This window comes from Cariama cristata, unplaced genomic scaffold (genome assembly GCF_000690535.1).
Source record: "Cariama cristata isolate BGI_N322 unplaced genomic scaffold, ASM69053v1 scaffold15861, whole genome shotgun sequence".
Taxonomy (NCBI): Eukaryota; Metazoa; Chordata; class Aves; order Cariamiformes; family Cariamidae; genus Cariama; species Cariama cristata.
The window spans coordinates 64,321-136,409 of NW_009600005.1; the positions used below are offsets into that span (position 1 = coordinate 64,321).

General features: G+C 37.0%; 3 protein-coding genes across 3 annotated transcripts in view; 1 reads left to right on the forward strand and 2 right to left on the reverse strand.

The window, feature by feature from the left end:
• Positions 1-11,041: 11,041 nt before the first annotated feature.
• On the reverse strand, positions 11,042-48,291 carry CEP89 (centrosomal protein 89kDa). The gene is made up of 19 exons (XM_009709882.1): positions 48,249-48,291; positions 46,318-46,424; positions 44,893-45,048; positions 44,075-44,276; positions 42,805-42,910; positions 41,159-41,187; positions 39,866-39,920; positions 38,539-38,757; positions 38,127-38,269; positions 37,712-37,762; positions 36,533-36,616; positions 35,494-35,597; positions 31,765-31,880; positions 29,866-30,046; positions 28,779-28,946; positions 27,987-28,128; positions 25,847-25,936; positions 18,054-18,223; positions 11,042-11,288 (listed from the first exon to the last, which is right to left on the reverse strand). Exons 1-19 carry the CDS (start codon positions 48,285-48,287, stop codon positions 11,042-11,044), a joined length of 2,409 nt encoding a protein of 802 aa, XP_009708184.1. The 5' UTR covers positions 48,288-48,291.
• A 1,088-nt stretch (positions 48,292-49,379) lies between these two features.
• On the forward strand, positions 49,380-51,596 carry LOC104169072 (chromosome unknown open reading frame, human C19orf40). Its single transcript, XM_009709883.1, has 4 exons — positions 49,380-49,491; positions 50,096-50,235; positions 50,549-50,701; positions 51,354-51,596. Exons 1-4 carry the CDS (start codon positions 49,380-49,382, stop codon positions 51,594-51,596), a joined length of 648 nt encoding a protein of 215 aa, XP_009708185.1.
• A 3,513-nt stretch (positions 51,597-55,109) lies between these two features.
• Positions 55,110-72,089, reverse strand: part of RHPN2 (rhophilin, Rho GTPase binding protein 2) — a gene marked incomplete at its 5' end in the record, with an annotated part of 19,310 nt that continues 2,330 nt past the window's right edge. The window contains 13 exons of the mRNA XM_009709884.1: positions 55,110-55,361; positions 56,647-56,802; positions 57,690-57,836; positions 58,633-58,709; positions 59,479-59,673; positions 59,771-59,890; positions 60,365-60,521; positions 61,831-62,018; positions 64,305-64,471; positions 65,419-65,543; positions 66,227-66,304; positions 67,323-67,398; positions 70,360-70,488. Of these exons, the coding sequence (XP_009708186.1) occupies positions 55,110-55,361; positions 56,647-56,802; positions 57,690-57,836; positions 58,633-58,709; positions 59,479-59,673; positions 59,771-59,890; positions 60,365-60,521; positions 61,831-62,018; positions 64,305-64,471; positions 65,419-65,543; positions 66,227-66,304; positions 67,323-67,398; positions 70,360-70,488 (1,867 nt within the window). The remainder of the gene's footprint in view (positions 55,362-56,646; positions 56,803-57,689; positions 57,837-58,632; positions 58,710-59,478; positions 59,674-59,770; positions 59,891-60,364; positions 60,522-61,830; positions 62,019-64,304; positions 64,472-65,418; positions 65,544-66,226; positions 66,305-67,322; positions 67,399-70,359; positions 70,489-72,089) is intronic.

Below are 72,089 nucleotides of genomic sequence, written 5' to 3' on the forward strand. Positions count from 1 at the left end.
AAAAAAGAAAGGAGGGGAAATCCATAATGTGGTGCTAACTTTGTCCTTCAAAATGAAGTAGACGCACCTTTCACATCATCTCTACACTGGAATTTCCAGACCAACCAAAAAAAGGGAAAAAACTTACATAATTTTGATGAAAAGATAATGGAGCATGTCATCTTTAATTCCATAGTAAGTAAAGCTTTGCTTAGGAATTTTTTTAGATTTAGTGTAGGTAATCTTTTGAATTTTTGTGCAGATGTATGTTCTATGTGTTTCCTGATGTTTTCAGATGTCTTTTCTTTCTGCATCAGATCCATACTCTGCTTTTGTTACTTCAGATATAATAAAGGCAACATTGAAAACTTGTTTTGAGTTTTTGCCTAAGCAGCTAGTTTCTTTGATCAACCTGGAATGTGTATTTGGAGAGTTCCCATCTATTCAATAGGTGTCTTAAATCTCTGCCAGTGACTTGACCTTAACTAGCCTGTGTTTCCTTATAAAAAACGAAAAGTATCTTCATTTATGGTTTAGTTTTGGTTTAGGGGTTAATCTTCTTGGGATGCTATAAACTTGTTAAAGGATTTGCAGTTTTACCAGCAATCCTTTTCCTCAGCCAATTAAGGAAAAAATAAACATTGAGTTCAAGGATTCTACTGCTATTTTCTTCATGGGCAAGAGAAATGGCATTTTACAGCCATGGGAAAAGACTCCTTCCCTCTCAAATACATACATAGGTGAAGAGATCAAGGAGTTCAAATTCCAAGGGGCTGCAGAAGCAAACACTCTGTGGGCTGGTCCTGTCTAAACAGTGTAGTTTGAACCTTTTCAAATGCTATTTACCAATTAAATTGTAAAAAGAATTTTTCAACTTTAATTCGAGAAACAGCAAGGGCAGAGTATATAAATACACCTTTTATTATCATTAGTCACTAATAATAAAGGTTAATGTTTGTTGGGGTTGGTATTTATTGCTTGTAGTAATGCACATGTTCTGCTTTGATCAACACTTAAGCAAATGGTTAAGGATCATTCTAACCAGCAGATTGTAATTGTAGCTTAGCAGTATCTTGGAATGGGTACTTTCCATTGTAACTTTGCTGCTTAACAGGTTACTTAGTTTTAATCAGAGAACCGGTTTGTTTACTTCCACTTGCTCTTCTTTGAATCCTACCGTTAATAGATGCACTGTAAGAAGTGATCTCACTACTGTCATCCTTAAATGCATTTTAATTTTTTTCTGAGTAATTGCAGGCATGCTGCAAGTGGAATATATGAAAACAGATTAAGAGCTGTGTCCATGCTGGGTTATGCTACTGGATTGCAAGATCTTTGCATCTTGTGGGAGTCAGTAGGAAAGATTATATACTATAGGCATTAAGAACTATAGTAATCTATGAGTTTTAAATACCTGTAATTTTTTTCCCTACTTAGTTCTTGGTTACAGGGTACTTGTGTTTGCCCTTGTGACAAATAAGGCTGTTGAAAAGATCTCCAGGTTTGCTAAAGGTTTTGCACTAGACCTGCCTGAATAGTGCACGTTTTTTGTTAAGGCAAAGTTGGGGTGGGTTTCTTGTATTATGTTTTTTTAAGCACAGCTGTTCAGAGACTCTTCATAAACTTGTAAATGCTGGTATGTCATTCTATCCAAAAGATCAAGGAGTCTCGTCTTAAGGATATTCTAAAGGAATTCTGACAGCATTTGAAGAAAATTAGCTTGAGTATATTGAATTAGTGTTTTTTCAGAGCTTTCAGGAGCTAGAGTTTCTAACAGTGTTTCAGAACCTGATCAGGATTAGTGATTTCTCTAATACACAGCCAGCTCCTCTTCTTTTACCATTTGAGGAACAAGCGCCTCCCTTTGATCTTCTTTTTGAGTCCAAAATTCAGATTGCATTCCACTGGTGTTTCATGAAGGAGGGATTACCAGGCAACATTGGCTTTGGAAGATGGCATCTTTAGCATGCCCGTTTCTAGCTGGGGAAGGAAAGCAGTGAATACTGAAGCACTCGGTACAGGTTATGATGCTCTGTGCTACCTACTTTTGAAGTCTTGGTTTAATTTTAAATTTATCAAAACAGAAGTTGGTTTACGTATCACAAGTTCTAAGTACTACAACATGGTATCTTTATATATTTCTTATCTGAATACAGATATGTTGAAATTAACTTAGTACAGGAAAAAATTGAGAGCTAAAAATATCTGGAGATCTCACTCACTGACAAACGACATTTTTAAAGGTAAAGCAGCCTTCAAGGTGTATCTGCTCTTCTAGATTCAAGCTGATTGGCGCTGTAGAATTTTTACCATATTTATTTAGATTGTATTTGCTGAGTAGGATGAGTGCTCAGAGCTCTCTTAAATGGAAGAACTGTGCCTGGCCAGCCAAAGATTTGTAGTCCCAGAGGAAAAGCTCTTGGAACTCCTGATGCAATGTGCCAGTATAGTGGCAAGAATTTTTCATGGGGAAAAGTCTTAGGAGGAGGCTGTCTCTTCTGAGCTGTTGAAGAGCAATGTTCTGGCTAGAAAGATACCATCTTTCTGGCTTAAAGATAGAGGAAGGGGAAAAAAAAAAACAGCGGGGGTTTAAATTACTTGTAAATGGCAAGGGGGAAATTTTCTAATAGGTTAAGAATTGGAAAATGAATGACCCCAGTTCACAGAACATTAGAACATACTTACCTTCATGTGTCTGTTGAGTGTCAGAATCTCCCTGGTATTTACACAACTGAGGCAGAGAGTATGTGATACTCTGCTCTGATGACACAGTAAGAAGTAATGCCAAGATATTTTAACAGTAGTTGGAGAATGCATTGCAACTGCTGAGGTTTACTGCAGACTCTCCAGTGATTTGTTTTGGTTTTGGAAAGGTGGTGGCAGTGTTTGCGTTTTGAATTTATAATCACATTCTTTCATCCAAATGTTTTTCTTGGGAAACTTGTGTTCAGTTATTACAGACAGAATATGCTGTCTAAATTTAATGTGACGACAGTTCCACAAATTCTGAATTGTTTTCTCAGCTTCTTGAAAGAAGTTGAAGAATGCTCCATGTTTTTCTGTTGTTTTGTGAAAGGGAGCTGAAGTTACTTCATTGGTTCAAGTTAGACTGAAAGATACTGTAAATGGAAGAAATGTGCGGTATATCAGAATCAGTATGCTCTGTCAGCAGTGGTTGAGGTAAAATAGTAAGTTGGAAGGGCTTTTATTGGTGACTGTCTTTATAGTCTGACCAGCAAATTGTGGCGGCAAGGTCTAAAAAATAGATTTAAAAAAAAACTTGTAATAGAGTAGATGAAGTACTAATTGAAAAACTTAGAAGCAGTGGCTCACTGTCAGGCTGGAAAAAGGTTTGTTCTGCAGGAGTGTGTCCTGGGGCTGTTCAGTGGTTGTGTTTGTGTTGCAGCTGGTGGGAAATACTGTGAATTTACATATTTGTGAACAGTACAAAATAGGGAGGATGCTCTAATAGAGTGGGCTGGTGAAGGGTTAGAATGTATTGCCCAAAGAAGTTACAGGGATTCCTTTGTTACACACCTTTAGTGAAAGATTAAACCAGTATCTGCCAGTAATGGCCCAGTAAATCCTCCTATAAGGGCATTTTTCAGTGATCTTAGATATTCTGTCGTGTGCAGAAAACTATGTCACACATGGGAGAGAAATCAAAACAAATGTACCAGCTTCAGTTAGAATCGTGAAAAGCTGTTGTGGTTCTTTAGTTACTGTGTATAGAAGACATGCTGAAAGCTTTGAATTCATGCTTGTGAACATTGAGCAGGATTCGCAGCTTTGGTATTTGCAAAGTGATTTTTGTGCAAATCATGCCAGCTGGAGAGAGGAAAGTAGAGCTTTGTTTGTGTATTCGACTGCTGCAGGAGGTACAGGCTTCAGAGGTTTACAATATCCATATAATGTGCACAAAATACATACATAGTAGTACCTTGGAGTTTTGGTAACAAGTTCTTCATGAATGCATGACAGAAGCTCTGCAACCTCTGTCAGATTCAGGATTTTGAATTTCTTAAGGCAGTTGTTTTACAGTTCAGATTGTGCCTTTGGTACTTTTTCCCCGATGCTATTTTCTTCCATGAACTATATCCCATTACTTAGTGTGGTTCAGAGGTTACTTGAAGTAATTTATTTCCATCCTTGATGGTAACAGAAAAGTGAAGAATGATTACAAGTTTTGTTTCTTCCTTAGTTTTCACATGCTAATCAGAAAATAAATCTGTAACTTTGTGTTTCCTAGAAGTTCCCTCCAGAGATGAACCTACAGTAAACGTTGCCAGATTATTAGCTTTCTTGTGGCTTAGCAGTATTGCACTTTTACATGTAGTAGCAAGGACTGGAAACAATTAAATAGGTGAATGGCTAGTATTGTATACTACGAGGGCTGGGGAGTTTTAAAAAAAAATTACAGTGGGCGAAGTCGTCTTTCATTTTGTGGAGAAAAGGTAAGATAACCAGACCTTAGTTAATTGGGAATCAACTGCAGCCATGTCTAAAACTGTGAGAGAATATATTTAAACTTCCTAATTCTTAAAGAATTGTCTATAGTAAAATGCACTATACTGTTCCCTTTTTATTCTTTTTGCATTGTTTGCTTTCATTATTTATTTCTCAGCTGAAGCAAGGCAAATGGAGCTGTCTGTTGTGTTGGTACAGGTTAGTTGAACAGTCTTTTGCAAGTGCTAGCAGAAGGATTTTACCCTGTGTCAGCTGGCACCTGATAAATGTAAAGGCAAAAGCAGCAGCCAACAGGTGTCAGGTACAGTGTTACATGGTGAGCACTTTTTCTCTGAGTAAAAGCACAACATCCCTTGCAACCAAAAAAACTTCAAAAATTTGCAAAGGTGGTAAGATCACACAATATCAGCTACTATCTTGATATTGTAACCCTTGCCCGCTTTGCACCATTTTTCATGCTCTCATTTTTTTATAGCAGTACTCGGATGCTGTTCATATCTTCTAAGCATATCCTGTTGTAAAGAGAAGCTCAGTGTACTGGAAGCTGATGGCTTTGGTCTTAAAGACCATTTAATGATCTATGACCACTGTCATAATCTCTGTTCAGAAGGTTCACAGAGTTCGTGAGGGCAGCTTCTCTGAAAACTGGAGTTTTATACATGAAGTTTGAAAAAGAGCTGAATTCTTGCTACTTCTGGAAATGTTTCTGGTTATAGTTCATGTATCTTAAAGCAGAGTGACAGCAGTCCCTAGGTAAGAGTAGAGTCCTGTTGTTTATGCACTGTACAACTACGTCAAAGCTGTCAAATAGTTTTCACCTGATCGGGTATCTTATCACCCAAACAGTTCAACATGATAAAAATATTTGTTTCCCTTTTGGTAGGGACATGCAGGTTTATTTTGAATGGGTAGGAGTTTCTTTAGGTTTTTTTAGTCAGCTTTTGTATCAGAAAAATAGTTGCAATGATGGTAAAAAGGCTGTATCTGGTTCCTAGCGAATGTAGTGCTGTGAAATACATTTTTCTTTGCCAAAGATTTCTCTGACAAATGTGGGTTTTAAGTTGGCCTTTTGAAATACCTTATATCACCTGTAAGTTTTGAAGTGCTAACACAGAATTGTTTATACTGGCTAATTACGAGGAAGCTCTAGTTCTTGTGCCTGTGCTAAATAGTTCTACTTCAAACTAGTTCTTCAGGCTTACAGAGCTATCCCTAGTACACTGGTGAAATGCAGGGTACAGGAATTAATTCTCAACTACTTTTTGTAGTGCTGTCTTGAGTCTTGATCCCCTGTCCTTTTGACTTTTTTTATTATTTTAGATTATATAAGCTGACACTTTTTTTCATACCAAAATCTGAGAAATAAGTGTGTGTTTCTGCTTGGAATTGGAAAATGATTAAAATCATATGACCAGTGGGGAGAAAACTAATAACTATTAAATAGTGTTCAGAATATTTGCACATATGTGTATGCGAAATGATTATTACAGTGGAGATGGAAAAATTCAGATAGACCCATCTTTGTAGTGAAAGTGATGCCTTTCTTTTCATCTTTGATCTTCAGACCACAATTAATCCTTAATTGAATGTTAGATTGCCTTAGATTAGATAGATTAGACTATGTGACACCGGTCTATTACAACAATCTGATCCGGTATTAAAGGGAAGAACACATACCAGCAACTGTTTTTATTGGCTCACGTCCTATCCTAACTTGGGCTGTTCGCTTCTAACTTCTGTAGCACCTCTCTTTCCTATCTTCCTGTGGTGTACCACAGCAGAGCAAGAAGAATATGACTGTGGAGAACAGTCACGGTGCACAAGGGAGCAGTGTCCTTGAATTGGGATTTTAATACAGCTACAGAAGGAGAAGGTAAGGAAAGTGGTGGTATCTGACAGCCGAAGTAAAACAGTGTAATACTGCCTTGCCTAGTCACTTCTTGTGAAGTTCTTGGTGGCCATAGCTGAGAACTGCTGATCACTCTGTTCTTTAACTATTATTTCACACTATGATGAGATGCATCTATAACTTTAGACTTGTCTGCCTGATACGCCTTTATTGATCTGTCCATTTTTCCTGCTCCTTTGATAAAGTAAATTGAGTTTCAGAAGCACTGTTTGTGTCAACCTCTTACTTGACTGGAACACAATTTAAAGTATGTTCTAGAGTAGACTTTCCAGCACTGGTATCTAATTCACTGATTATATTCATATGGTGTTAAAATGTTGTTTCATTGGCAGTGCATCTTTATGGAATTAATTTTTAATGAGAAATTAGAGGAGAATGTTGTCTATTCATTCCAAAAGGATAGATCTTGTACTTGTGTGATAGCAGGCATTTGGTATTAATGTTTTCAGTTTTCCACATTCTAAGCTAATTCTAGCCTAACCAATTTAAAACTCTTTTTTTGTTGTTGTTTTTCCTGATTTCGGATGGAACCAAAGTATTCTCTAACTTGTTTTAGTTACCTGACTTGAATCACGGTTCCTTCTGCTGGATAAATGCCTGTGTGCTATGGCAATATATAGAAAAAAGTATATTCCAAGTATTTTCCGTCTGTGAAATACAAGGTCTCTGTATTGGAACAGTTAAGTTCAGCTCATCTATGTGTCAGTCACTGTGTTGGTTACATTGCATTTTTCTGTGGTTCCTGATGGGTTTATGTGCCTAATCCAAGTTGTAATAAAATGTAACATAAGAACTGTGGTTATCGGCCTGTTAACGTGAGGACAGGCTGCAGTGGCAGAACCAAGCAGTTCTATTGAAGAAGCACAAGCCTATTAATTAAAACTGCACACAGGTCTGGTAACTAAAAGAATGAGGTGGTGTCTGGCCAGTTGTCACAATTCTGAGCAACTCTGATGACCGTTCCCAAGCATTACCAAAACTTGCGTCAGGGCGGTTGTGGGTGTGTGCCTGCCACGGTGCAGCTTCACCGGACAGCAGGGAAGGCCTTTGTGATGCTGTTGGATTGCGTGGTCAACAGGTCATGCACCGACTGGGCGAGGGCACTGCGCTTTGTGCTCCATCTGTACTGATTAACTCCCAGTAGTGATTCCTTGTGGTGTTTGGCTATCAGATAATGCAGTTAAATTCTTCTTAACTGCAGCTCCTAGAATTACCTCAGTTCTCAATATTCTGAAGCTGGAAAGAGTCAGTAACTGCCAAAATATACAAAATGCTTCTAATTGGGTTGGTTTCTAGTGACTCATTCAGTTTTTTTCCAGTGCTTAAAGAAAATTGATTAGTTTTTGTTTTTAACCGCTGCTTAAGCGTAGAAGCGATGGTGATCATCCTTTAGGCTCTTTAACTTGTTTCTTCTAGTTAGCTTTTGAGACATTGGATTTTTTTATTATTTTAAGTGGTGGTATTGCCTGCTAGGCAATGTTAACTCTTAAAATTATCAACTTTGTTAGTAAATTCAGTGGGATTTTTTCTGTTTGTGGGTTTTTTTACTTTGTGTTTTAAATGTTGTGTCTTTTATTAAAAAAAGTATTTTTTCAAAAGAATATTTGTATGTGTAATGCCTGTCTTTTTGGTTTTTTCTAATCCTAAAATCGGTGGTCTGTGATAAACATTATTTCATGTACTTTCTGTACATAGAAACATACTAAAAGTAAGTGGTTTAGTGCAAGATTAAAAACATCCAGAGCCTAAGATTTATCTTTCATCTGAAAGAAACTTAAGGGGAAACCAATTCTTTTAGCTGTTTCATAAAGTAGAAAATCAGTTTCTTCCTAACTGTCAGAAGGAATTGGAGAAGAGCAGCTGTCTAATCATTAATTCTATTTGTACAATACTTGACACTTTTGCAGAGGTGTTTACTTTTCTTAATCTGAAACAATTCCAGGATTTTACTGTCCAAGAATGTCAAATGGGTGATATGTATATATGTATTTAAAATATTTCTTAGTAGGATTTTTTGGTATGCCAAAATGGTATTTCCACAAAAGGACTCTCTCATCCATGGGACATCGTTTTCTCAGTTTTCTTGCAAATGCTGTGGAAACAGAGTATGGATAATCTGCCAGGGATGTGATTAAATGTTAGCTCATTTAAAGTTTAACATAATGTTTTAATATACGCAAATGAAAAAGCAAGTGTAGCATTTCTGCACGTAGTGTTAGAGTGTCCTTGTCAAGGTGCTGTCCTTTGAACCATGTATTAAAACATGCTCTAAAATGAGAGCTGTGAAAAACGGGAGGCAGATGTGGCAGAAGGGTAATCCTGAGACATTCCCAGTTTACTTCAGTGGAAGAACGGTTAAGGCAATATTGAGAGTTTTTAAAATCTCCCTTCTTTCTAATGAATTAGCAATATGATAGTTTTTTCCCCTCTGAAGTTGTTTATTTTTACAAAATCTTGAGACATACTCAAAAGGACAATTAAAAACAGATGAGAATAATATGTAAATGATTTACATATGCAGTTCCAAGGTTGTATTTGCATACTCAGAGATGCTTATCTTGAAAAATAGGACATAAGACTTCATTTTCAAAACCTGCCGTCAAAAACATGAAAAACAATGTGGGTATAGCCATGTATGTTTGTTGTTCCAGGATCACTGTAAGCATACATGCAGATTGGACCTTGTATGGAAATGAGGGGAGTGTGTATGTCCATATGGTCTATATATGACTTGTCTGAATAGGTATTTCAGATCTTCCATTTCAAATTCAAGGAAGACAGGACCGGTTTAGCAACATACCCCCCCGCCCCCGATGAATTCACATACTGAGTTGTTATTTAAGACTGTGCTTAAAAATAGTTTCTCTTGTTTTGGTGGTTATTGTGAGTCACTGAGTGCTAAAATAATCAAGATGAAAAAGCCAGGAGATGGAAAGAATTTGAAGATGTACCTCTTGTTAAGTCTCTGGGAGGAGACCTTAAGATAGTAGTGCTGGTTTTGTTAGTCACAGTCTTAATGTGGCATGTTGAAGTTTTATCTTGATGAGCTGGTAAGGTTGCTGCATTTGTTTTATTCCCAGCAAAGGAAAGTAAAGTATGTACTAAAATCCCACTGATGGTGAGACTTGGCTACCTTTGACTTGGCTACCTTCGTTGTCCGAAAAGACAGATTCGTTACACGGTGTGCGATAAGCCGACCGCACACAGCGACAAGATACTGATTTATTTGCAAAGCTGCGCAGGTTCGGGTGCTAGGTTGTGTTAAAAGATTTTTAACATCAATTCTTCGACATCACCTTGGTGTTTTGTTTTTCATCAGGATGGTATCTGAGTGCGCCGAGATTCTGCACTTTGAGAGTCTGTAGAGTCTTTGAATTTTGACTGTATTGTGGAAGCTGGCTTTAAAAACAGTACATACACACAACATGAAAAATCGTGGTGTGATAGGAGGTGCTCTCCCCACCCTCTCCTAAATAACCCTGTTCTGCTGAGTCATGGCCTTACCCTGAAGGAAAATGCCTCGGGAAAGCAGGAAACTTTCTAGATGCAAACAGTATGTATTCTTTTTGGCATTAAACTTGGTTTTCTACTTTTTGTTAACTTTGATCAAAGCCAATGAGATTCTTCATTATTGCTAATATTATACAACTACAATAGTTACTGTGTTTTTGTATTGTTAGTTTTCTGGTACTGTTTAGGTTTTGTTACGGAAATGAAGCGAAAGCAAAAAGCTGATGCAACAAGTTTATATGTAAATCCAAAACAAAGTTACTTCATGCCAATATGTACTACTACAACGTTGATGGGCAATAATGTGAAAAATCAACAATTCTGACACATACTTGTCTTAGCTTTCATAATAATCTAAAGGCTTGCACTGCTACAGAGAATGCTCTGGGAAAAAAGAAAGTGGTTTCTGAATCTGAAGCAAGATGGAGACTACCTGGAGGAAGGCTGCATCCTCTGCTGCCATCTCGTCCCCTTGGCAAAACTGGTAGGAACTTGCTGATGCCTGGGCTCCTGTAAATCTACTTAGTGGACAGTTGTGCATTCAGGCACCACCTGTCGTCAGAAGGATGTTTCTGTCTGGTCTGCTTCAGTCAGATTTTTCTCTGTCTCGGAGACAACGAGATTTTTGGCAGACAATCTGGTATAAGGACATCTCGGGAAGTCAAGATGCTTCACCACCAGCGAAGAGAACAGACAACACACGTGGGTTTTTTTTTTTTTTCAACTTTGATCAGACTCTGTCTACATTTTATTTGGTGGTTTGAGGAGAATTTATTCAAATTTGTCCTTTTAATTAAAACATACATAACAGAGACATTATTTACCATATTGGAAGCTTTCTGTCTTGCTGTTCACTTGTTTTGTGGCAAGTATGTGTCTGTGCTAGAACACCAAGCTTACCACTTGTTTATCTTGTTAACTGGACACGTCTTTTTATGTTAAGAGCTGTACCACATTTTGCCTTAACAAGGGATAGCCTTTTCAAAAAACAAAGTTATATTTTAGGCTATTAGATTTACAGTATTGATGGTACAGCTGGAGAACATGCTGTTGTCATTTCGGTGACATTAAAAATACAGAAATTTGGAAGAGGGTAAATGTTCTGTCTTGTGTTGTTGAAAAAGTCAAATTCAGGCACTGAGTTCTCTTTCTTTGGATGAGATATGTAACACCTCTTTATTCTTGCCACTGAGATTCCTGTTGAATTTCATTTTTAGTAGGAGATGAAGGTTTTACATCACAATAGCTAAAATCATGTCCGTAAACTAGGTCCTTCTGAGAGCTTTCATCTAAGTGTGGCTCATGAACTGTGACAGTATTCCACATGTTGTTCTTCCCCAGGGATTTATATAAGAGTTCTCTCATTCTCCTGTTTTCTTTGGATGTGGATTCCCAAATGATTTCAAGTTCCCCTTCCACTTTCCTAGAAAAAGAAATGAAGAAAAATCCTAATTTTAAAACACTTTTCAATAGTATGTAATTACTGTATGTGGATAAGCAAGTTATAAACTGCAGGTATTGAGATGCTTGAAATTCTCTCACTGAAATTCATTTCTATTTTGTTTTTAAAAACGCCCACTAAACGTAATGCTAGAGAGGATATGATCAGAAAAAAAGATTTAGACCAATGTAGTAAGTTGGACTAAGATCACACACAAGAGCAGTGCATGCGAGATCCAAATATCGTGACTGCCACTGTCCACTGAATCAGGATCTGTCGTGACTGCAGTTCTGCTCCCTGTAGCAGGGCTGTCGGTAACAGCTGCCCCTTCTGTCGGTGCCAGGAGCTCTGCCTCTCTGCTCAGGGGCTAAGAGTGTCTCATCAGAGTCCCAGACTTTGTGCTTAGCTAATGCCTCTTTCTGGAGGTCAAACAGAAGTGGTGTTAACTCTCTTTTTTTTTTTTTTTTGGCATTATAACTTAATGGGCCAGTTTCTCTGACTGCCCAAGCATAAATGAATGAATGATTTAATGTTTTTCTCAAGAAAAAGCTTGTTTTTCAAACATGGCAGCTGATGTGATTTAATAATGCAGTGTATTCCAGCCACAGACTTTTTAGTAAGTTATATTTGGTAGAGTTCTTGGGTTTCCTCTGATTCTGTTCTAGTGTATGTCAAAATACAAAATAATAAAGAAATTAAGATCATTGGAAGCAGAAAGCAAAGCTGTTGCATGGAAAATGAGCACACAATTCTTAATGCTATAGACTTCTCTAACAGTCACTTCAAGCCACTACCTGAAGCACTTGATAGAGCTAGCCTTTTTTTATATAAATTCTCCTGCATACCAGGTTGTAAAAATGAGAAACAAACCAATGCAAAACATAAATGTGTTGAGATTAAATGCTGTCAATCTACTTTTCTGGCAAAAGGTGTAAACTGGAAAATACATAATCAGTACTTCTTACAGAGCCCTTTGTGATCAGTAACACTGAGAATGAAGTGGTAAAAAATGGCACAGACATAGTACTAGCTCATTTTGTGTTTCACCTTATGACTGGATATATAGATGGAAGCTGAAAAAAAAAAAACCTTAAGTGTGAAAGCCTTAGGATTATCCTGGTATATATTGCTTGGAATGAACTGGTGGTGGTGGAGAGCATTAACCATTAAGACTGGAATTAAAGCAAAGGGAGGCAGGTTAAAGCAGTACAGTTGCTAAGAGTATACTGACCAAGACTCTGATCAAGAGCATGAGAAGCCACATTTAGTAAGCTGGACATTTCCTTTTCTGCCAAGTCTCTAAAAAGCTATTGAGAAGCAATCTCTCATTTTTGAAGCACCAAAATTGTAGATGACTTTGTTCCCACAAAGTGTATTTCTCCTAGAGGCTGCACTAAGAGTGTCTAATACTGCCGGTTACTCACTGCATGCTTCCAAATGCCTTACAAAGGCAATGACCGTTATCCTCAGCTTACATTTTGGACTCCCTGAACAAGCAGTCCTGAGCTTCTCCCGTTGGTTGACTCCAGCCCTTTGCATTGTGATCATGGAATGTTTTCAGCATCTTGTCTTGTTTTTACATGAACTTTTATATCTTGATAGGGACAAGCGCCTGTTCTCTGTTGCCACTTCTCTCCGGCTGGAGTCTGCATGCAGTGTGCAGAGCACTCTTAAGTTCTGCTATTAATACATAAGAGCTTAATCTGGTTTACCCTTATTGTAGTGCAGAACATTATCCAGGCTTTATTTCATCTGCTAATTTCTAAAGCCAAGACTTTTTTTTTTTTAAAGATTGTTTCATTGTTAATGCTTGTATGAGCTTAAGGCAGAGAAAATTTTAAGTAAGAAGACGAAACTAAAGATTGCCAAGTTCTGAATTGCAGTTTAATGCTGTCAGCATGCCTGACAAATGGGATGCTCATTTCCAGTCCATACGTTCAGTTCAATGGCAACTGCATTGATTTAAAAAAAAAAAAAAAAGTTCTAAGAGATTAGTAGTTTTAAAAAGTATCCACGTAGTTAAAATTACTTCAGTAGGAAGGAAACGGATGCCTTTAGAGGTGGTGGTGTATCTGAACGCTTCTTGGAGGATTAATTTTTAAACGGAGCTGAAAGATGCAGAATCTGAAAGTGCTCGCTGACTGCTTTGGAATGAGCCATCACAGCAAGCTGTTGTCAGGGCAGCACGTTGCAGATGCCCCTGGCTTTGCACACAGTATGCTGCAGTCATCGCTAAGTCTTTCCAGTGTGGCAGAACAGACCGCTTCTATAGTTCACCTGTTTTTCAGGCAGGCATCCGAGAAGTAGCAGTTACAACCCAACTGTAGTTAGACAAGGGTGTTTCTGTTTTAAAATCCTGACCGGATCAAAATCTAAAAATACCTTCAACAGAATGCGTTCAGCAGGGTCTCTTTATTCTTGCTAGTCACAACCTCCCTGCTATTTTAGGAACTTGGATTACATAGCAGCTTGGTTACCATAGCTGCTGATGGTCTGTACTTTTTTTTTTTCCCTCAACACCAAAATTTCCTTGTTCCTACTTCACTGGGCGATGTCCCTCACCACCCTTCTCTTACGTTTTTCTGTATCTCACCAGAAATTCCCTCAAGCTCTGCCGTGCGTTACTATCCTTGACTATGGCTAAGTGACAGTACCCTATACAGATCACAGCCCAATCTGTAACCCTTGTTAGTCCATTGTGCCCATAGTTGCTGGTTCACCTCTTCGAACACATGTCTTTGTCACTTGGCATTTAAAACTAGATACGTGCTCAGTAGTAAATGTGTCCTGTTTCCAGATGTCTTTAGGCAAAAAGCATGAAGTTTCTCATAGATGTAGGCTGTTGTTACTTAAATGAGTAAAAATGAAAACTCCATTCAACCCCTAACCTAGCCAAAATGTAAGGTTTTATATCTTGTTGAGAGTAAGCAAAATGCTAATGGTGTACTGATGTCTGAGGAGGAAAAAGTCAACAGCAGCAGATTCTGAAAGCAGATTCTTCTTTGCAAAAGACAGCACTTTCTGCCCTCCCTGAACTAAACCCATTCAACCCTAATCTCTGAGGATCTTATTTGGGCTGCTGGCTCAGGAATTAATTTTCATCTATCCTGTAACAGTTGATTTAAAGAATCTTTATCACAAAGACCAACAATTTTTACTATGGTTACAATTTTATATCTAACCTTACAGCTAAGACAGCTCCTCTCCCTTGCCTGTGCATGACTGTGAAGCTTTTCTACTGTTGACCCTCTTCTGAGGACAGTCTAAGGCAGTTTCATTAGGAAGCCTTTCAACCTGCATTTAACATCCAAAGTACAGCAGCTGTAACAACCTCGAAGTGCCGTAACTGTCTCGAAGTACTGTTCCTCTGCAGAAGACTTACAAAATACATTGCGACCTAGAAAACTCCTAAGTGTCCAGTGAAATAAGACTTGAGGCATTTATTAACCTGGTTTTCAACCCTAGAACTACATTAACAACTTTGTTCATATCTGAAACATGCAATGTATTTCATTTAAGGACAGGTATGTGATAATGATGACTCCTAAGATTATTCTGTAAACAATAAAAATGTCATTATGATTATCAGCTGCCTGAAGAATAGAAGATGATACTGCTTTCTCATCAGTTGCTTTAGGCGAAAGGTTGCTGTGAATTTCCAATATCCTCTAGCAAAGGCTGTAATTATCAAGGTGGCTCTACAGAGCAGCTTCTAGGAAAGTAAAACTTGCATATCTTAAGAAGCTTTAAAAGCTTTTATTTATCAAACAACCAATTCTATCTATATGCATTTCTTTTCAAAAACCAAGTGGAAAAAGTCTGTTCCCTTGGACACAATGGGTAGGTAGTGCAACTCCTGATTTTTGTCATCAGGTGTAAGATGATGCAGGAGGGGAGAAAATGTCAGAGGAAAGTCACAGTTGTTAGGTTTTATGAAGCCCGTGTTAGTTTGGATGTAGACTTCTTAAAAACAGAATGATGAGAGAAGAAACAAAAATGAGGAAACACGTGACTATTGCTACTGTGTCTAAACAAACATTACTTTTGAACACGCTGTGATCTGCAGTCATGCCACTTCTGGGCACACCAGTACTGCGTCATGTGCTGTGGTAAGAGGGTCCTGACCTGCTGTCACTCAGGTTTGCTGTAGTCCTATTTAGATTAATAAGGTGGGGCTGTTTATCTCTGATGCCGTGTCTCGCTGAAAGAGCCGTGCTGTTTTCAGACCTGAAGTGGGATCTTCCCTTGTTTTACAAGAAAACTTACCACCGCCAACAGATATGGTAAACTTTTATGATAAAGAATTTCATGGCAGTAGCTAAGTTAGACTTGCTGTGATTTCCTAACAACTCCGCTATTATACAACTAAATGCAAGAGCAAAAGCAATTATATGAAAAAGTTTTCTGTCTTCACCTATTTACAGTGCTTTTGACTAGACTGGTCAAACTATTGTGGTCGGTGCCTTTAAAATAGCTTAATGTGTTTTACAGTCTTCCTAAAGAGAAATTGTAACTTTAATAAAATAGAAAATCTGCTATCCAAGTAGTCAGCATACCTTCAGCTAAATTTTAAATTTAAACTGGCTTTCCCGTTTAAAATATGGCATGTTACTTTGATTTTCATTACTTAAACACTGAAATGAGAGAATCTAATATACAATATATTTATTGTATGTGTTTACCTAGCGTTTATACAGGTATTCTGAATTGAAACGTTACCAGGTAGACAGTTGTCTGGACTATAAACTTCCTCTGTCAACAGAGCTAGTGGAAATAAATGTAAATGTTTGGTACTGTTCTGGCACTAGTGTCTTTGGTTGCCGAGCTACAGATGACTAGCAGCATCTAAAATACAAATAATTTTGCCTTCCTTACTGCTGTAACTGTGTGGAGAGAAAGGAAAGAGAAAATAATAAGCCTTATAAAACCAGAAATAGACAAAGCTGACCAAAATACATGTTTAACTTCTAGCAGATAGGCGTAACAGAATACACATGTATTTGGATTACCTTGGGAAACTCCTTTGTATTACCACAGTACTTGAGATGAATAAAGGAACACAAGGAAACTAGGTTATATGAACAGTGTCAGCCATGGTGTTAGTTGGGTTTATTGATTTTGTTTTATAAGAATAAAAATACATTCTTTCTTACATAGGTGTAGAATTCAGCTGACTTCACAGTGACGTTTCATTTTTTATCTAGATTTTTTAATATAGTTATCAAAGGAAAATAGCGGATGATGAGATGAATGAAAATACAGCTTCGAAGATGAACATAAAAATTATTTTTTTACTTTCAGAGTTGTGTTCATTATATTATACTCTGATAAACACTGTTAAGGCTTAACTACCACCAGAAAAAGGCAGTCACCAATTACACTGTTCGGTAATGTCGGAGACTACAGAAACACAAGACATCTCTTTGTGAGGTTCGTCTTGTGCTTGCTTCCATAAACCATTTTTCTTCATCATCATATTGTTAAATGGACTATGTTGTAGTTCCAGGTGCAGATCTTGCTTCTTTAGTCGCAAGTATTAATTTTGTGTGCTTACTGAAGAAAAAATGAGTCAATTCAGACTGAAGAGGAAAAGTGACTTAGTATACTGTATAGAAAGTGTAATTAATTATTTGACAAGGCTGTGTTACATCAACTCATTTACCTACATTGGGGCTTGAAAGGTAAATTGTGTATGATCCATATTATGGGACTTTGAACTATGCTCTATCCTACATGGAAAAAATCCCTCTTTATTTAACTAGCTGGTCTCTACTGTAAAAAAATGTAACATGAGTCCAGAGGTATGAAAGGCAAATAATTGGTTAAAAATCCTAAATAATTATTTCCAGAGAGATGTGGAATAGTCAAAATGCTGTTTTCTCATGCAAATTTTAGACATTAGTGGGATGTTCATTGTTCAATTCCCAGTTACTCACACCTGTTTAACAGCATGGAATAACGTAATTGAGAGGAACTGTGCTGATATAAGGTAATGATACCAAGCCCTGTTTTAATACTGACTTTAAATCTATTATTTCACAATGGCAGAGATGACTTGCAAAATGACTGCTTAATTACCTCTCTTCAGCTGTAAAACGCTTTTCCTGTATGCTGATAAGGTGAATGTGCTATGAAGTTTTCCACTACCACAGGGGAAAAATACCTTTAAAGTACCTGATATTAAAAGGGTATTTCAACGCTGACAGTCATGATCTTGTATAATCTGTTAAATTGCCTTTTTTTCCTTTTATTCTCCATGTAGCCAATCTAAGTCACTTATTAACAAAACAGTAAGGTAGATTCAAAAGGAAACCCATCATATGTGTACTTGTTCGATTCCTTTAATTTCCTACTACTCTGAAAACTGTTGAGGGGTGTGGAGGGGAAAGCATTCAGCCTGTAGTAGAAGATGCTACTAAATAATTAACTTGTATCTTGATGATTTATAGACACACACACACGCACACCACACCCCCCCCCAATCATCAAAGACTAGGGTCAAATTGATACTCTTCTCAAGAAAAGCAGTAGCAGTCATCCAGAATAAACTCCTTCAAAAGGTCTTCCTTGGAGCTGGGAATTAAGAGGAGCATTTCAGCATTTTCAGTAGAGCTAAAACACGATACCTGGAATATACTGTATGAGGCACTGATGAAAAGCAAGACCTTGAGGCTGTGTGCAGTTGCCTCCCCCACCCCTTTTACCAGTCAGATCCAACTGGATTGCTTCTGCCTGTGACTGACTTACCTTTTCTGCTGCAGCACTTCATCAAGGGTTTCCTGTTTGTCTTGCAGAAGACGCTGGAGGTGCTTCATTTCTTGCTGGTACTGAGCAGTCTTCCCGGCAAATTCTTTCTCCTGCTCAGTCATCCTGAGACTGATATCTCCAAGCTTCCCAGCTGCTTTCTTTTTATAGACCTGTAAGGGTTAAAGATAACAGGAAAAATGTGATTATGGGAGAAATAAGGACAACTCACTACCAACAAAAGAAATAGCTAGAGATACTAGCACTTTAATCTTTGCATCAGTGCTGCCTTGCTTAAATGTCAGGTAGGTTGCATTATGCTTTGAGGGTTTTTTTTTTTTACCTACTTGTTAATTTGAAGGTATTACATTTGTGCTTTGTTCTGCATCTAAAACTAGTGTGTACAGTGAATACCATACTGTATGTTTCTTATGAGTGAAATAGCTGCAAAAAAAGGATTTGTTTTCCAAGATGCAAAGCTATACTTTACAGCACATGTTGCTTACCACTTGTCCCAACAGTCATATTTATCAACGCATACCATGAAAAAATGTTTGTGTTCTGTTAGTTGTTTAATCTTAATACTAAGAAGAAGCACAAGTGGCTTCATATTTTAAAATATCTTGCTGCTTCACATAATAGTTCCTTCTGTTCAGTGAAGCACAAGTGATTTTTTTTTTGCTTATTGGTAATAATAGCCAAATACATTGGTCTAATCCCAAAACCAAGAAATCCCTTTTGTACAAAGTGATTTTGCTTTCTGAAATAACATCCCCATTAAATTACATAAGCACACGAGGAACTGAAAAATACAGCTTGTGTACTGTTACACATTTCTACGTGCTGCTGCTGCTCTCCGCAAAACCAACAGGTATTATCCAATCTTAGCTTTTTTTCTCATGATTACAAGCAGAATGCTTAAACTGTTATTGTATCTGCAGAATGTGATGTTTGATACAGGCCATAGGACAGAGGTTTTGGGACAGAAGCACCCGCTTTAATAAAACTGCAAACTATTTAGTGAAGCTTTGAAAATACTTCTATTTATGTCTTGCTAATATAAAGTTTTATCTAAGGTGTTTACCACTAAGGTTTTATCTTCATCTGAATTAAAGCAGCTAGTTTGAGAATGCCTTTTGGAGGAAGAAAAAAGATGCATTTTTAGGTATGTGCTGCAAGCTATATAATCCTTTCCACAAAGCATTTCCTTTTTAGCTCTTGTAAGATGTGTCATTTTAGAGTTTCATTTTCTGGAGGTAATAGGATAGTGATAAATAATAATAATTACCCAGAACATTAGTCATTCAATATTTAAGGCTGAGTTCCAGGGTGGTTTTTTCCTAGCTTTTCTCTGTCAGTTCTAAGAAGAGAATTAGAAGCCTGCAAATTAACCAGTTGCATCACTCAACTTTTTAGATTCTCAGAGAAGTCTTCAAAATGCAGTGTTAGATACTTGCACTTGTAATGCTATGGGAGGAGAAAGGTAAACATGTTCCTTCCGCGCAGAGGGTTGCTTAGAGCTAGCCTAGAAGAAGTGCAGAGCATGGGAGAACGGCTGAACTTTCACCTCTGTCAGTAAATGCCTCCTCCAGCTCCAGACCCGGAACCTGGAATGCTGTCTTTAAGGCGGGTGCCTGTAATTATTTCAGAGAACTAGAGAACTTCCTGTCTCTTTTAACACGTAAAAGGCTGATAAAGCAGCCAATAGTATTGGTGAAATCCATTTTTTTTTATTTCGTGGTCATTAATTATCCAGCTACTGGAAGGTCTGTGTTTTAAGCTGCACTCCGCCTGAGATTGTTCAAGCCTGTGGCTCCTACATATCTCATAGCTGGCTCTGTTCGCTTGGCACACCTGCTCTTCATTTGCCAGCTGAAGCTGTGTCACGTGCAGAGTGGCTGTAAAATCAGTGGGGCACAAAGGGCAAAATTGCCCCACTTCCTGACCTAATAATTAGGGCATGAAACTAGATATGAGGGACACATAGTTCTGATCTTGCTCCTGTGACTGATTATAATGAAGTCTAAAATGCATAAGCTACCTCAGCAGAACTTCAGCAGGCTGGGTGAAGAGTGCCTAGACTGCTCTGTGGTCACCTGTGGGAGCCCGGCCAGGTCGGGGTGGTTCTGGGCACAGACGGGCACAGCTGCTGGCACTGACCAAGCCCTCACAGCAGGCTGTGACCTTTGCATTGCTCAAGACAACCTCCTATTAATTTTCTCTGAAGGGAGATGCAGGTAGCAGTAAACTGAGTGGCAGAGATGACAATTTTCAGGAAGAGGGTGATAACACGTCACTGGAAGTGGTAATATTTTCCTCTGGAGCTGAAAAGGGTAGTCTCGCCAAGGTCGTTGCTCTCACAGGTCTATAGTAAGCCCTCGAGATGAGGAATGATTGTGGATTCAGCAGCTGGTCCTGAAAAGGACATAACTTACACTCTTCTAAAGTAGTTTCAGGAAGGTATACTCCTGGCCACCATAATTCTTTTGCACCTCGTGTAGTGAATTACACACTGGAAATCAGAGAATTCTGGATAGAGAGCCAACAAAATATTATCTCCACAAACACAGACTACTGGCCATGCATGATACATGTAATGATCTGGTCCCAAGAACAAAGCTATTTTCTGCAGCTTCAGTAAAAATTCAGTAATTTCAGTAAAAATTAGTGTCATCCTTTCGAAAAGAGATCAAAGTACCATCTGGAGAAAATTGTCTCACTGTCTTTATAAAAAGAACTTGAATTCTGATCCTGACAGAATAGCCCTGTAATGGGAACCCTGAGGAACTTTTCACACGGTGCTATGGAACATTGCCGATTGTCTCCCATTGCAACTAAAAACTTCTAAAATACATTAATTAAAATCACAGACAATTATCTTCAGGGCTGTGTAGAAAGTCATATATTGGGGCAGGGGGGGAAGTCCCTTTTTAGTAGCAGACAAGGACAATGTTTGTACCTATAGCCTTCCCAGTAAAATTGGATTGTGACAGAGGAAAAGTGACAGTATTAGAAGTTTCACTAAAAGAATCTTTTGTCAGACAGTATTGTGGTGTTAATAGAAAAAACATTTCCTCACAAACATTAGATTTCTGGTCTGTTAAGAGTTTGTTTCTGTTTCTTAAAACCTCTATTCAGTCTCTGTGAAAAGCATGCAGGTAAAATGTAGAACCTTTTCAATTCAAAAGCCAACAAAATTAAGACAATGGTCAGCTGTAGTATTATGTGCCACAGTAAATAAGCTTGCTTACTTGCAGATGGATATTGGAACACAGATGAAGGGTAAGTAGTTGAGAAATCAATTAAAAAGGGAAAAGGTGTTTATGCTGGAGAAACTTTAAAACTATGTGTCCAAAGGTATGAGATATTTGTGTGTGTACATGACCTGCTTTGACAAAAAATAATCTACTATTAAATAAACAGAACTGACTTTGTATTTGAGACAGAGAAAATTCACACAAAAGGAAATTGAAATTTCTATTACCTGAGACTTACTTCATTCATGAGCACCATGAACCTAAAACACTTTGCAAACTAATCCAATATTGTGAAACAAATTTAAAGCTGGTATTATCTTAAAATTTAATAACTCACTAGAGAAATCACTTTATACAGGATATTTCCTTATTCTTATCTTACTCTATTTCTTTAACCTATTTATCTTTAGTCTATCTCTATCTTAATTCTCTTCTCCTACACTGAAGAGGGGTATGATGAAGTATTCTGTTCCCATATAGAACAGAACTTGCATAAGTACAGGAGAAGCCTCAGGTTTACTTGTTTAATCTTCCCCCTGGCTTTTGAACCTGTAGGCTGAACTTGTCAAATTTTAAAGATCTCTATAACCAGGAAGGCTAGAAACTTCTTCTTAAGAAACCAGGATTTCTCCTGGTAACAGCAAGCTTTTGAGAGCTGAGGGAAGATTTGGTAATACCGAATTTCCATTTTCTGAGCAACATAGCAAGTGACTCAGTTTTACTAATTTTATGAAACAGAGCACTGCTACAATAGTAGGACAGATGAGTAACTCAAATGTTGGCCTTGTAGCATCTAGGAATATTTAGGAAATATTTGCTCTTGTTACATTACAGGTTTATCCAAAGAGGTTCAAAAGACTTAAGCTGAAGTTTTAAAAGGTACTTATACGTGCCAATGCTAAATGTTTACTCTTAATTCCATTGATTTATAACATGCCACCACTCTGCTGGCAGAGATTTTCTATCTGCTGCCACCTCTTCCTCGAGCTCTAGAAATGAAATAACTTACTAAACTTTCTGATACGTGCAGTTTCTTCTACCTCAAGGAGGTACAAGTAGATCACAGATGTGGTAGGTTAATTGAAAAAAAAAAATCCATTAAAAATACATAAATTTAGTGATCAGTTGTCACGTGCGATCTCTTAGAGATTACACATTGATAGCAGCAATCAAATCAAATTTCTGTAGTTGTTACTGTACAACTGAAGGGTTGTTAAAAAAACAAACAAAAAACCACACACACACAAAAACCCCACCCAGCAAACCAATTGCATTCCTGTTAGGAATTGTAATTACGGACAATTCTGCTGTAGAAAATGTGACTTTTTAGTTTGTTGTTGTGACAAATTTGAGGCTTTAATCTAACTCATCACTTTGCTATCTAGTTACTAATTTGGAATTTTCTACATACAGTGTTAAGGTGATTCTAGTTTCCCTGCAAACTATATATTTTGGCTACCAAGTGCAGTTTAGAGGGGCTTAGCATGGTTATTTGTTCTTATTCAGAAATTATCAATCTAAATTTATTATTAGGCTTTGAAACCCCCAAAAATATTCTAGCAGGGACCTAGCACTACTGTTTTAAAAGAAGAATCTTTGAGTTCATCCAACTCTTGTCTGTGCTTAAAAAATTTTCCTTTAGGATCTTTACCTGTGAGCAGTTGTTCTTTTTAGAAGGTTTAAGGAACCAAGAGCCAAAACTTAAACTGAAGTAATCATCCTTGAAGAACAGCATACAGGAAAAAAAAAAAAGTATATTTATCTAAGCTTTTTCTTTTGTAAGGGCTCAGGGCTTCGCTCAACTCTGGAAACAGGCAGCGGAATTCTTAAAAGTCTTTAGAGGTGTTAACTTTTTTGCAACTTTAGATGTTTGTTAACTTTTGGAGTTTGTCACCATTACGTGACTCTCTACTGCAGTTATATGCCAGGATTATGTCTGGAAAACCAGAGGTCCGTTCTGACTGTGATGGAGAAAAAAAAATGCTCGCTCTTTTCTGACTCTTTGGAGAACACCCTGAAATAATGCACTCCTCCATTTCCCATCCACTGCTTAAACAGGATTGACTGAGACAAAAGCCACTTGCCAGAGATAAAAGCATGTTTCTGTGGAGACCAAAGGTGACTTCTAGGTGCTGGTCATCCTCACAGACATCACTCCAGAGTTAAGCACAGTGATTTAGATGAAGCAAGGAAAAACTAATCTGCTGTTACAGAGACAGTGTCTGTTGCTAACTAAAGCATATTAGAAAATACCTTTAAAATGAATACACTGAACTAGGTTAGCAGGGAGTAGCTTTTACTAGAGAAGTTTATGATACTACCCCATATGCTCAAAACAAGCCACACAGAGGGTAGGCACCTGGCTATCATTCTGTCTAGTCTCCTAAGAGGACCTTGCTTCCTGGGTTTGCTACACAGATCTTGGGAATAGGTGATTTTGTAGCAATGGTGGAAATATAGGTTCTACTCAGCAGGTGGTTCAGGATGCCTGAGATACATGGCCAAAGTTACTGGGGATATTCAGCTCTTCTCTGCTTTGTAGCAGTACTTTTGTATGAGTGGCAGAGTATGCAAATGATCTACCTGTAAGTTCACAGTTATGACTGAGGAGAGAAGTATGAGGAAACTGAAACAGTTTCAGACAAAAGCCAGAGTAAATCTGGGCACGTGTCTCTCTCTCCTGTGCATATAGACCATGTCAGGTGTGTGAAAAGAAAACTTGGGGAAAGAATACTTGTTTCCAGTGATGTTTCCTTATCAGTTAGATGAATACATTTCCTTTCAATTTTGGTTATATTTCCTGTTTTCTATGCAAACACTGTTAACTCTGGGGAATAAGCTACCTAGTCTACAAAACAGTGACATATACTTACAAGACTCATTTAGGGATTCACAAAGTCAGAAAGATCTTGAATGTGTCCTGGAATGAAGGGAAAATAGGTGTTGCACTATTATACGCTGTACTACCTGGGCCCTTGCATTTCCCAGTTGGTAATTTGGGACAAAAATATGGGTCTATCTACTACCAGATGTTATCCTGCCTAATAATTAAAAAATCTGGAAAAGGTAGTTCTGTGGGGTTTTTTGTTGGGTTGGTTTTGCTCAAAGTTTGCATGTAAGGAGAAGGACACAGCCACCTACATCGATGATAACTGCATGTGGGATGAATAGGTGCAAGGGGGACTTACTTTAACCCCTGTTCCTCTGGCAACTTTGCATAGGACAAGAATTAGGGCAGAAGGGTTTATCTGCTATTCTCATGTTCTGATTCAGAGATCTTCCTTTTTTTTGATTATGATTACAATCTCTAAGACAGACATAAAAGGTTTAAATAAAATTATCTGCTATTATATGAGGGTTCATGATGCAAAGAATAAATTTGTGCATCCTCTCAAGAGACAGAACCCTCTTCTCCGCCTCATTGCAACTTTGCCCCCAGGTTAACGAGTGACATCCTGGACTTCCTGAAGTTAGTGGCAATGCTTCATCAGGTCTGTTGTATCCAAAACAGGGATACAGGCATGGTTAGAAAACAGTTATGGAAAAATTCCAGGAAGAGGGATCCTTTTCTAGGTAGGCACTGAATAATTGCTTAGAATAAACCTCAATCCACACAGTACCAAATGGCTAGATGGATGTATTATGGTGACAAAATGAATACGGCATTAAGACCAAAGTATGGCTTCTAAAGGTTGAATGCAAAAAAAGCCAACAAAACAACCCACCCAAATAGTAATTGCTATGCTGATACAGGAATAGCAGCTGGAAAAGTGCAATGTATGGAGACTCTCTGCTTTAGGGTAAACTGCACAAACCTGACTTAGTACAAAACAGCTTTTGAAAGTAATATATATTACTTTCTATATATAGAAACCAATATACCAGATATTCTTCTCCTTCCTTTTTTGAATTTACGGTAAAAGCAATTACAGTAGCACCAAAGATGTTAAAACATAAAGGTTTCAAATGTATTTCATGCTATATGCTATTATACTGCAATTAGATACTATGCTTTCTATTTCTTTAGAGAGTTGTAAAGATAACCTATAATGTATTCTCCACTTAGACTAGATGTTTGAACATCCTCTGAGTTTCTAAACTTCCTATCCTATAGCATAGGAAAGTACTTGATGATAACTGTATGCTCAAGATACATTTTTCATTCTTCCAAATCTAACTGTAATGGACTTCAAGTTGAAGCATTAGTACAGCCTCAAAAAAAGTAGGACCGAGAATAATTGGGTTACACTACAGAGCAAAAATGAAACACAAAGTATAATTTTTAATTGTTTTTACAACTAGTCATAATTCTGCAGGTAATGATGTAAATGCAATGACTTGGCAGACATACAATATACAAATACATTGGAAAAAGATATTTGTGAAAACTGTAATGATGATCTATTCTGCTTTTTAAAAACTCTTTACAAAACAATCCATAAGTTTTTCATAAAAACACTGGCATAGATTAACTGCTGACTTTTCTCATTAAAAAACCAAAATGTTTTAAATAATGTTTAGCTTAGAAATGCTGCTTACCTTAACTTTTTCTTCCAGTCTTCCTAAGCGTAGACTGCCTTCTACTATTTTGTTGAGAACACCGTTATTCTCATTTTCCAAACATTTGGCCTGCAAACGTATGGTATATGTAACTAAATGTAATCATTACTTTGACAAGGCAGATAAAATACATACACTGAGGAAGACAAAGCTATTCCGTTTTGAGCTCCAATAGTCTGAAGAACCAAGAAGGAAAAAGAATCCTGAAAATTATGCTAATAATGGCTAATTAATAATTTGTCAACTGACTGCGAATACTATCTCACTAACAAATAATACCCTGAAACAGTTTTATTCTGAAAGGATCATAGCTACTGATCCTGTAAACCCAGCCAGTTCTGCATACTTTTCTACAGGTGTATATGCAGGGATCCCATCTATATGTATGAGACTCATCCTTCTGGGTCAGATTTTGTAATCTGCTCTGAAAAGAGGCCTTGAAATTGGCAGAAATTTTGTTTTCTAGGCCTTCCCATTAGACAACCTTATTAGATTACCTGACTACAAGATACCTGCAGTCTAACTTTCTGCCAAGGTAAGTTTTAAGTTCAGCAATTAAAAGCAGGAACAGGTTGTTCTGAATCAGCTCTACCAGGCAGCGAAGTAAACTGGATATTTAAAGGTTTTACTGATACTAGACCATTTAAGTAGAAAACTTTGTCTCGGAGTATCTCTGCTGTCAGCCCAGACACAGTGAATTCATAAAAAAAAAGCAAGACTTGTGCACTGTTTAGTGAAGTTGCCACAAAATGGAGCAATAATGGACAGCAAGTAAATATGTATCATCATCATACACATACACAAGAGAATGTGATCCAAAAATAAGATAAATAGTTTTGCATGACAGGACTGGCTTCTAATTGTTGGATCAGTTTATACCTGTCTAAAGAAAGATGGGCCATAGTTGACTGCATTTTGGGCTGCTTTCCATGGACCTACTCTGAGCTTTTTGCACATGCATGGAACTTGATTTTCTACTGTGTACTTTCAGGTGCAGGTTTCAGAAGGGAAGAATATGATGTCAAATACTGCACACTTGCAAAGATAGGGTTTACACTACCTTGTGGTGATTAAAGTTAGGTTAAGACATCTTTCCTTCTGAAACAGGCTTTTACTGCTAAAAGTATTCTGAACATCTCCTAAGGTTATTATTAAGCCAAATGGCATACCTTGTACTTACAGGTAATTCTGGATCTCTGTGATGCTTCTCATGTGGTATGCTGAGTATTTGAAAGTAGGTATACCAGAGATTGAAAGATAAGAACCAGCTCCCCTAATTCCTAGCAGACATTTATTGTGCCTGGTTTCACAATCCTAAAGTTTAGTTTGCAGTGGACAAGGATTTGAGTTTGGTTACCATAGCTCCCCTTCTAGAATTAGGAATTAACTGCTATGGAATCTTTTTACCCAACACTGATGACAACCTTTGTCTACTACTTGAACAGAAGCAAAAGAAGCTTTATTTTAACAAAGTTTTGTGAAGTTTTCCAGAACCAATTTGGAGACAGAGTACCAATATATAAAATTGAAATTGTGTCCAAGATCTTGTAAAGCAAACAAAGTGTGCCTGTAAAAAGCCCAGTAACTTCCATGCCAGACAGTTCCAAAACTGTTCCAGACAGTTCCACTGAACAAAAGTTGTTCAAAATGACTGCTCACCAAAAAGGAGCGATAATGTGCGTGTCCGCAGTAGAACGTCCACATAGATCACTTCAAGGATAATAGTTTACCTTTAGATTCAGAAATGCATATTAAAAATTTATGATTGCATGCTATTTTTCAATACGTGTATCTTCAACAATTGAAGTCAATCACTAAAACCACGTTAAAAAATTCTTTTAAACTTAATATATACCATTGCAGACTCTAATGCTGATGTGAGCTAAGGCTTAATTATGTTCTCTCCAGAAATTAAGGTAGCTGCTTTTAACCACTTTTCTAGAAAATAATTTTTTGCTGCTCCTATCCTATTTGCAAAAGTCTACTTAAACAGCCAAATCCTTAAACTGAAATTATAGCTTTCTTTTTTGATAATTCAAATTAACAATAAGTTGTGCCAGTAGGATGATAATTGTGTAATATATCAATTAAGTCATATTAATTATTTAAAGGTAATTACCCAAAAAATAAGATGATCACGTTCCTGAGCGATCTTCTCCACCAAACCAATAAGGTTTGTTAAATAGTGATGGCCTGCAACTTCTTTTTCCATTGCTTCCTCCAACTGCAGTTTCAAAAGACCTATTTTCTTCTTTAATCGCCTACAACATTAACAGAAAAAGGAAAAATCTTCAGATTGGGAATTAATAACAGCATTAAAAGAACTTGCATTGCATGTGCAAATTAACTTGTACAATTCTCAAACAGTGAAACATATTGTTAAATATGCGTTGGCTCAAAGCATTTGCAATGCCAAAAGTATAATTTCCCACTTTTGGGGGCTGTTTTTCTTTACAGTATGTTGTGTGAATAACAACAGTAACAATGATTCAAAAAAACAATTTATGCAATGGCTACAAGCTTGTATTTCTTAAGAAATATAACAATAATACTGTTTTTACTTTTTAAAAGTATTGTAAGCCCAACTCTGAACCACTAGGGTACATGAGAAGGTCTGCAAATAGTGCAAGACCCTATTTTTCAGGTGAGTACATAAATGATTAATTGCTGTAGCTAACTACTAGCATTGAAGATATATTCTTCATCTGCATGAAAACATACAAAACTTAGCAAAGTTACTTGACAACCAGGCCTTTACAGGTGACAAAGATGTGTTTAGGGAACATGTTTTTTCTGTAATAGGTAGAAATGACACACTGTGGGACGTCAGGCAATATTTTTACAGATATTTCTGCTGTTATTTTTAGGAATACAAGTATTTCTACATAAGAAAATGAGAATGTGATATGACCTGTTTGTCTTTTGTGTCATTTCCATCTCAGTTTCCAGGATCTTGTTGTCAGCCATGAAGTTATTTTTCTCTAAAAGCAGTTTCTTGTTTTGAGCTTGCAGTGATGCTATCTTTCCCATTAGGTCTTCTACCTCACAGCGCTTTTTCTCCTGCTCCTGTTGTAAATTGCTGTAAAACCCAACAGCATAGAACAGGCATCACATACAGACCTAGTTCACCAAAAAGCCAAGTTACAGTAAGATACCCATACTGAAGGTATGAAAAAGATACATTGAGAATGCTTAATGTTCAGTGGTGACAAAGAAAGGTATTACAATCTCATGACAACACAAATAATGAATGAAGCATAATACAAACAAAATTACTCAAATAATTCATCCTGACTGCACTTGAAATAGAATTTAAATTATAAAAACTTCCTATATAGTCCAAATGTATTCCCTTCCTAATTTTTTTTAAAGAAATTACTACCAAGGCCAAAAAATAACGTCTGAGAACTTCTCACGAAGGCACTGTACGAAGAACCAGTAACTTGCACTAGCCTAAGGCTTGAAAGCAAACAAATTTACAGAATGTCTTTAGAAAAACATTACTTTACAGACTATGCTGCATGACAGCATTTTTGTGTTGTGCTGTTTCATGTTATTTCTCTACCATAAAGACTGGAGAAACTTAGTATTTCTAGTTTAGAATTTCAGGATCCTTCAGACATTTTCCTAAAGATGGGAACAAAAGAATGAAAACGTTTTATATACAGTGTTGATATAAGTAAACAGATTTGACAAAAATGGTATTTTTAATGCCGCCTCTTCCACTATTTAAAAAGGTACATTTAGCAGTACGTACTCTATGGTCGAAATACTTCTCTAGATCTGGGATTTCCCTCTGGAATTTTAATTGTCTATAAAAAGCAAGAAAGTACTTTTGGAATATTTCTTTATCTTTCTTTATACTTTAGTATTTACCTTCCTAGATTACCAGCATAAGTTTCCACTCACCTTCTACCTACAGAGTGATGCGTATGTGGATCTGTTCATGTGAACACTTTGCAGAATTGTTTCTCTGTGCACCATGTGTAAACGCATACCTTTTTAAATCATTCACCAAAGCAAAATGCTCCTCTGCTGCTATTCTGCTATCGAGTTTGGCTTTCAGCTCTTCACAAGTGGAATGCAAAGCTTCCAACTGCTTCTGGTACTCTGCTATCTCTTCTTCTTGACTCCGCTTCTTATCTTCTAAGTTTATTATCTGTTTGGTCAATTTTGAAGCTTTTGGGAGGAAAAAAAAAAACAAAACTGGTTACAGCAGAACTAATTCAATCACCTAGTGAAACTCCAATGAAACCAGTAATACGTTAATTCCTAGTTGTTCAAAGCATTATGTAACAGTGGATTTGTCAGTTTGTTTTGTATTTTAGCAGCTTGGATTTTTTTTTTTTTTTTTTTTTTTGCTGTCTCAAGCAATTTGTTTTGGTAAAGTGCCAAAACTTCAAAATTACTTCTTTTCAGGGCTATAAGCTATCTGCTCATTGAAACATCATTTTACTCTGAAAAATCCTCTGATTCAGATTTTACTAATTCAGCAAAAGAAGCTAAAATGGAACATGTCTTTTGTGGCCTAGTAGACAGGCCACACATCTAGAGACTGCCTAGTTTGTGTTCACTGATGTCTGAGTTTTTCCTGTAGTATGTATTTCAATCACTGGATACACTGCCAAAACAATTGTAGGAACTGAATGGAAGATCAGGGCTCTTGCTTCCTTGTGAGAACTCCAGCAACAGATAACAAAATCTGTCAGTGTTTACTAAGGATGTTCTGATGACAGATTAAGCTATTTTGAGATTTGGAAAAAGGAACACCTCATTTTGGAGCATTGTCTGGCCTCTGGCCTTGGGTTGATAAGTTGTTCTCTTCTGAACACAGATGGATATAGGGAGAGAGAGAGAGAGAAAACTCTAAACAAGAAATTCAGAAACTTTAAGAGCAGACTGGAAAGTATTTCTAGTTAGGCAGCAGATGAATAAAAAATTTCAGAACTGGAGTTTTACTATATAGGTTCACTTAAGGAAAGTGTTCTTTTGCTATATAGGTTCAATAAAGGAAACTGTTCTCATCAGTGACTTATGTTAAATCGTACATAATTAAATGTTTTTCAGAACATTCTAATCTGTGAGTTAAGATTCAATTTTGCTTTTTAAACTTCATTAAGAAATCTTACTTTCAATTTTGGGATTTTCTTTCTATTTTGGGATTTTAAACTATAACATGCTAGTTCTCTTTCTAATATCCAGTCAGAAGGCTATTAACAAGAAATATCCAGAGGAATCTACCAATGCAAAACATAACTATCAGCAGAAAAATTAATCTTGGTCAAGAAATAATATTTACAGGCAAGACAAGGAATATCAAGTGTTCTGAGTTCAAGTAAATACAAACCTCTGATAAAACAGCAATAGATAACAGATTATTACTTGAAGATGAATGTAAATGTAAGCAGTATCAAATTATAAAAGTGTGAAATCAAATACTGCTACTTATAATTAACTATATGAAGTGATAAACATTGGTTATAAAGCAGGAAATTAAAAAAAACATACAAATTCTAAATTGAACATTTAAATAAGCAAATAATATCTCACAACCACCAACCTGTAAAGTTTAAAGTGCTCTTAAAATATGAAAATGAGTGTACTGCTGTTTAACAGTTCTTGTCACTTTTTCAGAGAAAGCAAGTCAAAATGGAGTATGCTGTATACTGTTAATAGGCGATACTGACATTTCTTTTCAGTATCAGTTGACATCCAGAGCTTGACCTCATATTAGTGTTACCTGCATTCAGCAATGCTTTGTAGGCATATATGAAGTTGCAAAAAAACCCAAAACCAAAAAAAAAAACACCAAAAAAACCCACGCCCAGACACAACCAACCAAACCTGCAGTACCATCTTTGGTGTAGTTCAAATGACTAGCAACTCAAGCACTTTACCTTCTTGAACATGTTGTCTGTGACTATCTTTTGCTTTAGCTTGTTGAATTTTGAGTTGCTCCATCAACAATCCATTTTCTTCCAAGACCAGCTTGGCCTGAGTTTGCAGCTGCTGCCTGCAATGACAACCAGCTTATAAATGAAGTATAATTCAAATATTAACTTATGTCCAATGAAAAAACACAACTGACTTCCAACAGTGTAAACCTATAACATCATATTTGAACCTCTTTAAAAAACAAATTAAAAACTCTCATTGAAAGCAGTGTCAGGACCCAAGATAAGCTTATTAGAGACATGAATTCACAACCCTCAAAATGTAAATGATTTTAAAAAATGTTTAAAATATTTTACTAACTAAAGCAAAAATTCCTGATAGAAAGAAGGAAAAATATGAATGTGTGAATTAGAATTGTAGCATCATAGAATGGTTGAGGTTGGAAGGGACCTCTGGAGGTCATGTGGTCCAACCCCCCTGCTCAAGCAGGGGCACCTAGAGCCAGCTGCCCAGGACCATATCCAGATGCCTTTTGATTATCTCTAGGGATGGAGGCTTCACAGCCTCTCTGGACAGCTTGTTGCAGTGCTCACAGTGGAAAACTGTTTCCTGGTTTTCAGAGGGAACCTCCTGTGTTTCAGTTTGTCCCCATCGCCTCTTGTCCTGTCACAGGGCACCACTGAAAAGAGCCTGGCTCTGTCTTTACACCCTCCCCTCAGGCATTTATATGTGGTGATAAGATATTCTCTGAGCCTTCTCTTCTCTAGGCAAAACAGGCCCAGTTCTCTTCAGACTTTTCTCATGAGGGAATTAAAGCTACATAATGGTGCCAGGTGACTTGAAGACAGCTATGTAACTAGTAACTGAATCAAATTTGTTTTCAAAACATGTGATAAGTTCTTGGATAGGATTTGGATTTACTTGGCTTTGATCTCTGGAAAAATACCACCAGTGTGTTTCATGGGCCTGTAAAGATGGGCCATTAAACTGAACTATCCTGAGTAGAGAACTCAACTCTCTACTTTGTAACTACTATTAATTCAGCTTTCAAGAAAACCAATACCAGTCTTTCTGATGTTAACAAAAGCGTAAGAAACTACTTGCTGTTCTAATAATAGCTTAAAAAGTTGAGAAGTACTAGCCAGAATGCAACAAGAAATACAGTACAAGTGTCAGATGATATCACATGAATTTAAACTCAAGAGTTGTCATCAATCAATCAGCAAAAGAAGCCTAAACCCAAAGAAAGTGTAGCAAAATAGACTGTTACCAAGGATTTCTGATGACAGTAACTAACACAACATATATCTAGTTTGTTCATGTGTGGCCTGACCTAGATAAAAATGCATCCTATTATGTATAGATCTAGATAGGGACAATTTCCCCTACCATCAAATGATATTCTGACTACAATTTAAGCTGAACCATACAGTTAACAACTGTTGTCTGGCAACTGAAAAACATAGTCTTAAACTGTCTGCCCTGAAGATTTTTGCAAACACAGAAATGGAAGCCAGCTTACTTGTATCCAGGAAAAGCTCTGCACAGAGGAGCTTGTAAGTTTAGCTGACTTATTTAATTTACTGCAGTGGACATAGGAGAAGGAAGCAAATGAACATCAGTCAAATGCACTTACAAATTGGTTAATAGCTAAGATAGAGTTCATATTGTTTAACCACTGAATACTCTGCATGTGTTCATCTGAATGGATAAATATGAAATGAAAACTGAATGACAAACTACATAAATTATTTCTGACAGGAAGGTCAGTGCTGATGTAAGATGCCAAGCATTACTAGCTGAAAGAAACAATGGAAGTTTTCTTCCCATCAAAACTATCTAGGCTGGAGTTAAGGTTGAGGAAATGGGATTTGTCTTTGAAGTATAACAATTTTAAACAAAGAACAAAATAATTTTCCAGGTAAAACTGTAACTTTCAAATTGGTATCACTAAGATCCTATTTCATCAACAGGTTTAGGCATAAGGAACGTCTCCCACACTGCTAAGCTATATCCTCACACTCAGCTATGCCTGGCACCATAAAGCAACATGGTGAAACAAAATTTTAAAGATTGCTACAAAAGGGGGATTAGGCTGACCAAGACCAACTCCTTTATGTGCTTGACAGTGCATCCCATGACCAGTTATGTAAATGCAAAAAAAGGAGCAATGTGAGCGTGAAGAAGCCACTGAAGGTACAGACCAAAAGCTGGGCAAGGTGGTATTGCTGCTGACATCCCTGCCTTGCTGAACCCCAGCCTTAAACAGCTCCCAGACAGAGCCTATAGACAGCCTGAAACAGCTCAGAGAGATATGAACTTTTCTCATTCATTTGCAGAGAAGCAAATTAAAAGCAAAGGTGTTAAAAGTTCAAAAATTCATATCTAAGAAGCCAAAACACCTCTGTGAAGAGTGTTTTGGAGTTTGAGGACAGTATATAAGCACTCAAGGATACATAAAATATCCAGAGTATTTTATTAAACCACCTATAAAGCACTTTGATACCTTTAAAACAACCTACTTAACCAAATCTATACAGAAACTAAACACTTCTGCAATTCTGCCTTGAGGAGGCTCTCACTGAAAGTCAGTCAATGTTATTCGTTCAATCTGGACTTAAGATTGGAAGAGACAACTTGAGTCAGAATGTCCTCCTAGTGCAGACAGTGTGCCATATGATCCCTTCCATACAACTACCACCTGTGTCATGAGTACAGTAAGAATTTTTATGTTCGCTACTCATGGTGGATGCTGTTCCAAAACCTGTTACGCTGGTTAGGAATCATCTTCCACTTTCCACTTTAAGTTTGTTTATGGCAAATGCATACTCAGTTGTTGTTCTAGTAACACTGCCCTCAGTCCTATAAATACAGCTCAAGTAGTTTTTTGTGTACTCCGTGACTCCTGTTCCTGATGTGCATACAGAAAGCAACATTGTTCTTTCTCAGCCTTTGTTTTGCTAAATGAGAAAGGCCAACCTGTCTAACCTCCAAATAAAAGAGGCTCTCCATTTCCTTGGCTACACCACAAACCCTTTCAGCTCTGTTTGTCTGTACTTAACTATGCATGACTGGGACCCTCCAGAGATTTCCATACAATCCTGTTGTTATTGCCCAACCTGTACTAGAAGGACCTATTCTAACATACCCCAGGACTCTACTGCTGCTTTTTTTTTTTCCTTTATAGCTGTTGCCCTAAAAAGCTCACAATCATCTTGTGATGAACCAGTATGATGAGCCTCTTCTCCATCTCAGTTACCAACTGATGAATGCCTGACTTAGGTAAAGTGTTATTAAGCCTGTTATGTATTTTATACTACTTAATTTCATTATGTTTGCATTGTTTCACTTCAAGAACAGAAAAATCTTCTAATGCCATATTCCAACACCATCTTACATTAATGAAAAAATGATGTCATTGGCACATTCCTACTATTAGTAGGAGTGTAAAAGTTAAGTATGTAACCTGCAAGGTCTGGGACAAAATTACATGGGCTTCAGGTGCAAAACTGCACATTCACTATTTAATCTTTACTCCAAAATTATTTTCAGGCACTGCAGATCAGCATTGTTCCAACGAGACATAACTGTGACCCTATTAACTTTTCAGCAAAACTTATTTTGCTTGAGGGGAACAAAATTTTTCCTTAAGAGCTGTAATCTTAAAAGTTTGCTTGCAACAAGGAAAATAATGAGTAGCTTTTAAATTAATTTCTAGTAATATAACTTACCATTCTGTAGGAGTAATAAAGTTGTTTTTATTTAATTGCTCATGCAGGTCTTCATTCTCCTTCACCAACTCTTCAACTCTTACTTTAAAATTCTTCATATCCTCCTGGAAGACAAAGGACTCCGCATAAAATTCTTCAGAGGTAAGTATTTTGTTTTAATTTTCACATCAACAAAAACTTTTATAAATATACATGCCTGGGTGCCTTCTGATTCTTCTGTTAACAGCAGACTACTCACTCATCTTTAATTCAGATGTGCATACTTAACTTTTAAATTGCTTCATCAATCTACTAATATTTGAATAAAAAATAATACAGATATTTGAATTGTGACACATTTTTGCCAAGTGTCATTTGAATTAAGCGAGTTGCAGATCCTTAAAATATGCATTTAAAAAACTGAATTCTGGAAATTACGATATGATACTATACATTTTCAGTATGAATGACCTGAATTTGAATATGGTAGGATAATAACAGTGAATTTACAGTAATATAAAACCCTCGGTGTTTTCTGCTAATTTTATGGCTTAATTTTTTGAAGGAAATAAATTTATTTTGAAAAGCTATGGCAGTTCTGCTGTGAAGCAAAACACCATTTTTCAAAGATACAGTGACAAAAAAATACTTCTAAAGAGCAAAAAGAGTGGCCATTCCTTAAATACCTAGAAATAAACATTCTTCTACCACAAAATCCACAGGCCTGTAACTGGAAAAGCAGCTATACAGGGCACTGAATCCCCATTATTAATGATAATGGTAAATTCTTTCTACCACTGACTGTGTTTACGGTTTACTCTATTCAGAGAGCACAATTCTTGTACATCTCAGTGTAGTGCCTGCTTCTACATCTGAATAGGCTGACAAAAACAAGTAAGCCAAGTAGGATAAGATAGCACAATAACTATGCATGGAAAAGTAGAACAAAGTCACTTTGAATTTTAGGCAGAAAATAGCTTTGACAAATCTCTTAAAAAAAATTTCAGTAATTTATTTCTGCTTTAGTGTAGAACTAGATTTTCTTTAAATGGCAACTTGCCTCATGTTCAAGATTTAAATCTTCCTTTTCTCTTATTCTATCTTCATATGCCAACAGAAGAGGTGACAAATACTTCATATCCAACTTTAAAAAAATTAAAAAAATAAAAATCCATATAAATCAATTACAAACCATAATCTCATCCATATTTTTTACTTCTTTTCCTGCTATATATTGCCAGTTTTAAAAGCTATTAAAGGTTTACGTATATGCCTTGCAGACAAAAGTGCAGGACTTACACAAGCACGCAGACCACCATATGCAAAATCATGCTGCAGAAGCACTTAATAGCACCGCTTTAGGAGCAAGCTTTGGAAAGGACAAGGCTGGATGCTATACTTGCACACTTCACTAAAAAGCAGCTATTACTTGTCAGTGTATGCAACACAGCAGAATGTGGATACAAATTAATATGAAACCAACCTGAAAGAACTACAGTGAATACAGTTAATAATAGTCAAATTTAGACCACATTCATTAGTAAGCGGGAAAGGAATTTTTACACTCTCAAACCTGCATCTTTAAAACTAAATACATACATATGTGATTCTTGGATATTATAGCTAGAAAAATAGAGCAGGAGGACTTTCCTATTTCTGTATAGTTCTGAATAACAGTGAGAAAGGAAAATTTAAGATTTGATTAGCATTTCAAGGAGAAATTGTTTCACATATTACAAATACATTCAATTTCACAGACTATTTGCCTTCTGCTTGCCAGAAGTTCATAGGCTGCTAGTGGATCCATGACCATTCCTACCATCAGAATCACTGAAATATGCTATTTTCTTTTAGTATCATCTTCAAAATAATCATAACAGAAGATTAACAATTAAGCAATAGACCTTGAAGCAAACTATATGCTAGACAATACAAAGTGAAGATGGTATTTATGATTCTCAGCATAACAGTACTTCTACTTAATTCGCATTCAGTAGTTCAAAGCTGATGATTGTATGCAATCTGTAGCTTACTGTAAATTCAACTGGGGCTGCACACATTCATTGCCAAGTTCTGCCCTACATCTTTTTATGCAACAAACAAATGTTTACAATATTCTACTAGTATGTGATAGTTCAGCAGAGTAACTAAATAATATCGTGACTATTTTGGTTCCAGTAAAGAAATTCTACTACTTAGAAAGGAATGAACAGATGAGTGAAAATATTATTTTACTTACCAGCCATGGTGGCGGTGGTCCTTTTGTGGGTAAACTTTTCAGTTTTAGATGCTAAAGTAGATTTTTAAAAAAGATACCGAAATTATTTTCTGCTTTTTGAAGTACCAACCACTGTCCACTGCAGTCAGAATTATGACCTCAAGTAAGCTTATGTTTCTAATTACGTGTTGCGTATGTAACACACACTCAACAAAGTCAACAAAACTGGAAGTTCAGTATCTTACTAATACAAGAGAAAGTCTAACTTCTTAAAGTTAGACTTAACAATAAATGCTTATTTTAAGTTTCAGAAAAAGCCTATGCCATTTGTAGACTTTGCAGCAAATTTGGAGAAAATAGTCTTAAAAACTCAAAGATGAATGAAAGGACAATGGGACATTTCAGTACAGACTGCCTTTATAACCAAGATTCTCACCTCTTCTTGGGACAACGGCCTGAATTTAGTTTGATAGCGACTTAATTCTACATTTAAACGATGGACCGTCATTTTCAAAGCATCATTTTCATCCACCAGTTCTTGTGCTTGTTGTCTGAGAGAAAGTAATTCTGTAGCCTCCTCTATTAAAACAAATATCCAACAAGAAAGTTCATGAAAAATTACTAACAAAAAATCATTAAATTCAAACAACCAATTAACTTTTTTTCATGATCACTTAAGTATTCCTTGACAAAATTTCTACAAACATAGAAAATACTGTTTAGAAACTACTTCTGCATAGATACTTGCTCAAATCAATGAGTGGAAACCTACTACTGCAGGAATAGGTTGTAAGAAATTAGAGAAACCAAACAAGATAAATACAGAATACCTTATACGTTTCTCCCACCTTCTCTATGTGACTTCTCTGCAGCTTCTTTAAGTCTTCTGTTTTCTTGTTCTAGTCTCTTCAGCTTCAATTGCTGTTCTTCCATTTGCTGTTTTGTTTCCATAAATTGTTGGACCATAGCCTGGTATGCCTTGTTCAGAGACCAGTTTTGTTGTTTTAGTGCTCTGAACTTTTCTTTAGTCATATTTTCCCGTGCTTGCCTTGCCCAAATAGACACATCTGTAATGCCACAGTACCATGTATTTAAATGACATTCAGACTTGAATACAAGTTTCAGCAAATTATAATCCTTTTTTTCTAGTATTAGCATTATGTATGAGTGATACTTTGTAAGATATAAATGAGTTCAGGGCTCCCAGAAGACAAGGCCAGGGAGAATGAAAAAAGTGGATTTGGAAAGAGAGCTATATAGTGGAGTGGCTGAAAGTTCGCATCGGTTCTCTCAAGACACTGAAAACATTCCTTCCTTAAAGGGAAAAAGAAAGAGTCAGCAGATCTCCCTCTCCCTAGCACCAGTCACTAGAGAGGTAAGACAGAACTATCCACTGCAGGAGGCAAAGTGCATGTGCCCAGCATAATCTAACAGCATACAGGCATGAATATAACTTAATACAGAACTAAGAGTTCCTTAGTATAGGATATATATGAAACCCAAGTACTGGTTTTGAAATACAGAGGTATCTCTTGTAACTGATGACATATAACAGTTTCGTGTATTTAGTATTACTTCAGGCACTTATAGTCACTGTTAACTCTCTGTGAGAAGGCATAAGATAGTTGGACAGCACAGAAATAGACACAAACCCATGAACTCATGATAGGCACTTATCCCATCCATGTCACACACAAAGTTAAGAGGTGCTGTGGCTGGAATTGTTACATGGATGCAATAACCTACAAATAAGGCACTAGCTGAAGGTAGACAACATATCTCATGTCACCACATGTTTACCACTTCAGTTGTGATGGATTACTTAATAATGGTGACATCCTCTAGTGTAGATGAAACTTAAGGGATTGGAGAGTTCCAGTGTGACTTTAATTTCATTACATCGTTTCACAGTCATTTACTTAAGACTTCAAAAGTCACTCAGATTGGAAAATAAAAACAAGTCTAAAACACCTAACATAAAAAGCCTGGAACTATTGGTTTTTATACATATCACAGAGCACTCAGCACTTTCTCACCTCCTGTACAGGAGAAATACCTCTTTTTCCCCCCGTGAATTTGGCTTCAAGAGTACAAGCAGGAAAATCTACTTTTATATACATATGTATATTATTAAAGTGAAGATGTGTAGTAAAGTCATAGAAAAATCAGAAATACCTGGGGATGGTGGAGGCTTTTCACATACCAGATTTTCAGCTAATGATTTTTCTTCCTAGCACAGAAATAAAAAATGAGACAATTTGCTTTAACAGTTATCCTTTCTGAAGTACTCTGAACAGCACCACTGTTGGAGAACTTAAGAAACAGAACTTTTGAAGTAGTTTCTTTTATATCAACAGAATTTAAGGTTGGATTCACTACTGACAATATATGACTTGTCATTTACCCACCTTGACATCATTTTGTCAGTTATCACTGCCATCAGTCACTTGTGGACACTTGAAACTGTTAATATTTTCTTTAGTTTTCAAAGATGTACAGCTCTCAAAACAATTTTATGGCTGACATAAAAGTCACATGAACGTAAAGCTTCTTGACCAGAACCATCCTTGACAGGATGGATATTGCTCCCACTTGTTAGTTTGTATAAACTAAGACTTTAGAATAGTCAATTATGATACGAATTGTCAGTCTCTAACTGGGAATCAGCAAATAAATTAAAATGTAAAATGTTCTTCAACAAAGTTGAAGAACTTTGGTCTCCCTTTCCTGATAAAATAAAGTACCTATTTTTACGTTTTCAGAAGGTTCTTTCATCATGAAAGAACTACAGGCTGAATTCATACTAATGTATTTACTTGAGGTGAACATGATTGATATACAAACTTTCTCCATGTTTTTATGAAATAGCAGTGAGGTTTTGTAAGGATATGATGCTATGTAATTTAACCTACCAAGACACTGATGACTAAATGAGTCAAAACTCACACTTTCAAAAGAAAATACATGTGGTCAGGAACTTGAAGAAAAAAAGTGATGTTAACAACAGAAGAACTGACCGTTTTTGTAAATAATGTTTCACCAAGTTGATCTGAGAAACTAAACTTTTGGGAATTCTTTTTCAAGCTTATGAGAGCAGTCAGATGGGCCCAGTTGGAAAACTAGATAAAAATCTGGTGAAGCCAGGCTCAGAATTTGAAAGTTATCAGTAGGAGCTATCTCTTGCTGTAACATGATGTCTCCCACTCTCAGTTTCTTTCTTTCACATGTGGAACAACACACGACATATTAAAAAAAAAAACAACAACAAACAACTTTTGTACGGCCTATTTACCTATATAGTCACTTTTTTCCAAAAGGAATTATTTATCCATTCTCGTACTCCAAAAGAAAAAGATTCCCTAGTGGCAATAAATTAGAGGGTTTTTTAAAGTGACTGTAAACTATCAGCTCTTTATAACACCGTTTTTTCTAAAATGCATCACAAATTAACCTTCATGTAAGTCTTACCTTTGCATTCAAGCCAAGATGTTGGTCTTCTGCTAAAGAAAAACAGATCTTTCATTTAAAAACAGAAGTATTTGTAAGTCCGTAAACTATAAGGATTCATATGAATATCTAAGCACACATATTATATACTGCAAACAAATGTAAGAAAGTGCTCCTAAAACCAGAAATCAGATCACTAACTTTCCATTATCTCTTTTATAGTGCATCAGGATACTGATGTGAGACCTTACTTTACCTCACACTGTATAGACACAACCATGGAAGAAATGAAGCTGTATTGCTGTCTTCCACTATTACTTTAGAATTTGACTGAAGGACAAATGAAATACCTTCATTGATTTTACTAGGCTTGAATCCTATTGCATCTCTGAAGAAAACAAGAGCAAATCTAACCGTTTCCAAGATCTGCAGCTCTTACTCTGCAGAAGAGGGATTAGAAACGGCTTATTTATCCTATTCTTTTCAGTTTAACGCATCCACTTCCTAAATGGTTTTATCAAAGCAACCCATTCTTTCTGGATATTGTTCTCTATAAAGCTTTTCATATAACTCCACTGAAATAATATTGAAACAACACTGGGATCCAACATGAACCAAACTTAGAAGCACAAATATTTTTTTTAAACTGACTCCATTCTGCTTCCTCTTTCCTATCCAATAGCTACTAGAGTGCTGCCATCCTCTGTAAAAACTGAATTTTGCAGCTCTGGAACAAATTCTGATTTCATGTTTTCCTAATTTTAAAATAATGGACAAGATAATTATGCAATAAAACTCCTATGCAGGTAGATTGGTCTTGCTCTCTTGTCATAATTTTTTCTTCACAATATTCTATTGTTACAAGAAAATAGCTTAATGACAGGTGCAGTTATGAACCAAATGTCCCTGATCTAATGAAATTACTTACTGCAAAAAAATTATTTGGGAAGCTTAACAATTCAGAGCTTAGGGTGATAACCTGAGACTGACGATCATGTTCAGCTCTCTATTCTGTCAGAACTTTCCTCTGTGACCTGATGTACAATTTTAAGGCCCAGACCTTAAAAGACAGCAAGAATAATACAACTTCTGTAGAAAGGATAAACAATCCTATTATCGTGCCATTTGATTATTTAAAAAAGAAAAAAAAAAGTTCTTATTGCTGATTTTCAGACATGACATTTTTTAATCCAAGAAAAATGACTGAATAAAAATGTTTTCTTCTATCTCTAGCTTTTGTTTTTTTAACATTGGTAGTTTCTACTTATTTCCACATTTTGAGCACAGTAACACTCCAATAGTTTCCAGAGCATAAATTAGATTGATTCTGGCACATATATCAACAGAAACATAGTACAGAATGACTGTACTACACAAGACAAAGAGTTCACAAAACTTTTTTCTCTCTCTCACTTTTTACACTGGCTGACAGTGGATGTGTAGGAGTTTCAGTTATACAGTGAACACAGATCAATCTTCCCTCTTTAAGCAAATTTTTAATTTTCCGTAACTACTAGAAATGGCTAAGTATTTAGTAGTATTTCTTTCATTGCCCTTTTTAAAAAAAGGTAATATATCATTATCATATAGTATTATTTTATTCAAAAATTACTTTTCCCCATGGTATTAAAAGCTTCAGCATTTTGACTTAAAGTAAGTTTATTTACCTTCTATTTGCACATTTGACTCATCCACCAGCACCTGAAACTCAGTTTCACAAGAAGGCTCCTCTTTCTTGTCAGCATTAGAACTAGGAGATGGTGGAAACTCTTCCTATGTAAAAATAAGACAAGCCTATCTAAACCATGATAACTCTGTTAAAACAGCCCACAGGTCTTGACATCTGTATGAAACCTTTAGTGTACTGATGTCCCAGTCACATTCAGAATTGTACTCCAGTATTTTAAGACAATAAATGATAAGATGTACTTTTTTTGGTTTAGGGCTCTATGTAAATAAAATCTAAACCTTACAATGATCAACAGCAGGTAGGAAACTATGATAGTCATTTAGTTCACAGGGCAAATATTCCCTGTCACCTTATTCAGTCATAAGAGTCTATGAAATTATCCTACATTTGCTTGTTTGCTGTGTCATATCTAAACTTGCTCTTAATAAAAGATCAACCATTTATCTACTATAACACAGCACTGAGGGATTCATGAAAAATTTTTAACATAGTCTTTGCTGGTTTTCCTCTGTTGATTGCACAAGAGTGTCCCACCTATTCTATTCACTCCCTTTTTTTTCCTCCTCCTTTCTTTCCCCTTACTGACTACTGTCTTTTCACCTAGGGGTGTTTTCTGATTTCTTTCACATACGTAGCATTTTGTTGTTTTTTTACCACTTGGTTACTTCTTCCTGTTTGTTAAATCTTTGTATCATTTTGGACTGAACTTTAAATGTGCCTTAGGAGTATTAAGCTGCTTATTGCTGGTTAAGACAATCCAAAACTGTAACATAGAAAAATTCACTGGTCTTCAAGACAACAAGGTAATTTATTTTGTTTGATTCTGAATCTCCCTGTCTCCAGATAGGTGTCTGCTCATTAGCACAATACTGAATCATTAACTAAGCTTTCACCATTTAAAAGTAAAGTTCCTAGCGCTTTTAACAAATAATCTACTACATAAGTATCAAGCCCAACATAAAATATTGAACATTTTACAAGACTAAATTATGCACAATAATTATACACAATACCAGTGTTTTCCTAGTAAGAAAAGGCTCCTAATAATCAAAGATAGGGAATCTGTGAGGATCAACAAACCAACCTAACTTGTGTAGGAGTAAATGAATCACAAAAAGCAGCATGTGAAATAAAAATTGAATAAATGTCTGAAGAGTAAGAAGAGAATGGAAAGCCTTAGAAATATTTAATATTCACATTAATATATTAAAACACAGTAAAGGAATTAATGCATTTGAAAAGCCTACCTTTTTATTTTTGCAGGGAACAGCATAAATAGCATTGGTGCTAAAGCCTTCCCCCCTTTTCTCATTACTCTGACAGCTGGACTCTGCCTCTTTATCAGCATCTGAAAGATAGGTATCCATGTTCTCATCCTCACCATAATTGCCTAATATTTCCAGGGACCGTACAGAAGATCTGTCACTACCATCAAGTTTCCAGTGGGGCCTGCAAGTAGAAAGCAGTTTAAAGCCTATTCTAGTGTTGCTCACTCTTCTAAAAAAAATAAACACTAGTAGAACCATGAGTCTTACAATATACACAAGTCCAAGCAGCTGACACAACCAGACATCTAAGCTTCTGTTAGCTGCAAACAAGGAATCTAGCCTATGTGTATGCTTTAAAATAGATGATTAACACCAGAGCTACACTTTCTTCTCTATTTTAAAGAAAATACCAGATTAGAGATCAAAGGTTGCTAATTCTACCGAAAGAAGAGTCTGAAATAATTATTTAGCACAAAGGAAATATCTGACATGTAATTCAGATGATTCCTCAGTGATTAACTGTTTGTATAACTGATCATCATTTGGCAGAAATAATATATGGCTTTACTTGTGATTGCTGTACAATCCAAATCTCCCTCTCTCATAATTGTATGTGTGACATCACTTTATGAGAAATGGAATAAGGATTTTAGACCCTTCAGACCCAATTTATGAGACAGTGAGAAAAAAAAGTAAGCGTCTATAACAGCCTGAGTTTGCTAAACTCTTTGGTAAAACTGTATCATTGACAAATTCTATTTCTAATATAAGATATCAAACCAGAAAGTATACAGTACCCCGTTCTGAACTCCGTGACTGTCGCATATGGTTCAAAACATTCTTGTTCCACATAGGTGGAATCACCTTCAGAAAGTGATCGCTGCCGAGGCTGAGGAATAGCAACAGTGCGCCCTGTTAGTGTTGTTGCAAGGATAGCTGCTGCTAGAGCAGATCTGGAAGAGAAGCGAATAAAGCAATGAAACAATACTGACGTCTTCTCTGTGCTCCGCATTTTATATTTTTTTCCTTTGCAAAATGTCTTCACTATTTAAGCAAAGCAAAATATTCACAGTTAACAAGCATAAACGCCACTGAGACTGCTAAGGGACTGGTTATAAACTCCCAAAGTAAAGCACAAAACTGGGCAAGCTATCGTAACGTGGCTATCCAAGAGTAAAGTACAATACCTATTGGTTTTCCCAAATCACATGCATGAAAATCATGGAATATACTGAGTTACATTCCCAAAACTGACATTGACAATTTACAGTACTTAGCATTCACTTTAGCCATAACAATACTACCTGGCATTGTGTTGAAAAAGCTCCATGTTCTGCTATTTTGTCTCCTAGTTTCCATTATTCCCTACTCTGACCTTTTACTGATGACTCTGAAGCTGTTAATAAATCCTGGCACACTGCCAACTAGCGCAAGCATAAGTAGATAAAAGTGCCTATTTGTGGGATGCTGCGGACTATAGAGAAAGGTAAGACAAAGAGGAAAAAACAAGTAGGAACAAAGATTAAAGGAGAGAAATGGTGAGGACTGTAACAGGAATGACAACTGGAGGTCAAAAAGGAACAAAAAATGAACTAGGATGAAGTAGGAATGTTACAGACAATAGAAAGACCATAGAAAACAACCAGAATTGAACTAAACGTGGAGAAAACATCAAAGAAAAACTGTAAGAAACTACAAGTTAAAAGAAAAATAAATTTGTATTTTCTCTTTATGTAAATTGCCTATATAGCAATTAAAATCCAATCCAACATGGTTTTACGTGCCAGTTTAAGTCCCTGCTTTTTTTAATATGCAATAAAATGGCACGTTAGTAATGTTTAATTTATGCTTTTCTAAGGAGTTAAAATTTCCTGACTCACTGTACTAGTACTGCTACAGTCCTACGCTCTGCTTGAGCAGCCAAATTAAAAATAGCCCTAACTTTAAATAGTCCATTTGTCTTTAATTGACTCAGATTTATAATGTTACATATTCATAATGCTCATTGTCCTAATTATTTAGCATGCTTAGGAGTGGGAGAAAAACAGGTATCTTTACAGTTCAAAGAAGGGAATTTCCCCAATTAAAAATATATTCTGTTTATGAAAAGGTCTATGTAAATACTGCAGCAAGGACATACAATTCTTCTAATCATGCTTTTCTAGTATGCTATTGTAGTCGATGAAGCAAAAAAAAAAAAAATAAAAAAAATCAAAACCTACCTGGGCCTCTCTGGAGAAGGGTTTGGACTACGAGGGGGAGGGGTGCGGGGAACTGCAGGTTTAGGAGCTATGGTAGCGGCAGGGACCAGGCCATGAGCTATATGTTTCTAAACAATTTAAAATAAAATTAGTTGACAATGACTTTAAGGATCACAATGAAAAAAACACAGAATTGAACATGCACAAAAACTAACAATGTAAAATCATATAAAACGAAAGAACAATTACATGCAATTAATGTAAACAGAAGACTTGAAATGGTTCCAAGTTTAGCTTTTTAACATGCATGAACAGCTGCTAATGAAGGTTAGAAATGTAATTTACATAAGACCCATGAATGTAGGTTTTCCACCCACTATATCACAATTTGCAAAAATAGAATTTTAACTTACTCAATTCAAGTTTGGTTTTTTCCTGTACATATACAAGAAAAAAGGAGTACTAGAAATCAATTTTTTCCCAAATATTTGAACCCTGCTTCAGAGTAAGAATATTAGTCCCTTTCTTGTAGAAAGAGTCTGTCAGTCAGAAGTAATCCTCAGTCATAGCAGCATGAGATGGAAGAAAAAACTATCACTAAACAAGTCTTGCAGTCAAAGGTTCAACCTGAATAAAAAAACCAATTCTAATGCATTTTTATCAGCAAACTCAACAATTTTTTCAAAAGGATAACATTAAATACCAGCTCAGAAAAACTTGGACCAGAGTTCCCTATGAAGAGTACTTTGAATGGAATCACATAAGGTTGAGGTTGGAAGGGAGCTCTGGACATTGTCTAGTCTAAGACCCTGCTCAAAGCAGGGTCAACTAGAGAGAGTTGCTTGGGATCCTGTCCAGCCTGGGAAATCTGTTCCAGCACTGGACTGCTCTCACAGTATTTTTTTTTAGTTATTATTATGCTTAAGTTGAATTTTCTGTGTTTGAATTTGTGCCCATTGCCTCTCGCCCTCTCTGCAGGCATTAGAAAATACTATGTCACAATAAAGTCCATCACCTTCAGACAGATGTTACTTTTTTATGGGGTAAAACAGGCCAATTTTCTGCTATTTCTGCTACAGAGGGTTTTTTTTTTTCAATTATTCTTTAATTGCCTTCTCCAGCAAGATAATGAACAGGTGAGTTGGGAAATAATTTCTGTCTTTACAAGAAGGCGCATCAGCTAACTAAATGGTGCATTACGAAGACTGCCTTTTTACTCAGTCTTATCTTGCAGATGCACTGCTCCCTAATTCTGGAAGTCTGTCTGGCATGCACCATTTTGTTTACTAAAGGTTGTTGACTGAAGATGTCTTACTATGATTACCAGGGAATACGAGGTAAAAGGATGCTGTCATCCCCCAGTAAAAGTAAGACAACAACAGAAGATCAATACTTTATTTTCACTCTAATAATAAAAAAACTTCAATTACTCCAAGTACACTAGAAGATAACACCCACACCATTGCTGACAATCCTGCAACCCCTGGCTTCTCTAAGCTTTCGCTACGAACTTTTACTAGTTCACTTCAGGGCAGTGAATGTGTGCTTCGAGGACCACCTCAGCAAGCGACTGGAAGCGAGCGAGCTCCACTTCCACTCCGGGGACTCCAGCCCCCGTCTGCACCCAGAGGCCGCCCTGGAGGCGGAGGGCGCCGGGACACCTGCCCCGCCCAGAGCCGGGTGTTCCTGGAAAAGACGGGCGGGCCCAGGATGCAGGCAAAGGAGAGCACCAGCACCCAGCCTCCTGACACCTTCTTTTCTTTGCTTAGGATTTATCTTTCTCCTCGTTTTTCACTTCAGTCAAACTGCTCAGCGATCCCTGGCGTAAACCGCAGGGCATAGCCGCCTTCCCCGGGGGCCCCCGCTCGTCCCGCCCGGGCCCGGCGGCCCGGCTCCCTCACTGGCCCTACTTCGCGGGCACGGAGACCCGCCCTGGATGGAGGGATACTCACGAAGGGGCCCTTCCGGGCTCTCCTGAAACTAAACGCCATCGCGACCGAGTAGGGGATGGATCTCTTCTACCGCCTCCCGACTACTTTCTCCCCACTTCAGACGCTTCCCCCTCGCGACCCGCCTAATAACAACGGCGCGGCGGATTTGCTACGGGTTTGCGCTCCCCCAATGAGCACACGCCTTACTCACCCGTCTTCCGGCCTTGGCAACCTACCAGTGGCGAGGCCCGCCCCATCCCGCTTCCTCATTCGCTCACGGGCGGCAGAGCTCTCGCTCCCTATTTGCGGCCGGCGCGCGCTCTGAGGCGGGCTGTTCGTCTGGCCGCTGTGAGGCGACGCCTCTCCCGACGGGGTGGCTCGTTTTCCTTCTCTCCTCCTGTGCGGCCTCCAGAGGAGAGGCTGCGACCCCGTAAAGGTCGGGGTGCCTGGCACGGAGCTCAGCCTCTTCTGGGCAGGTCAGCGGTGGGCTGGCGGCCGCCCTTGGGAGCGCTCCCGCCTCCTCTCAGCGCGGGCCCCCGGTGAGGGCTCGCTCTGCGTCGGGCTGTAGGATGGGGCTCAGGGTGGTGGTGTTTGCGGTGGTACTGGCGCGTCTTTGGCTCTTCTCCTTAAATCGTGCATTAGCCTCAAAGGCTGTCATTTCCCCCTAAGGTCTGAACACCGCAGAAAGCTGGCAAACCTGAAAATAAGCTCTCCCAGCAACTACCTTCTAATAATCTGTCTGGAGACGTCTGTCAGCTGAGGGCTGGAGATGCCTCTGGAGTCAGCTTTGTAACTGAGGCAGACTTTCTTCCAGTAAGGGTGGATGAAGGCATAGAAAAGGCAGTGTGGTTTTTTTACCATCTGTGTGTCTTAATTCAGATGTTTTTCAGATTGACTGGCACAGTTGGGAGTGGTATTTCCAAGCCAACAACCTGTATTCAAGTAAACACAGTTGCTTACCGATTTTGATACGTTAACCATAACTGCAAGGTAGCTTCAGGGAGGAGACGGTGTCTCTTCCAGAGTATTACATCTTACAAATTGTAATCATAAAATTAAGTTTGGAACAGGTTTGTAAAATGTGTTAATGTCTCTGCCACATTTCTTTTTAGGGTGTAACTGCTACTGAAGTAAAGATTTCAAGAAGGTCTGATGACAACAAAAGAAAGCTTTGCCGTGACGGCAGGATCTATAGTTGTCCCTTATGGGCATGTGATTGGAAATGAGAAGTGGAGAGGATCAGAGATAGCCCAAAGGCTACAAGGTAAGCATTCCCCTCTATCACCCAGTATTAAGATGGGCTGGAATATGCTTTACTCTGTGCCTGACTGGTCCCATATTTGTGGTACAGCCTATGTTAGCAGGCTGAAAATTCCTATTTGTCTGTCATGTATCTACATGATCAATTCTGTCATGTTTTCATAGTTGCTGAGCACTGTAGAGAAGAAGCAGAAGTATCTGCTTCTTGGGAACCACAGCAGTGGGACTATTGTGAACATGCATCTCCACTGAAGTTCCTTGAATTTACATGCATACTGGGACTGCTATCATATGTTGGCACAGCAAACTAAATTAATATGATCCTTACAGAACAGTATGTGATCCTTTTGTTCAAGTCCAGAGTTTACTGAGAAGCTATAGCACTTTGAAATCTGTAGTTTGGAAGTGCTATTCATTGGCATTATTAAAGGTATCACACAGTACTTTGGATTGCTTGTACCAGTTTTGCTTAAAGACAAGAATGGCTTTTAAAGAATATTAAGTTCATTGTCAAGTCACTAGGATTATTGACACTTTAGGAAGGTTGTGCTGTGAAGTAATTATTAGTATATTTTTAACTACTGTACTTTTAACAATCTCACCTTAAGGGAAAATTAGACTCGTCTTTGAAGATGGCTTGGGACTTGTGGATTTTCATCTTTCAAACAGAACTTGCATTTTATATATTTCTGAAGCAGATTTGGTTGCAGGGGATGAATTCAAACGAAGATTGGTTCGGTTTAGAAATGTAAGTACTACATAAAGAGTAAAGGAAGAATTATCGATTGGTATTTGTTTATTCCGTGCTTCTGAAAACATTCTTCTTGTGTTATTGTTAAATTTCAGTGGAGCTAAACTTTTGTGATAATTGCCACCTGAAAACTGAAAAATTACACAGCTGTGTAATAATGCAGTATTAAGCCTCAGTCCTGTTGCTGCAACTTCTATTCTTCCTCTGATTTGCTTTCAGGCAGCTCATACTTGACAGAAGTTTTCTCTCTGTTGCATTGCATCAGCTTATCATTAACAAGGTCTTTTCTTCTTTTTTCCTTTCAATACAGGCCAGCAGTCTTGGGGGAATTGTAATTGTAGAGAAAACCCAGATAAGTGACCAGTATTTCTTAGCAGTACAAAAGCTTGTTGTGCTAGAACTTGAAATGGTGTTGCTTCCTGTGGCAAATCAAGGAGAAGCTTCCCAACTTATCATTCAGCTAGTAAGTTTTTATGTTAGTGGACAAACATTTATTAAAATATGGGATATGAGGAGAATTACCTGTTTTCCTACAATCATCACTCATTTCAGAAAGAACACCTGAGATCATAAAGGAATGCAACGTATTTTGTTATTTGAATGTAAAGAATATCCTGCAAAAGTAATACGGTAGTATAGCTCAGTGGAAGGAGGGCTCATTTGGGAACAAAACAAAAAAGTTAAGGAATATGATACTGGATTTTTTTTTTTTAGTGTGATCTTGCACTGAGGTGCCACTGGAGAGCATTAGGCAAGCCTCACTTAAGTTCTCTGTCAAAATCGACTTGAGATTTTGCTTTGTCTTGGGCTGGGGAAACTGTGTTCTTAAGTTGTTTCTCTTTTCCTTTATCCTTTTTCTGATTGCATCAAAAAGGTGACAAAATCATTGTTTTAATTCATGGTTGGTATTAAGAAACGGTTGGTTTCCTAGTGAGACTTTGTGGATCTGCATCAAAACCCTTAATAAGGGTGCACAGTTAAGGAGGGAGATTGTTTTTAACACTTCCTAGTGATGGCATTGAACTTTCTTGAGATGGAGGAAACTGTTTTAAAAACCAAAAGCAGAGCTCCAGCAGAGGGCACTCAGTGTCACGTATGGTTTTGTTTTCCTTCAGGTCCGTGAGCAAAGTAAGGATCACAACAGTAACCCCTTTCTTCGTAAACAGTGCTCTCAGCTGGCAGAGCCATCAGTGTTTCGGACTGTGCAACAAATTCCAGGAGTTGGGAAAACAAAAGCTCTGCTTTTACTGCAACAGTTTGGAAGCATCCACCGGCTTTGTAATGCATCAGTCAAAGAGCTTGAGCTAGTAGTTGGACAAACAGTAGCACAACAAATTTACACTTTTTTATGTTCCTGACATGCATGTGTAGCGCAGTTTTGGAAAACAAAGACTTTTTGTTTGATTCTTGTGAATTCTAAAATAAACAGTATAAAACTATATTTTGTTTTTAATAATCACATACTATGGTAACTTCTATAATCCTGGTAACAACTGGAGGGTGTTGACTAATTGTTTAGATATTACTCTGCTGCTGCTTCTTTACAGCTGTTCTGCTCATGTATATTGAGCTGTGAAAATTGCCTGGAAAGAAAGCTGTAAAGTGTTTTGCATCTATCTTGTACAAAAAACCTGAGAAAACGCTGTCGTCTTTAGCATCCACAGAAAAAAAATGGAAAACTAATTTGCTTGCTTACTTTTGTCTTCCAGAAATAAACACCTTGTTAATATGCGGGTGGTGTTCTCTTCTCAGTAACTGGCAATGGGAGTTACAGCGCTTTAAAAAAAGTTAGCATACATTGCTTTATAGTAGTATCTTTGATTTATAACTTTTTGGACTTCCTTTGGAAAGTCCTACTGGAATACCTCTTTGACTTTACACTTAATTCTCTGGTTCCTTTTTCAGTTCACAGGGTGTTACCAAATTTATTCCCCTGTATCTAATATCCAAAATCTTGGTTAATTCATGTTGTGCTTTTGAATATAGGTTGGGATAATAATCATCAGTTACAATATGTTTTGACATATCAGCTATAATGTATTAATTATAATATCAGTTATGCTACAAAGAAAATAATATGGGAAGCTTTGATCAAAATCCATAATTCAACCTGTTCTTCCAGTATTAATCACGTTATTTGTAAAGAGGATTGCTTTTCCTGACAATCTTGCATTTAATTTTAAATTATATTCTTATCCTATTTAGTAGGGGTCAAATTGCCTTTCGCCTTATGTACCTAAGGAGGTATGTGAAAAGCTTCTTTCATACTACTTGGGTTTTGGATCAGAGCAGGAAAGCAGCTGAGTGAGTAGGATTTTCAACTCCCTTTTGTAAACTACAGAGAAGTGAGTAACAGAACCTTGGCACCTCTGTAACCAATATCTCATCCACTGGTTAGCGTGGACAGTAGATAGACCTTTTACTTATGTTGATTCTGTACTTGGGATGAAAATACACTTATTTGGGCATAAGTATTTAATTTACTGAGTAATAAATTATCAGCATTTCCAGAACTACAGAGCAAGATACTACTTTCTTAGAACTAGGAAATGCTTAAACGTCCTCATAAATCTGTTTTAGATGTTATTCTCTCTTCTCTCAGACTGTCACTTTGATATGGAGACCGGGTTTCACACCTAAAGGTATGTGGCTATTGATGTTGCAAGGCAGATACCTGTTTACTACTTCAAATGGCCATCTGCTCAGTGCATTAAATAAAGTTCAATTAAAGTAGTAACAATTAGTATTAATGGAGTTATAGGCTGAACTACTAATCTACTGCAAACCTTTATTTTTAGGGCTTTATAGTAGCCCTATACATCCTTGTGGATAGAAACTTGTTACAAGTATTCCTGTGGTCACTTGCTGTGAAATTAGCATTTGCCTGAAGTTAGCTGTTGGCTACCACTCGGTATAGAATAAGTCTTTTGTTAGTTGACAGAAAATAATAAGTATGTATTTCTATGGCAGTCAAGAAGCCCAAATTTTGACTTTAATTCAAGGGAGGGGGGAGGCTTAAATAATAAAAGACCCCCACTCCAACCTTTCCCCAAGGACTAGTGAGTGTGATGATATGAATGGAAAGGCAGTTAATCATGCAGCTAAGGAGGAAGATACTTGCAGGAAGATTAGCATAGTGGACTAAGAGAAATGAAGAGCTGGAAGGGTGATTCATGTGACTTTGCTGATTAGCTGGAGAGTAATTTTAGCCATACATGCAAGGTAAATCTGTGTGGAATATTGTATGGCAGGGTCTTGTGTTATCAGTATATGACTGCTGCTGCGTGTGTGTCTAAGAAGTGCTACTCCAACTACACACGAAGAATAACTACTAAGGATAGGTGAGTCATAAGTAATTTACAACTTTTTTTTTATGTAACCTTCATAGAGAAACTCTAGAAATACGTTAACACTCTTGTAAGGAAGCAAGTTTTAGATTGTAAGTTCCTGTATTATACAATATAAAGTTTTAAGAAAGAACAGTTTCTTAGATCTTTGTAAGCAACATTACAGAAACATGCAAGAGGTATGCCAGCAGTAAATAGTGAAAACTTGTAAATTATGATGTATTGTCCAAGCTGCAGCAGAATCAAAGAACTACTACTAAATGACAGCATGTGATTTTTATTGTTAAATAAGTGTCATCAACATATTTACACCTATTACATAAGAAACTAAAAATAAACAACTTAAAAGTTTACACCCAGACACAAACTTTCCTGTTGTTTTGAGTATCAAACAGCATATATCTACTCTGTAGATGGCAATGTTAACTAACACTACAGTGTTAGCAATTTTCAATTAATTTCAGAAAACAGAAGAATCTCAAAGGTTTGTTGCTCACAGTTTGTTTGCAGGTTTTTTGTCTCCCTCCTTAATATATATATCCAGTACTTGCTCATTAATTGTTCCAAGGTGTGGGAGGAGGACTTTATATATATTGGTTTGGTTGTTTTGTTTTGTTTTTTTACTTGGTGTGATAGTAAATAAATAGTCTGCCGCTTAAGACTCACAAGCACTTCTTTTCTCATTTTAAAGCATCACCACAATTTATGTACTCTTGATCAATACACTGGAATATGTCAGTTTTAAGATTTGTTCCACAGCTATCAATTTTATCAAGACTAATGAGATACAAGTCTTATGGTAAGTAGATGAAATAATTTCAAGTTTGGAATAAAGCTTGCTTCAACAGTTGAATCAACAGGCTTTTAAAATGGAACCTAGATCACAAAGAGAGCAGAGTAAAAGCCTTTTGTAGTTCAAAAGATCTTTTGACTTCTAAGCCTTCTAATTCTCTTCCAGAATTAAATTAACTATTCAGTAGAATATACATAGTACTCTCAGAAAGAGAATGTCTATGCATAAAAAACACAACTATATGACACTGCCCCTTGGCACAAGGCTAGTTTCTCTGAATAATGTTACTCTCTCTTGCCTGTGGTTTGTTAAGATAATCCTTTAAAGTAATGTTAACTGATTTATTATTGACTCTACTTTTAGAGCAAAATCATCCTTGAATGTGTCCACTATTGTTTCACATGTAATAAATAAGTCCCATCTATCATAGTTATAAAAAAAGTCATGATACTGTATTTTGAAATTCCAAAGGAATCCAGTCCTCATGTAAGCAATTTTATTATCTACATCTTGTTATTGCATACCTCCTAAACCACTTCATTCTAACCTTCAAATACTTAGGTTTTACAGTTTTTGCCAGCCTCTGACCTTCATAGTGGCTCAATACACAGTAAATGAAGTCAATGGCATTTGTCTGAATTTATACACATATATATATAAAGATAAAGTTGATCAATTTTTTATATACATTCAAAAGAAAAATGTCGTGCTAACAGATCCTTCTGAAAGATTCAGTACAATGAACTTTCTGTATTCAGAAGTGTGAATGGAGATATCTTCTTCTTAATCTGAGAACTTCCAGCCACAGCTGAAGGAAGGCAGAGGGTGCTTGCAGCTTTCTGTCTATTTTTAGTTCCCCAACTTAGAAAAGGCAGTTTCAGTGGGGCTTTCTTGGTCTGATCAATCTTCTCCTCCTCCATGGCTAAACAGATTAAGGAGTATGTCTTCTGCATTCCCACAGAATAAGTTGCACTCTTACTATGCTATAGGAAAAAGAGAAGCATTATAAGAATCAGTCACCCAAAATGGGTCAAAATTTTGCAGATAACAAAAGGTTACTGTGCTAATAGTTTTCCAAAGCAGACAAAAGCAAGCTTTCTGTGCTAATGACATACTAACTGAACACAAGGCCCTTCAGAGCACTATGATTCTGGTATTTTGCCCATGTAAACTCCAAGGTACACTATGCAAAGCATAAAGGGACTTGCGAATCTTTTCCATGGGTTGTGTTATAGCTAGCATTTACTGGCTTCTAGCATAACTATACTAACATCTCTACAAAGCTTAAGTATGTAGTTCTTGCACAGATCTCTGAAGGGGAGTCTTTTTGCTGTCTTTGGACAGGTTCCATGTTGATTGCAACTATGACAAGAGCTACTGTAGGACACTTTTGTGATGCCCGAAAGGCACAGCCTTCTCTGTCTTATCTTAGCTGTGCCCTGAAGCAATCTGATTACATTCTAGCCTTTTGTTTCCAGTAGCACTGTGGAATGGCAGGTGTGCAATTCCTTATTTTCAATAAGGAAAATCAACTACTTCAACAGAACGAGAAAAATCTAACAGCAGTAAGAGCACCTTGATCACTTCTAAGGCAACAATACTTCAGTGCCTGAGCTTGCCAGGGAATGTCAGAAGCATGAAACAGTGAATTTAGCTGAACTACAAGTTCTCTCACACTACAAACAAGTTTAAGTTATTTAGAGCTTAACATTTTTTAATCTTGTGATCATTTTTCCTTAGTCTAAGGCGGCTGCTACAGCAGTTTAGTAACTGACTAGACAGCTAAAGTCCACCAAAATAAAAAAATACATACATTAATCCGTGATCTAATACAAAATTCACGGATCATTTATGTTAACAGTGCATAGAAAATAAGCATGCCGTCTTGGATATTCTATAGCATTCCATTATTGTTTCATTGTGGCTTTTCCAATGCTGAACAGGGTAATATTTTCATCCTCTGGGATGATTTGGGGGGAAAATAAAATATGCCCTGGAATTTATAATGCAATTAATCTAAGCAGCTTGACTACAAAAGAACCTACCACCCAACCACTCTTATGCACACAGACTGTTCTTTAGCTTACTAACTCATGATGATTTAAACAGACTGTTAAAGTTGAACACATGCCTGAATGCTTTATATATTCACTAGTGGAGTGGGATATCTGACTACATGAAAGTAAACATTAATCAGGGACTGAAGCCAGGAAGTCAAAAAAATTCTCACATATCCAATCTGCAAAACATATTTGCCTCATTACATACCATAGATGCCGCTGTATCCTGGCAACTGATAACCTCAATCTCAATGGGCTGCTCTCCCACGCTTTTGAATTTTTCCAGCACCTCATTCACTCCACGCCACTTGCAATCCATGCCACCAACTGAAACAATGTAGTCACCTTCTTTTAGGCCCATCGACTGTCAAAAAATTTTGCACATGTTAGTATCTGGAATTATAAAGATGCATAGAATATTATTGTCATCACAGAGTATCTGCCTTAAAGGCATTTCCCTCTTAGATGCTATAAAACCACTGTCTAGCCAGACACATGGAACTAACCTGTGTATATGTAACAAAGAAACATGCAACTTTTTCAAGTACACAAGTTACCTATCTGAGTTACTATTGATAAATGTGATTCTGGCATACTCAAATGTTGGCTCTTTTTATGTCCTTTTCACTTTTCTCCTTAAGTAAGTGAAAGCTGTTTTTTGCTACTCTATTGTACCCCATGAGATATTTTCTCCAGTTTTTACTTCTATTTCTTCAGTATTTTTATTTGTACTTCTGTGGTTGCTTCTGCCCTTCCTACAGCTGAACTGTGCTCATCACTGCATGCTGCTTTATCCCTTTGTTTCCCCCCCCCCCCAAAGAACAACATATTAGAAGCCGATAATATATTCTTTCCCCTCTTTTTCTTTGGGCACATGCTACCTTGCCTTCCCTTCCTGATCCTCATCCTCATTGTTGTTGCTACTTTCTAAAGTCTTTTCCCCATCTAATTTGGGAAGCTAGAAGGGATATAGTATTTGCTTTTATTATTTGGGACTTTTTATCTATTAAGTGTGAACAAGAAGAAATCAACTCTAGTTTAATGTGATGTCAGGGGTACGGATACTCTTAACATCTAAGGTGTATATAGCACTGAAAATGTGTTCAAATTATATGAATTGACTATACTGATGTATAGTAGAACTCAACAAATACTCCATACACCAGTATAAACAAGCTAAAAATTTACATTCAAAAGATTGTAATGCTACAGTCCAGAGATAAATTGTTAATATTGCACCAATGTACTTACTGCTGCAGCACAAACTGGATCAAGACAATAAATCTGTACTGGTGAACCTCCTTTAAGACTGAATCCTAGCTCTCCTGCTTCATGGTGGATGCGAATGGTACGTGGAGCCGTCCATCTCTGCTTGGCCGAGAACACTGTCAGTGGGCCCTGGAGGTAACATAGCAGCAGGCACATTATGGTTTACTGTCATGCATAAGTAAGCATTTCTAATTTTTTTACGTTACAATGCTTTAAGCTCATTTTATGTAGGTTTTACTCAGGTTAACTTCCAGCTACTTCCATTAAAATGGAACAGTGAGATTTATCCCAGAAGTTTAAGATGTCCCCTGAAGTGCTCAGCCCTACTTCATAACTGTTCAGGTGATGCTTCAGCCAGAGTGAGATGACAGCAACTGCCAAGTTGTTCTGAGATCTCTGTTAAGGTGTGCAGAATCCTCTGGTTGCAGCAGGCTGTAAGGTCCTATATTACTCCATTTTAGAGGAGATAAATTGATTCATGAAATGTTGCATATTCTGATCCTAACCACAACTCCCAATTCCCTTTGCCTACTGATACACACAGAGCCAGCCACCTGAAAGACTGGCTTTGAGGCATGCAACATTACGCATTACGCATGCCTATCTCCAAGTACTATGTGTTTCTCCCTGCCTTTAAGTTGTATGCAATTACCTATTGAAAATTCATGGGATGTTGATGAAGGTTATCAAGAATGAATGCTGTGCAAATCCATATACAAATGGCACTTTGATTCTTTGCTAGTCTCAAGTTGACTTCTACCTCTGAAGCTAGGAGTGATCTCTCTCCAATAACTTCTGAAGACCCCCAGTTACTACAGGATCATTTCTTCAGGCTAAAATACTTGGGTTCCTTTCCTCACGTTAGAGTGAATTTATACTTGCTAGCAAAGTGACGGAGGTTGGTCAGCATTAGCATGTTACGTACCAGCCTGTGAAAGAAGTCTTTAACTTTCACCTTGGAAAACTGAGGAGCAATTGTTTCTATTTTATACTCCGTTTTAGCTAAAACAAAAAGAAAAACAAATTATTTTTCTCTTAAGTATTCATTATAAGACATACAAATTTATTTTTCTTGCATTCCAAGCTAGATAGAAATTTCTCCTAAATTCTTACCAGGCTGTAGAAAAACTCCTTTTTGTGGAAATTTGTAAGACAAATATCTGATTCACCTTAAAAATATCTTCAGAGCTGATAGTATCAATACAGAAAATTTAAAACAATCCATCCAAACAAAACTACACTATTCTCCTCTTCAATTTATTTTTCTTTGAGAAATATTTAAAACCAGCACTCATTCTTTCCCAGTGCTTCCAAAGAGGAAAGACTTGGATGAGCTGGACTAAGGCAGGAAGAACCAATAGAAGTCAAATTAACAACTTAGACCAGTGTAAGAGATGTGCTGCAAGAGAGAGTTATGAGTTTTCCCCTGTATGATTTTAGCTTTTAAAGTTTCCCCAATTTTTCTAGCTCACAAGATAGCCACCAAAAAAAGCTGAATTTTAAATAATAACCATTGTTATCTACCCCAGAAAATGATGTGGCCAGAGACAGAAACACCGTAAAGCAGCTGTAACAAAATTCATTTGTCTGTGATTGAGGAAATGTGTAAGGAATCTAAGCTCAAATGTGCAGTATATAACTTGTACATTATTTATATTATGTATGGATGCATATTATATATGGATACATATATATAAAATAAAGGCACATCCCCATGAAAGCATACACATGTATGGTTAGATACCCTTTATTTCCATCTGAGTACACTTACAAAGGATATCTGGAGCCTGGATTAGACTGAGAAAGTCATCTTCCGTCTCTTGCTGAGCATATTTGAGAAGTGAGCGCTTATGTGCAGCCATTAGAACCTCCTGAAGAACATCAATGTTTCGAAGCTTTTTGCATAGACCACAGACTCTTAGAGCTTCTTCATGGTAAACAATGGCTTTGCGTAAATGTGCTTTCCCTGAAAAAAATTAGAAACTGTTGGTTGTCATCTGTAGACAATAAATACAAGGTAATTTTTAAATAGTATCTAGTAGCTGTGTGAAACTGGCAGTTACCTAATTGTTTTCTCTGAACTTTGTCCTTTAAAATGGTGAGAACCATCAGTCCTTCAGGCATGTAGTCATACAACTGGGACAAGGCTTTCTCCTGCTGGTCTTCATCATCACTGGACTGCACTATAATAATTGATATAGAACGTTAACCATTACGCATCTCTTGGTGCTCTGTTCCTTTAGGTGTATTGTTGTGTAGTTACTACTACCTGCTCTTCAAATGCAGTCAAATATTTGTACACATATATATTGATAGGAATTTCAAGTTTTTAAGACTTTTATCAGTTTTATAATCTGCAATATGCAAGTAATAATTATATGCCAGAACATAGTGACAAAAATTGAACAATTTATTAGCATGTAATGTATATAACATTTCTTTTGTTTCTGCAAAAGTTAGTTTATTGAACTTGCACATTCTTCTGTAAAGGACAAAAGAGCATGGCCTGATATCTGAACAGGAAAATGGCCACAGATTAACATATATTGAAACTCCAAAGTTCCTGGCTCCTAATCTTATTCACAGACCAAATTATAACTGTTTATGTGTTTATTATCGTTATTTGTATGAATATATAGAAAATGTATGATTCTTACATTCATGGTCACACAGAATGGTGGCAATGAAGTAATGCGCCAGAGCTTTGTAATGGTCTGACTTTATTTGTGCCAGTTTAGACCAGGAATAGGGGATATTCTCTTTCACTGGTTCCTGATTCATTGCAGTGTTAACCAGCATGTACACCTCTCCCACCTAAAATAAAGCACAGAATTGAAATATGAGAATTTAACATTAGTTATTAGGAGCTCAAGTAAGGGATATTGTATTCAACCTTAAGATAACTTCATGTGCATCACATCAAAGGAGGGGAGAGTTAGAAAGGCTTGTAAATAAGTTTTGAGAAAATATGAAATTCCATCTCTGATTTTTCCCTGACAAGAAAAGTACATCAATTTTGTACAAGAACAGATGGACTAAGTCAGTCAATCTATATGGCTTCAGAGTTCAATAAAAAGACCATATAATAAATGGTTTTTAATTTACAAATAAATCTCATTGGGTTAATTCAGCTGAGAAAAAGGGTGAAGCATATTACTTATACAGTACGTTTGAGCTTCACTTCTGAAGCTGTGTAGGCATACCTAGCCTTAAGTTTGTGTGGTCTAGTTAAAACTGGGCTACTATCCTTTATGCAGAGGAAATAAAATAGCTTTTCAAGCAGTGAATGCTGCTTCAATGGATCAAACAACTCCAACTGACAGAATCCAAAAATCTTGCCCTTGCGGGAATCAATCCTACAAATAAGTCAGGGTGGCTTTATAGGGTCAGTAGGAAAGGTTTTGCCCATTTAGCTAGTATGGAAGCAATTATATATCTGCTACTCTGAAATGGCTCAGAAAGGATATGCGTATCTTGTTGGCATACCCAGTCTTTGATGTCATCAACCTCCATCAAGTGTGAACACTACCTTCTGGAGCACAGCCTGCTTCCCCATTTTTCAGGCAAGTCCCGAGACAGCTCTGCAGCTACCAACCTGACTGCTCATCAGTGTCCTTCCCCCAGTTACAATTTAGTTATTCTTTTGCACTTAAGCTTTCTAGGTTTTCATAACCTCCCACTGCTGGGAAATAAGACAGGCTGTGTTCAGTACTTAACAGAGAACTACACAAACAACCCTGTCCTTTTGTATGTTGTTCTGTGGACAAGATCAGTACTGTTTGAAAGAGCAAAATCATAAATAGCGTGTAAAAAACCTTTGGCAAGTTCACTACCCAAGTGTTCCAGCATGTTTCTATTCAATTTCATGAATTATGAATTAAAAAAAAATCATAACAGTTCTAAAATAATTATATTTAAATTGCAGCTATTCACATTTTAATCTTCTGAAAGGTTGTGATTCTCATTGTAGCTTGTAAGCTGTCCCTTGTTACTTTTGTTTTTCCGTAATGGTTGTAATAGCTAGGTTTAATAAATTCTGTTAATATTACTAGAGGCTGTAGCTAGTAACACAGCACTGTAAACAGTTACTTTTAAAGACCAAATTTTAAGTCTCATATTTTACCTTGGCAACTTCCTGTGTCATTTTCACTAGCGTAAAAAACTCATTGCGTATTCCAGGAAGACCAATCTGCTCAAAAACACACTCCTGAGCTTGCGCAAGCATCATTTTTACTAGTACATTCAGCATAGCTGGGCTCATATCATAACTTGGTGTGTGAGTAAAGGTCTCCTTTAAGTAGCTTAGGACTCCTGAAATTACAAAAACGTTCTGTCAGCATTACAGAGAGAAACAAGTGAACTTAATTCTAGCATGTACCATAATAATTAAGATTGAAAGCATACTTCCTGGTATTGCACTACAGCAATCTGAAGGGATTCTTAGTACACATGAAATTAAACTGACCTACAGGTTTTGCTTTGCATTCCCATCAAACATCTCCAGGCACAGTTCTCAAAATCACAGTTCACAGGAACAACAGAAGTTGCAAGTTTTAAGGGCAATACCTTCAGATTTGCTTACAACTGTTCTTGTGATTGACCATAAAGCTGTGCTGAACTGAATGTGACTTGTATATGGGAGTGGCAGGCTAGAGCTTATACATACGACAAGAAAAAGAGATCTCTGCAACTATAAGGAGGTGACAGCAGAACCCAAAACACAAACATATAAACTTAATTAATTATGAATCTCCTTTTCAGATGCTGCTAAGTGCATTGTGTGTCCCAATGAAAGCTAGTTCCATCCCTGTAAGTAACCTAGAACAGTATATTTAATAGGGTAAAATTAGATTTGGCTTTAAGTATCTGGTTCCACCAACAGATTAATCTTTTCTATCATTTATCAAATTAAAAACAAGCACTAACTGTAGTGCAAATATTAAGTAACAGTTTCACAGATGGAAGCATAACCTTCAGCATGCACGTAAGCCAACTGGTTTAGTGAGTTCTAATAATCTGCTAATTGCTGATAACACTACAAAAGTGTAACGATAAGACTAAAGCTAAGTGTCTACAGCTTCTGTAATCTTACTTCTTGCCACTACATTCAGTTCTGGCCATGTTGTGCTGTGTTTTCCTTCTACCAGTTTCTGAGATTTTTCATTTTCTGTGTTACACTTGTATCTTTCAACTTATTAATATGCCCTTACACAAATTTGAATTATGGCCATCTCTGCCTTTTTGCACTAAAAAAAAAACAACACCCCAAACTTGCCAGGCACATCCCAAGTACTGACAGAGTGCCCTACTGAAAGGGACTGAAAGTAGAGGGGAGGGAAAAAAGTTTTTTTTTTTCATTCTCAACATATTTCTGCTTATACGGTAAGCATATACACACCAAGAGCTTTGTTGAGGATAAACTCTGTGCAACATTTTCCATTCAGCACAGAGAAACAGTTAATACATGCTCTATATCATGTCTCCACCAACATAATGAACAGTGTTACGGAGCCATGCACAGGTACAATGAAATGCCTCCTGAGCACATTGCTTTGGGGCCCTGCAAAGGTACTGTGGTAGCAAATAATGCATTTCAATTTGTGAATTAATTCTGTTCTGTAAATACATTGAAGTGAAAAGCAGTGACTTTTTTTAATTTGCAAAATGGAAGGAGCCGCAGCAAAATGGTGAAATTTCTCAAGTATTGAAATTTTTTTAGATGAAATACAAAGGTTGAAAAACAATTTATTTAATAAATGCATGAAGAAATACTATCAAATTTTTTTGATAGCTGTGTATTCAAAAGAGGGGTTTTATGACAATCCAACTCTATGGTCCACAGTTTTTAGGTGATAAAGCTATCCATACAGTGGAAACCAATAGCCACAGATGGTTCGTGCAGAAATAAATCTTACAGTACATATTAAATTCCATAGGTCATGTCTTTAAGCATTATCTGTAGCACAGATTACATTTATAAAAATTTAGAAAATCTACTTGGAAAAAAAACCAAACCAAAAGCTTCTATAACACGTTAGTTCAAGGGATATGATACTCTTTATTTGTATTTTTCCTGGCTTGGGACAGAGATTGATTGATTATTTTGAACCTGTTTGCCTTTGGAATCTATGGAAAATATGTAGTCAACTTCCAATGAATTGCAAATTTCACCAGAGAACACAGTAAGATGAATTTTGAAGAGACCATATGGAAAACTAGGTTTTAAGCCCTTTATCAACCCTTTAAATTGTTTCTTGTACAGATTTTTTACACCGGTGTAATATCACTGAGGTAAAAGCAGCTATGTTGGTGAAACAAAATGAACAATGAAGGAGTTAATGTTAGGGCTGTTACTCAAGAACTTTGAACTGCGGTTTGTTAATCATTAACCGCAGTATTCACTGTCTTTATCTGCGTGTTCAGACTACAGTTCCAGGTTTTAAATTAAAGCTTCATTTCTTCACTAGGCTCCTTGAATTTCCCTATTCCTCCTTTTTTGTGTAATGAAGTCAGTGGGAAATGCAGAAATCTGCAGGATATCAGGATGAGATTAGGAACATTTGCATAAAGACCTTCCCAGCATTTTAAAATGTGTACCTGCAGCTCTCTGAAAAGCATCAACAGCATTTTCAAGTCCAGCCTGGGTCTGACGATTGCATCTTGTTCCAATCTGGGTGTAGAGGGCTCCAATGTTGAATAAAATACTAGCTTTTTCAAGCAACAGATTTTGCTGACACACTGGGACACCTGTGAAGGAATCATACCTTGGGAAACAAATATTAGAAGAAGTATTAAGATTAGTATACTCCATTGAAACAACAGGTATTTTCATTTTGTTTTTCCAAAAGAGCAGTGGAATTCTTAATAATTGTTCTGCTACAGTGAAAATGAAGGTGAATAGAAAAACCATTGTGTAATGCAAGGACAATGTAGATGCTGCAAGCCAGAGATTGGCTTGATTTGAGGCTTGGTTTTCAGCAGGTTTTACAGCAGTGCCTCCATAAGCATATTATATCTAACTCAAAAGTGCCTATAAAACATCACAGAGGCTGAGAGTGTGCTGGGGAAGTATCCATATGTGCTGCTACGTTCTTGTACTTAGATGTTGCCAAAGATCAACTATTGGCATTGTCAGATCCTCTATAGCTTGTATTTTAAAGTTTGTATTTGCAGTTATGACTAGAAGTTTAACAGTTACTCTTGGCTGCATGGTAATCATCTTTTTTTCATCATAAAAAGAAAAATTCTGAATTCAGAGTCAAACTTTGCTCATAGATGTAGTAAACACTCCACTATAATAACTTAGGTCGCCCCTCCTCTCTTCTGGTGCAAACGGTGGTCTTAACAAATTGAAGGAGGGGAATTAAGGTCTAACTCATTCCTCATCTGCTTCATGCCAAGTTTCAGAGTCCAGGAAATAGCTGCAGTTGTCCAAAATGAAGATTATTTTCTCTCTTTTTGCCTTGTGCTAACCTGTAGTCCAAATCATAATCTAGCCAATGGCTTCACTTTAAGCATGAAAAGGAGGTACTGTATTCAGGTTTACTATTAATGCTAAAAAAAAGAAAAAATTTACAACACACACTGCAGTGAGTAGTGGGGGGGAAACATACTGACATACTTCAAATTAAACGGAAGACAGTTAATGATTAACAGTGTTCTGGGGGAAAAAAAAAAAAAAGACAAAGACAAACATGAACTACACACTTACCATGTAAATAAAACTCCCATGTGCCTGGTGGGTGGGAAAAATCTGTTTTCTACATAACCAAGTTGAAGGAAATAGCTTATCAACATCTCAATGCCAGCTTCATCTCGGCTAGGAGTGCGGCAGGCCTTAAAATACAATAGATTAAAATAAAGTGTATTCTGTTGAGTTACAGGGTGAATACTGAAACACCAAGGATGAAGCTCTACTTCCTTTTGACTTCTGAGTATCATAGAAATGTTTGGAATTTGAGAACGGTAAGCTTAAGGCCATATGGATGCATTCCAAATAAGAGGTTTTCATCTGCACAGAAGTAGCATGTAACCTTTAAGGAAGCAGAGAGGATCTGTTGGGCAAGTCTCAGAGTTAATTAAAGAAAGATTGTAGGTTTTTTATGAAAGCTACAGAGAAAGTTTATGTTTCTAGTATAATACAGGAAACAAACAATAGTTAGAAATAACCATCGTTCTACTACAATATTTTGCCAGATGAATTCACTTCACCACTCTTCCTGCTAAATTTAAAATACTTTAAAGTAAAAAAAGTATGTAAGACAAATTAGATTTACAAGATTTACAAAGTTGTGTCAATAGCTCAATCACTTTGCATAACGTCATCCTTTTCTTCACTTGTTTTTTACTCAGATTGTAAAGCTCTTGGACAATGGAGATTCGTGTTCCGTATCTCAGAAATAAAGCCAATAAGAATATGGTAAGTTATAAGTAGTAGTGGCATATTCTGATTCTATGCAAATATTATTATTTACAACTGTAGATTAAAAGACCTCATGGTATGCCATACTTGAACTTACTTGTCTCAGATCCATGAGATCTGCTATTTCGTCTTCATACTCAGAACTGTCTTCACTATAATGTTCCAGAATAAAGTCCTAAAAAAAAAAGTAAAAACCTGGAATATCTAAAATTAATCTAAACTATTCATTATTGTTTTCTGCAGTTGCAAACAGTACAAAATTGATTCAGTTGCAATTTGCATGGAGTCTACTCCCTTCCAGTCAATAGCACAGTAACATATAGCAACAAGGCTACAAAAAGACAATAGAACTAACAATTTCATTTGATATCCGAGACAAGACATTTCAGTCTGATGTAAAGGAACCAAACACCTATTACATCAACTCCATTGGGTTTTAAAACAACACCACTTAGTAGTTTTGAAAGGGACAAATGAACCCTGTTAGCTAAAATAACAAGGGAATCAACTGACCATAAAAACTTGTTAACAGAAAGACTGCCAAATTCTTGTCAGCTATATTAGGACAATTCCACTTAAATTAACCAAACTGCAATGGCATAAAGTTGTACCATAATCTGACCATGGAGATTAACCTACAGAAGTAAAAGCAGGGACAAACGCTACAGTGATATAAGATGGTTTACCATGAGATAAAGTCTACATTGCACAATACACAGTAGTCCAAAAAAATACAGAAGGTGGCTCAAATAGCCAGCAAAGTATATTTGCCAACAGACAAGCAGTGTTAACACTGCAACACTGCTTCACAACTGAGCTAGCTTGGTTAATGCAAGTTGGAGTATCCCTGTGTTATGCTGAGTAAAACCTTCATTACTACTTTCACACTTAAAGTATTAATCAATAGTATTACTGGAACCAAAAACTGTACAAGGAATTTTTATTCTCTTTAGTTTAACTCTACTGTCTCCAAAGTGGGATTTCTTGTAACATCTTCTGACTCTTTGTCCTAGCTAGATACGAGCAACGACCCAAATAATTGGTGGTTAAATTTTAATATATTGTGATCTCAGTTTTAGGGCAAATAAAACAAAAAATAATTTGTATGTAATTACTTCTGCTTCTTTAAACAAATCTGAAATGGAAGTTATTTCTGTTAACTATTCATTCTGAAATGTGTCTCTGAAATTTACCTTGAGGGGGACTGTGAAGTCTACTTCTTTGGTTTCCTTCAGGCCAAGAGGTACCAAGGGAATGCTGAAAGTCTCTCTGTGGGAGAAAAAAAGAAAGAAAAAAAAAAAAGATTCAGAAATACTTCTTTTCTGTTTGTCTGTTGATAAGATGATTACCTTTGTTTCATTTGATGACAGGAAGTTTGTATGCTGATGGATGTTCAGGTAAAAGATACATAGTTTATAGCAGTTCCTTTCTGCCCAAGAAAGTCTGCTTAATGGCCTGTGACTCCTCAAGAAGAGAGGGAAGAAAGCTACTTGCCTGCGCTTTTTTTTTTTCTTCATTTGAGCCTATTCTTTCCTTCAATGAAAGAAAAAGGAGACTCTCAAAGGCTGGCTTACTGAAATTTAGCTCAACCTTTATACACCTGGACAAGTTCTATGGACAGAAAACAGCTCCACAGCTGCTAGATCTGCCACGGTAAGAACTACGGTAATTATCAGTAGTTATCATCAGTATTTGACATGCTGCCAGTGGTTTCATATCTAGAAGTGATGTGTGACTAACACAGGGAAAAGCAGGGCCAAAGCATATCAACTTTAACAGTGAAAGGGCTAAGAGCAGGAAGTCTGAGACCTAGTTTCTAGACAATGCTAGGTGTTAACCTCTAAACAAGTCAACCTCTAAAATATCAAAGGGCAATAAGGATGAGAACTGCGACTTAAAAACTTCTGATCCTCAAGAGAATACACATCTGTATCAAAGACTTAAACCCAGATCATATTAGTAAACAACATTAATTCATAATAGTCTTATTAGCTAAAGAGCACCATCTATCCCTCAAAAGCTACATATATTGCTCTTCCACTAAGTATATTACCTAATTATAAAAAAGAAAGATCAGAATTGCTTCCAGATACATAGTTTATTTAGAGTAGGTTTAACAGATCAGTATTGGGCAATTATAAGATTTATCAATTATTTCTGTTTTTCCTGAAAAAAACTAATTGACTGTCTAATCATGGTTTAGAGTGTTCCATTACCAACTACAAAATCCCACAGGTGTGATTCATTTATTGTTTTATCAGCAAAGCCAGCAAAATCACTTTCTTACTGGTGAAAATTCCATCTCAGGAAGGTGGGAGTAGGAATGCAGCTTCCTCAGTAGAAGAAGAGTCCTTAAACTAGTTGGCATGATCCAAAAATGATTCTGCTAGCTTGAAAAGGACTTCCAGGATACAGAGCCAAAACACCACTGCAGGTAGTGCAAATGATCTGATTTCTGGTGAGGCTTTTAGAGGAAACCATACTTTTACAACAGATTATATCCAGACTTTTTCCCCAAAAGGAAGTGAGACACATGCAAAAGAAATCCTAACTTACTGGTTTAATGAATTCTAGTACCACCCACAGTCCCTGTAGACACCAGCATTTGTCATTCAAAGGAACTGAATTTCTATTTTTTAAGTTTCTAAGGTGCCACACCCACAGAGTCAACATCATAGGGACATTGAACAGTTAGGGAGGTGATCCTGGATTTCCAGAACTGAGTAGAAATAGCGTCATGCTTCTCAATCCAGCTGAGATGCGTGCAAGTCATGGGAAGGCCAACCCTTCAGCCTGGTGTAACACAATACAGTGTAACCCAGCAATGTGGGTGTGACTTGTTGATGTCTATATGCACAATAGTAACAACTATATGCAACTATTAATAGCTATTTGCTATTAAAGGCTGGACAGCAGTTACAGAGGGAGTGAGTTATTTTAGCTGATGGAACATAAAAAGCATTTAGAGCTTAGAATGAACAGCATCAGAAAGGTAGAACACCATGCAAAACAGATTGGGGAAGTAGGATCAGGACAGAATAAAAAGCATACTACTGTCCAGCCGCAAGGCTTTTACCTGCCTTGGGACTTGACCTACTGTTCACCCTTCATTGAGAATCCAAATATTCTTTAGCTACAAGAAGGAATAGTACTTCTGGCGTCTTGCTTTCATTTCCACAGCCATAACTATCATACTGCTCTCTATGCTCACATGCATCTCTGAAGACTGGTAAAATCTTGAATAAAAAAACATTTTCGCATCAAATAGTTGTCACAGTTTGCCATGGGGGTGGAGAGCAGGAACTTTAGCTCAAGTTTCTTTTTGAGAAAAACAAAACACGGATATTTTGCATCAGGTCAGCATTCAGTTGAAAGATACCCCACTGGAAATGAGCTTAGTCCCTCTACACTAAGAATTACTTGTAGTCCACCTGGGAGAATAGTGCTAAGAGGGACCCAAAATTATACTCCTCTCATATGAAGCGCTTCAATTTCTGTCTTGAGCTGCTCATGTTAATCAAATAGTAAACGTTTAGTTTTAGGAGAAACAAGACATCTAACTGATACAGAAATCATTGCAGTATTCAGGCAATGAATAATCTTTAACTTTCAAGTTTTATCTTTGAGGAATCCATTGCAATTTGAAGTTTAGCGTGCTCTTTAAAGTTGGAAAAATATCTTGGAAAAATTCCAACTTCATCTACTAAAAATTTCTCTGTTTTACCCAGATAATTTATGGATTTCTATCACTGAAGTGCACACCTTAAAGATTACCCCAAGTCTGCTTTGAACTCCAAATCAGTGTTGTACTTCTATTCTCCACCTAAAGAGAGGACTGTCATATGCACTGCATTTGAGAACAGATATTATATCAGTAGGTTTGCTCACTCCAGAATGCACTGAACCAATTAGCCATTCTAGTACTGGAAATTCTGCTAGGTGCCATGTGTCTCACCATACAGCCCCAAGAGCTTTCAATTCTCACAATACCCTCCTCCACAAAGGAACTCATATCTAAGGATTAGTGGTACATACCTTTCCCAAGTGAAAGACAAATATGCAGACTAACCCTTAGTCAACAAATCTACCATCAAGTATGTTCTCTTCCTATCAAACTCTCTATTCTTTCACGTAGTTATTGTCCAGCATTCACATTCACCTAGAACAATTTTCTTTCCAAGGGTAAACAGAAGATCTGTTAATAATTGAGTAACTTAGCTTTATACTTACTCTGTATTTTGATAAACTTCTACTGAGATATTAAGTCCTTCCAGTTCCTCCTTTAAGATCTGCAGGTCTGAGTTTACGAAACTCAGTTCCAGTAGTACCTGCTCTCGTACTTTGTTGTTGGTGGTTGCTCTGCAGAAAGGAAGAGACGTATAATTCTTTTATTGCTGAGGAAAAGGTTTCGTACATAAGCTTGGTTGACCCCCTTGCTAGCATTCTTGGCATTTTAAAGATTTTTTAAAATCTCCTTAAGAGATGATACAAGACCTCACACTTCAGAATTTATTCAGTTTTTCTGTCAAGATAGAGCCTGGTATAGTTTCCAGATAACCATGCAGACACACAGAAGGCTTGCTATGTGCTATATTTTTTTATGTGATTAAGGGTCAGGCTTATTTTCAGATACGTTAATCAACAAAACTAAAGCACCTTAAAACAGAATCACTATCCTCTTTTCAGATTATGTGACCTTTTCCTAGAAGAAGATATGAGGCTGGAGGTGGGGGGATTCAGGAGATATTTTTTAAAAAAATACTTTCCACTTCACAAATTGAATAATGATCTGTAGAGACTTCTGATCTTAAGAATAAAATAAAACAACCTGCCCGTAAAACTTTTGCTACAGAATTTTTTACAATCAAATATACAGGTAGGAAGATATTTCTTATTCATACAATACAATTTTCTCTATAATTTTATTTTGTCGGATGCAGGACTAGGGAAGTGATCATCCCCCTGTACTTGGCACTGGCGTGGCCACACCTTGAGTACTGTGTCCAGTTCTGGGCCCCGCACTTCAAGGACATGGAGGTGCTGCAGCAAGTCCAGAGAAGGGCAGCAAAGCTGATGAAGGGCCTAGAGGGTAAGTCATATGAGAGGCAGCTGAGGGAACTGGGGTTGTTTAGCCTGGAGAAGAGGAGGCTGCGGGGAGACCTGATCACTCTTTACAACAACCTGAAAGGAGGTTGTAGTAAAGTTGGGGCTGGCCTCTTCTCCCAGGCAACTCATGACAGGACAAGAGGGCATAGTCTGAAACTGTGCCACAGGAAGTTCAGGCTAGAAATGAGGAGGCATTTCTTCACAGAAAGGGTCATTAGGCATTGGAATGGGCTGCCCAGGGAGGTGGTGGAGTCACCATCCCTGGAGGTGTTCAAGAAAAAACTGGACATGGCACTTAGTGCCACGGTCTAGTTGACATGGCGTTGTTAGGGCAAAGGTTGGACTTGATGATCCCAGAGGCCTCTTCCAACCAAACCGATTCTGTGAAATAAGATCTTTTTTGTTTGCGTGTTTCCTTTGCCATTTATATATTTACATGACAACACATTTTGCGCTGCTAGCATAGTGGATGTTAGTATTTAGCTCCCCAGAGCATTTCTGTGCGATTTCTTATTGGTGTATTTGAGGATATTATACCACTATTTCTAATCCAATTCTCTCTACAGTATTACTGTTTTCAAGAGACTTAAACTGTTACCTATAACCACAGGTATGAGTTTAAGATAAAAGGCCTTGATCCATATCCAAGCTTAAGAGATTGTACCCCTATATTAGAGAGTCCAAATCATTAGACAATAACAAACTTATTTTAAGTTTGCAGCTTACCTTTATTTTAATATAAAATTGACCTTCATAAGTATTTATGAACAATGCTGTCATATACCTAGGCTCCATTTGGAACAATCCTCCAGTTTTATGGAACACTTTGGTGAAGAACTAGTTATTCCGAGGCT

Excerpts from the sequence above, each read along its gene's own strand:
- CEP89 (XM_009709882.1), bottom strand. The coding sequence starts at position 48,287 with ATGGCGTTTAGTTTCAGGAGAGCCCGGAAGGGCCCCTTC. Across the intron at positions 38,758-39,865 it reads AAAGCCTCCACCATCCCCAG|ATGTGTCTATTTGGGCAAGG; the intron begins GTATTTCTGATT and ends GTGGCATTACAG. Across the intron at positions 28,947-29,865 it reads TTGGTGAATGATTTAAAAAG|CAATTTACAACAGGAGCAGG; the intron begins GTATGCGTTTAC and ends TGGGTTTTACAG.
- LOC104169072 (XM_009709883.1), top strand. The coding sequence starts at position 49,380 with ATGACAACAAAAGAAAGCTTTGCCGTGACGGCAGGATCTATAGTTGTC. Across the intron at positions 49,492-50,095 it reads GATAGCCCAAAGGCTACAAG|GGAAAATTAGACTCGTCTTT; the intron begins GTAAGCATTCCC and ends TCTCACCTTAAG. Across the intron at positions 50,236-50,548 it reads GATTGGTTCGGTTTAGAAAT|GCCAGCAGTCTTGGGGGAAT; the intron begins GTAAGTACTACA and ends CTTTCAATACAG.